The sequence below is a fragment of the Cibotium barometz genome, chromosome 58 (assembly GCF_041138505.1).
Source record: "Cibotium barometz isolate CiBa-2024 chromosome 58, ASM4113850v1, whole genome shotgun sequence".
NCBI classification, from domain to species: domain Eukaryota; kingdom Viridiplantae; phylum Streptophyta; class Polypodiopsida; order Cyatheales; family Cibotiaceae; genus Cibotium; species Cibotium barometz.
The window spans coordinates 20,924,907-20,996,995 of NC_141103.1; the positions used below are offsets into that span (position 1 = coordinate 20,924,907).

The 72,089-nt window shown below is 37.3% G+C and overlaps 1 protein-coding gene across 1 annotated transcript; it reads right to left on the minus strand.

Annotated features, from left to right (window-relative positions):
- Positions 1-15,833: 15,833 nt before the first annotated feature.
- Positions 15,834-34,821, minus strand: LOC147606015 (homeobox protein HD1-like). The gene is made up of 6 exons (XM_086792448.1): positions 34,340-34,821; positions 27,780-27,900; positions 27,409-27,587; positions 27,172-27,303; positions 16,057-16,180; positions 15,834-15,955 (listed from the first exon to the last, which is right to left on the minus strand). Exons 1-6 carry the CDS (start codon positions 34,679-34,681, stop codon positions 15,834-15,836), a joined length of 1,020 nt encoding a protein of 339 aa, XP_086648574.1. The 5' UTR covers positions 34,682-34,821.
- Between the last annotated feature and the right edge of the window lie 37,268 nt (positions 34,822-72,089).

Here is a 72,089-nt window from a genome sequence, read left to right on the forward strand (position 1 = left end):
TTACCTCCTTTGCTAATGTTTTACCTACACTTCAATGTTTTGTGGTCCCCGACAAGATGCTATTCAACTTGAAAATCACCTTTCTCTTCTACATGAAGCAAGTTCACCTTGAACTTGACTCTTTATGATAGATGGTATTTGAATTTAATGAAACACCCAATTTAGTGTCTCATGATCCTTTGACTTGACGAGTACAAACATAAAAATGACATAAGTAGATCTTCAATAGTGGTCCTAATACAAATGACATAAGTAGATCTATTATCTCAAAAGTTTACTTACCTCAAATGATCATAACCACCATATATTTGTCTCCGATTGCACACTCAAATAATTTGGGTTATCTTCATGGATGTATCAAGTGCCCTATTTTTCAATGTGATTATCAGAGGTTTAACCTTATTTTACTTTACTATCTCACATTCATCCAATTTGATCACAAACTTAAGAAGACCTTTACATTCTTTAAATATGTTACTGTAAAATTTTAGCATTATTTTTTGAAGTTGTAAGTCAAGGAAAATATTATTCCATGCATTGTACATTGTACTATCTTTTTTAACTTCAAAAGAGGGCCCAAAACGTAGAAAATTTGGGTTTTCACGATCATGTCTTACTTGAAGGACATCTGATGGTGGTAGAATTTCAAAAGTGTGGGTTAAATACCCCTTCCCATATACACTTACAAATGTAAGATATCATTTTTTTTCTACATGGGTTTCACCACATGAGAGGTCCTAGATATGCAAGATTTGGGTTTTCTCGATCCATCTTGCCTGAATGATGTATGGTGTGGCCAAACTTTCCAAGTTTCTATGGGATAGAACCCTCCTTGCATAATTTCAAAGTTTAGTTAGCCATAGTGAATGTCGTTTGGGTGAGATATGGTGCTCTATCTTGTTGAGATGTCAAGATCAACATGATCTGGAATCCTTATATATACTTTAGTATATGTGTTAGTCACTTTATCTCCTTTATAGACATCTTTTGTTGAAGAATAAGAAAAATAATTTTCAGTCTCTCACCTTGTGTGTTCTCTTCTAACGTTTGTTAGACTACTGTGTGTGTGCTTGCAAGAGATTAAGCTCCCTTATTCCCTGCATCTCTTCATGGTATTAGAGCCTTGTTCATGCTAAGAGCTGAGCGACAAGAAAGAGAAACACAGCAAATGATACGAGGGTAAGAGCTTCATCTACTCTTCCACCTTTGTGTTGGCTACTACACCCTTGAGCTCTTTGGGAGAGGCACCTGCAAAACGAACTCCAATTGAGGAGATTTCTTCACGGGAGAAGATATTAAGGAAAAATTTATTATCTTTTGGACTTTGGACACAATTGTTCAAGCCAAAAATGCATTTTGGGTGCATCTGGACCTCCGTTTTTCAGTTCGTAGGCCTTCATAGGAACTAGGGGTAAGTTTTAATTATCTACAGAATTCTTTTTTTGGTATTGCAAGAAGGGCTATTGGTTGTGCGGACACCGTGTGTACTGCCAAGAGGTCTTATAGGTGCTATTGGGTGTATGTATGCAAGTTGAGGTTACTGGTCTTATAGGTGCTATTGGGTGTATGTATGCAAGTTGAGGTTACTGGTTGTGACAGTTTGGGTGTATCATCATAGTATCGTTGCTGCAAAGAATATGGCAGTTTGTGCAGGTCAAACAAGAATGCTTGTTTTGGTGAGTTTGTGTTGTAGATAAGATATCAAATGATGGAATTCACTAGATTGTTGTAGAGAAGTTTAAAAAGAACAACTTCCATGCTTTTAGATTGATAAATTTTCTGATAGGAAAAGGCTATTGGGACTACATTAAAGGTAAACATGAGCAAGCATTAGAGATATCAAAGATCAATCCAACTACTACAGATGTAAAAGAATATAAGATTAGAATCAAGGAGCAAGGAAAGTCATGTATTGGCTTTCTATTAGCATACAAGAAACCATGATTAGGTACATACAAGATGCCAAGTCACCCAAGGAGGCATGGGAGACATTGGTGAAACTGTATGAAACTAACACCAAGGCACAAAAGATTCAATTAAAGAATGAGCTTCATACTGCGGAGAAAAAAACATGTTTGTGAATTATTATTCCTTGAAGATCAAGGGCATTGAGGAATCCCTTGCATCTATTAGTGTTTCTTTTAATGATGATGATAAGGTGGAAGTATGTCTACGTGATCTCGGGCCACAATACAAGGCATTCAAGATGTCTATTCAGACTCAAGAAAACATTTTCAACTTTATAGATTTGGTGTTCTTATCATTGAAGAGAGTACTTTGGGTAAAGATCAATAGTATTCACAAAACAAAAACAGTTTATAGTAGGAGGACTTCTACACAAGTTTAGGTAGAGGATGAGGTATAGGTCATACACGTGGCCAAGCTGGTGGTTGAATAGGTAATCAGAATTATGGTCACTAATAGTAGCAACAATCCCATGAATCACAATAACACACAGGTAAAAGAGGCTAGTTTAGAGGCAGAGGGAGTCAAAGAGGTTGTTGTAATTAGCAAAGGTAACATAATGATACATGAGGCTATTTTTACTAGGTAAGCCTGGAAATGTGCAAGAAGATTGCTATAAGAAGAAGAATGACATGCGAAATGAAAAAGTGCAGCAAAATAACTATGTGTCCTCTAGCAAAAATAATGAGGATAATGAGATGTTGTTTGTTATGCAACATGTAGTTAATGCTATGTTTAGAAATGATGTGGCAGCATGTAAGGAAGATGTATGGTATGTTGATTGAGGTGCTTCAAACCACATGACAAGTCATGGTGAGTGGTTTAAGAAGAGAATAAGAGTCTTGAAAGACCAAGTTTTGTTGAAATAGGGAATGACACTGCTCATCCGATTGCCCATGTTAGAGATGTGCCATTGTCTATCCAGGATGGTAAGGTGATCTACCTTACAGATGTACTTCATGTTCCAAACATTATAAAGAATCTGGTTTCTATTGGCCAGATGATTGAGGAGGGTTTGTAGGTGCGGTTTAACCTTGATGTTTATTATGTAGAAGACTTTAAAGATAAGTGCAGGTTGGTTAATAAAAGGGAACAGAGTGGGCATAATGTTTACACTGAATGTAAATATGCCTAAAGGGAGTGCTTCATAGTTTGCAAATGGTTCAGGAGTTGTTACAAATACAGACATTTGGCATAAGAGAATTGGGCATATAAATGTGCAAAGAATGAAGTCTATGAAGATTAAAGAATTTGTGATAGGGCTTCCTAAGTTTAACGTTGAAGGTATGCAAAAAGTATGTGAAGCATGTCAATTTGGAAAGCAAACAAAGCATGTATTTCCACATGACAGAAATGTGAGCATGAATGTACTAGATGTTGTGGATTCAAATGCATGGGGTCCTACAAAAACTACGTCCATGGGTATCTTCATGTATTATGTAACATTCATTGATGACCACACGAGGAAAGTGTGGGTGTATTTCATGAAGGAGAAGAGTGAAGTTTCATTCATTTTTAAAATTTTGGAGTGATGGCTGAAAAGTAGACAGGGAAGCATGTGAAGTGCCTAAGGTCAACTTATGAACTATATTCATTATTATAGAATAAGAGCCTACTTCACGCATTTCTAAACATCTCATAAGACTTTAAGTGGAGTATCTAGTCATTTTATATAATATTAAATACTATTTTCACTCATAAGTTTTTCACTAGATGATCCAAATATAGACAAGGGTTCATATATGCTATTTGCAATCAATGCATTTTGAACATTCAGACCATCATCCTTGTTTTTAAAGAAATTGAAATGTTTAGATACTAATTCTTGACAAATTACTTTAGTGAATAAATTTATTTATTGGTATAAGTAAAGTAAATAACCATATAAGCTTACACTATTATTGTATTTTGGGTGTCAATGACTCAACAACTAAAAAGATATTCTAAGAAGGAAATTTAATTGAATTTATTATTAATGCAATAGTTTTTTTGTCATCATGAAAACGCTATCTCTCATCTTTTAAATACTATGTAAGGTTTAGGAGAAATTTATAATGAGTCATAATCATTTCTTCTTGCATGTAAGAACCTACTTTGTAAATTCGTAACCTATTTTGATTATAATGTTGGATATATCTCTTCTTATGGTGAATTATCAATTATATTTAAGGTTATTCTTATCATTTTTATATTTTCTAATGTTTCCTACATTTATAAAGACATGATTTAGAAGAGATGCTAAAATATCACTCCCTTTCACAAGATATGAATTTTTTAGCAAACCCCTGAAAAGACATATTTATGTCCTACTGAGTTACCAAACTAGTGTTAATGAGAAGAATGTACAGACTGTGAACAACAATGCCATACCCACCTCTTATATTACCACCCCAACTGGTTCCCCACCTAGAACAACAAGTACTGGGAGACGCTAGTATACTTTCTTGAGAGTCCAAGATAATGGATCTATGAGTTATATGAGCAATAAAGTTCATATAGATATCTGGAGAAACCCCCATCCTCATTGATTATGCTTCCTTTTTTAAAGTTGTGGTGTAACAAAGAGAGAGAGACACTTCGCCAATGACGTGATAGATCATGTGGTGAAGGTGTTTGCCTAGGGCGAAGAGGTCTTGGGTTCAAAAACCCCCTTGTTGCTTCCTCGATGGCATCGCCTGTTGTCAGGGGATAATTAAGTATCTATAGTCGTGCTCTTGTGAGTGGTGGAAAATCAATAACTACAGGAGGTTCTTGGGCCTAAGGCTAGTTGAAAAAAAAAGGAGAGAGAGACTTCAACAACATGTCACATAGGCGAACTTTTTAATGTTTTTATTACAAGGGCCCACACCATCCTCCTAGAGTCTACATTGCACCAAGTGTCCTAACTCCATCCCTAAATTTAATGTAAACCCCAATGTCATTCCATATAGAGAAACATGTTACAAGGGTTTATTTGTTCATGCCTTTAGGGATTGTCCCGATAGAGTGACAACTTTAGTGTGGCCAAATCATTAGATCTTTTGGCAAGCCTTCGCGTGTTAAGTGTACAAGGAGCACTCATTCATAAAACCTCCCTTAATTCCATCACAAGGCTCCACACCAAGGCGAGGTTAGTTGCCCAAGAAACATCCAAGATAACTAAGAAACAAAAAGCTCATGGTTCAATCTTGAAGCTAGTTGTGCTAGAAAGAGCCTACGGTGCAAGCCCCAAAGTTTATAGTAGCACTTTTGAAAAGGAATTCACCAAACCATCTAAACAAAGTGATAGATGCTACAATAGGCTTTAATTTATTCTAGGTAGGTCACAAGCATATAATTCACCCACCATGAGTTCCTTGTGGCCAATCCATAGGATCCACTCAAGTCCCATAAGGTGAAAATGGCTACATAGTCTTTGATTGATAAGCTTCTCTACTCTGCATGGTGTAATTTTTCAACCACCTGTGTAAGGATACTTTATCCTTCTAGAATTAGTGCAAAATTCATGCACAAGTCCACATAAGTTGGGAACACGATTCAAGCCATATTGTGCATGCTAGTTTAGTAGTGGCTTTGTTGGAATTCTCGCTCATGGGATTTATCCCACATTCAAGCTTGGGTACCTTGGACCTTACTGTAAAGGGTATTTCATCCTTAGGTCTCCCTCATTCCTCCAACACCCTAAAGGGTATTTCATCCATTGGGTTAGTGGATTATGGGGATGAGACCAGGGTGGGTGGGGGAGGAGGGGCTTCCACCGTGTTGCTAGTGGGTCTATGCTTCTCGAGCTATGAAGATTCTTGACATGGTATTAGAGCATCAGCAGGTGTGCCTGTTGTGGGTATCTATGTACTTGGAAGATGAATATGCTCCTCTCCATAAGAGAACAGAGGCATGAATTACAGCCAAGAGCTTTTTCTCATAGATATCCATATGAAGCTCTTTCTCATAGATATCCATATGAAGCTCAGCATAATGCAAACGACATAAATACAATGAGTTGGTAGAAGTTTTTCATGCTCAGCATTTGCAGAACCATGAATTAGAACAAAGAGAAAAGTATCTAGATGCTAAGAACAACAAATTAGAAGGGGTATTACAGAAGATAGTCAAACATGGACCCACATCTAATTTGGATGCTGGTGAATGAGTAAGATAACTGAATCCATTGTCAAAAAATAGTGGAACCTTACATCATATACATGCCGAGACTGATAAGCTGAAGAATCTTAGATAAGATAATGGAGCACTCACACTGTTGAGATTCATGGATCAAGCTCCCTAATGACAATCAAAGATATAGTTAGATCCTAATCTTAATATAATTAACATGTGATTGTTGGTGGTAATCTAATCTAAGGTAGGTGATACCTAATAACAAACATAATGAATGAACTAGGCTAATTTAGCTTAAGACTCAAGCACAATTAGGTTACAAGATTATGAGGAGGTACACTCTTGGGCTTGTACATCAATGTGGGATACGTCTTCACTTTTCTTTCTAGCTAACATATCACCTCAAATCTCAACATCCCCCCTTGATGGTGGTGACTTGACCTGTCTTTGAGGCCTAGAGGCCATCTCTAAGAGTGAGGTCCCCCCCTTGATAGAGACTTGACCTATCTTTGAGGTCTAAAGGTCTCCTCTAAGAGTAGGGTTATAAATTTTATCTATTTCTTATAGCTTGGCTACATCATCGGTGCTAGAGGGTAGGACTTTCAAAGTTTTTAGAAAAGATGATTAGAGCTAGAGGCATCATTTTCTATCACAAAGTGACCTTCTTCCACATAGTTGTTTTCTTGATTTTTTTTGGAGTAGAAATGTTCTTCCAAGTTCCCAATCCTTCCACATGCATTACAAATTCTTTTTGGTTTATTTTTGAAATGACAATTTGCAAATATGGAACCAAGATTACCACAGTCATTACATCTTTGAGATGCTAATATTGAATTTTGATTCTTGTTCAAGTAGATATAATTCTACATCTTGAAGTATCATGTTGGGCACATTCTTAATGAATTTCTTTAATGCACTAAGTTGTTTCTTCTTGATACCTTTAAATTTAGTGATGTGTTGTGCTATGGTATCATCTCCTTCTTATCCAGCTTCTTGTAAGACTACATGAGAAGGTTGATCTTTGAGCTCTTTGAGTTGGTGCCGAAAATCTTGTTGAGTTCCTGCCATGCCAGCATAGCATTCTTGATGCGAGCAATGTGACTAATCACATCATCATCAAGATTTTAAGCGATAAGGCCCAATGCTTTGTTTTTTTGTAGTGGCTTAACCTCCGCTTGTTTGTGCTCAATAAGGTGCCAAAGGCCCTTACACATAAGCAAGTACATGGTCTTGCTTTGTATTGTAAAAAAACCATCACCATTAAACCTTGAAACAACTTCAACACGCTCCAAACTAAGAAGTTCTTACTAAAAAGCTTTTATTTTACATTGTTAGCAGTGTCTAATCTCATACAGGTTTGTAGTGAGAAGGTTGGGAAGGTATTTGCACATGATAATGATTCACGATTAGTGACCACTCCTGGTAAAAGGATCACTTCAATCGGATAATGCAAGAGGGTGTAATGAATTTGATGCAAGATATAAATTTTAACAATAGATTTTCATCCTAATTTTCTAATTTTTATCTTCACCTAGCCTAGTTTTTGCAAATATTGCACACATTATGGTAATTATAGTGCTTAATTTTAATGATTAATGATGGCAAATTTTGGAGGCCAAAATTGAGCTTATGGAAGGGATATTTTAGGGGGTTTTGTGATGTGCTTGAAGAGGACTTCCTATAACTTGAGATCAAGCACAAGTACCGGTGGATTTGTATCCAAAAATATCGTAGATTCATATTTGCAGGTGATTGGTTTTTTAAAATTTTCTCCTTGGTCAGTGCATGAAACCTGACAAGATTTGAGATGCAAGGATATAATGTTATTATCTAGCCATATCTAAGAGCTTTTCTACCAATTTGAAGTGTGGATGGAGAACTAGTGAGAAGAATAGAATTCATAAGTGCGTCGATTTTGGATAGTAGGCAACGAAATTAATCAATTCCTCTCTTGAGTTAGTTCACTTGGTATTGAGCACAAACTATTTAAATCTCTTGGATAATGGATGAGAGAAAAAGGAATGACAACCATTTGAAATTTGAGCCACAAAAGAGGAAGGAAGATAAGGTTGAGATTAAGAGGGTGCAAATGATTATTAGCCTGAGATTAGTGCAATGTGAGGTGAGGGAGATGAATGTTAAGATATAGGAAGCAAACAAAAGGCTCTGATACCATGTTGAGATTCATGGATCAAGCTCCCTAATGACAATAAAATATCTAATTAGATCCTAATCCTAATCTAATTAGAATTTGATTAGTGCTAATATAATCTAAGGTGGGTGATATCTAATAACAAACATAATGATTGAACTAAGCTAATTTAGCTTAAGACTCAAGAACAATTAGGTTACAAGATTGAGACTTCTACTCATAGAGAGGCGTGAGAGCTTGCTACATTTTTCATTGCTTGCAATGGTTCCCTTTTATATGAGGAGGTACACTCTTAGGCTTGTCATCAATGTGGGATAAGTCTCCTCTTTTCTCTCTAGCCTACAGGTCACCTCAAATCTCAACAACACAAGTCTTGTCAAGATAGATGGTGAAGTCTAAACTTTCTCATTCAAAGTTCATAACAATTTAGTGATGATCTCCATGCATGCACAATTGCAAGATGTGAAGAATGCATTTACTGCACTGAAGCTGAAGGTGTTTGTGAACAAAGTTGGTTTAAGTAGAGATTCCTATACAATGATCTATATGACTATCACATGGATTTTACGCATGCTACACATGTTGATGATGAAGTACGCATCGATAGTAGCAAACATCCTGATATTGATGATGAAACCTATGATTATGGGGATGCTAGTTATGAGGCATGTGCCTTTATATTTTGTGGATACTATTCCTATGAGATAGGAGTATTTGGTTCTATGACCATTGATGATGGAGTACCTCATACCGAGACCATGTTGGGTTTGTATTGTGGATTGTTAGATGCACTGTTATGTATTTGTAAGATTCCTCCCCAGCCTCTCAAAATGTCCAGCATCTTCCCCTGTAATCAATCCCTCTTCAGAAATATAGAAGACTTGTTTCTAACTGTTTTAACCTAGAGAGAGAAAATATTCTAGAGAGAGAATATTCAGATTTTTAATATTTTTGGATAGAAAATTATCTCATCTTATTAAAATAAGTTTCCCTGAAACAAAAATTCAAAAAGAACTTTCCAATGTGCAATTGGAATTAATTGGAAATGGGTATAAAGGACCTTAGTCTAAGGGTCTAGATTTTCAAAAAATTTTGGAATATGGTCCAATTAAGGTTCCTATGGGCCAATAGCATCAATCCATGTGTAGGGAGGAGATAAATCCAATTTGTAAAAGAAGATACCCAAAAATGAGTAAATTCTCACATAAGATGAAGAGTTGAAAATGTACAAGGTTTATTAGTAAAAAACTATGAGCAATATTAAAAATATAAGATATTTTGGGTATAATGATTCCATTTTGACACATATATAAGGAAGGGGAGTTCTTTAAAGGAGGTGCATATTTCACATAAGATGAAGAGTTGAAAATGTACAAGGTTTATTAGTAAAAAACTATGAGCAATATTAAAAATATGAGATATTTTGAGTATAATGATTCCATTTTGACATATATGTAAGGAAGGGGAGTTCTTTAAAGGAGGTGCATATTTCGCATGCTTGAATGAGTTTTAAACTCATAAAAATTGAGATATTTCATCTCTCCTCTCTCCTAATTCAAGTCTAGTTACAAAAAGTTAGCTCAACTGACCTAAAAATGGTCAAAAATTGACCAAACTGAGTTGGAAAATTATAGAATCAGTTTGTTTGGTTAGGAACTCACTTTTTCCTATAAATAGAGGCCTTCCCCTTTGTTGAAACCCAACAATGTTTAATGCATTGTTACTCTACTTCACCTAAGCCAAGAACTGTGAATTCATTAATAATTCACTAGTTTTTGACACTTCCTTCTTTCTTCAATCCCCATTGGTGACTCCATCAACATACTAAACCAATTGATTGGTTGGGGGCCTCTACCGTGAACAAAGAATCAAGCAATTTGTAAGGTAATTAGTGAATATTGATCTTTTCTATAATTTCTCAATGTTTCTCTCTTCTCAGCCCTCTCAAGCTTGAGAAGCTTAATTGGTATGGTTTTTAAATGCTATTGAAGTTAATTGATGAATAGTAGTGAAGAGTTACATAATTTGATGAATGCTATTGAAGTTAATTGATTAATGATAGTAAAGAATTACATAAATTTTTATTTATGTTTAAATTCTAATGGTTTTTATGTAATTTCTCTCTCTCACTCAAGAAATGGTCATACTCATGACCCATTCTCAATCCAAATGAAGCTTTTCATAAAGCTTTTCCTTAATCCAAGATTAATTTATGCTTGAGACCAATTAATGGTTTTTTTTCTATGCTTTTAGTTTATGTATTTCATGATTATTTTTGATTCAATCCATCATGGGTTAATGATGCAATTAGGGATCATTCTAATCATTCCCTAAAAGATAAGCTTTATCTTTTAAAATAATTGAGATTTATCAGTCATAGCAACGGAGCTATGACAAAATTTTGTAAAAATTTACACATAAAATAATTTCATTCAAAGCATGAAAAGAGGACTTCCTACCATATTCTAGGAATTATCATCCTAGATTAATTAAAAGAATTTCATTGTATTCATAGAGAAATTAAATTTTTATATTATGCATAAAGGATAAATTTTTATATCAAAAGTGTTACTTTTATCATTTTTATTTTTATGCATAGAAGTATGCATAAAGGATAAATTTTTATATCAAAAGTGTTACTTTTATCAATTTTTATTTTCATGCATAGAAGTATGCATAAAGGATAAATTTTCATATCAAAAGTGTTACTTTTATCAAATTTTATTTTCATGCATAGAAGTATGCATAAAGGATAAATTTTTATATCAAAAATGTTATTTTTATCATTTTTATTTTCATGCATAGAAGTATGCATAAAGGATAAATTTTTATATCAAAAGTGTTACTTTTATCAATTTTTATTTTCATGCGTAGAAGTATGCATAAAGGATAAATTTTTATATCAAAAGTGTTACTTTTATCAATTTTTATTTTCATGCATAGAAGTATGCATAAAGGATAAGTTTTTATATCAAAAGTGTTATTTTTATCATTTTTATTTTCATGCATAGAAGTATGCATAAAGGATAAATTTTTATATCAAAAGTGTTACTTTTATCATTTTTATTTCATGCATAGAAGTATGCATAATGGATAAATTTTTATATCAAAAGTGTTACTTTTATCATATTTGAATTTCATGCATAAAGGTATGCATAAAAGTTGATTATTTTATTATAAAAGTGTGACTTTTATCATAATTGAATTTCATGCATAAAGGTATGCATAAATTGAGACTTTTCTTGGTGGTTAATCTTAATTAAAAATTTTCTCTCAGTCTCATACTTGTGCATCTTGCGAAATTACCCCCTGTTTGCGAGATGAGGGCATCTCGCGTTTTTCAAGTGGGGGAGAATGTAAGAATTCCTCCCCACCCTCTCAAAATGTCCAGCATCTTCCCCTCTAATCAATCCCTCTTCAGAAATATAAAAGACTTGTTTCTAACTGTTTTAACCTAGAGAGAAAATATTCTAGAGAGAGAATATTCAGATTTTTAATATTTTTGGATAGAAAATTATCTCATCTTATTAAAATAAGTTTCCCTGAAACAAAAATTCAAAAAGAACTTTCCAATGTGCAATTGAAATTAATTGGAAATGGGTATAAAGGACCTTAGCCTAAAGGTCTAGTTTTTCAAAATTTTTTGGATTATGGTCCAATTAAGGTTCTTATGGGCCAATAGCATCAATCCATGTGTAGGGAGCAGATAAATCCAATTTGTAAAAGAAGATACTCAAAAATGAGTAAATGCTCACATAAGATGAGGAGTTGAAAATGTACAAGGTTTATTAGTAAAAAACTATAAGCAATATTAAAAATATGAGATATTTTGGGTATAATGATTCCATTTTGACACATATGTAAGGAAGGGGAGTTCTTTAAAGGAGGTGCATATTTCACATAAGATGAAGAGTTGAAAATGTACAAGGTTTATTAGTAAAAAACTATGAGCAATATTAAAAATATGAGATATTTTGAGTATAATGATTCCATTTTGACACATATGTAAGGAAGGGGAGTTCTTTAAAGGAGGTGCATATTTCACATGCTTGAATGAGTTTTAAACTCATAAAAATTGAGATATTTCATCTCTCCTCTCTCCTAATTCAAGTCTAGTTACAAAAAGTTAGCTCAACTGACCTAAAAATGGTCGAAAATTGACCAAACTAAGTTGGAAAATTCTAGAATCAGTTTGTTTGGTTTAGGAACTCTCTTTTTCCTATAAATAGAGACCTTCCCCTTTGTTGAAACCCAACAATTGTTAATGCATTGTTACTCTACTTCACCTAAGCCAGGAACTGTGAATTCATTAATAATTCACTAGTTTTTGACACTTCCTTCTTTCTTCAATCCCCATTGGTGGCTCCATCAACATACTAAACCAATTGATTGGTTGGGGGTCTCTACCGTGAACAAAGAATCAAGCAATTTGTAAGGTAATTAGTGAATATTGATCTTTTCTATAATTTCTCAATGTTTCTCTCTTCTCAACCCTCTCAAGCTTGAGAAGCTTAATTGGTATGGCTTTTAAATGCTATTGAAGTTAATTGATGAATAGTAGTGAAGAGTTACATAATTTGATACCCAACAATTGTTAATGCATTGTTACTCTACTTCACCTAAGCCAGGAACTGTGAATTCATTAATAATTCACTAGTTTTTGACACTTCCTTCTTTCTTCAATCCCCATTGGTGGCTCCATCAACATACTAAACCAATTGATTGGTTGGGGGTCTCTACCGTGAACAAAGAATCAAGCAATTTGTAAGGTAATTAGTGAATATTGATCTTTTCTATAATTTCTCAATGTTTCTCTCTTCTCAACCCTCTCAAGCTTGAGAAGCTTAATTGGTATGGCTTTTAAATGCTATTGAAGTTAATTGATGAATAGTAGTGAAGAGTTACATAATTTGATGAATGCTATTGAAGTTAATTGATTAATGATAGTAAAGAATTACATAAATTTCCATTTATGTTTAAATTCTAATGGTTTTTATGTAATTTCTCTCTCTCACTCAAGAAATGGTCATACTCATGACCCATTCTCAATCCAAATGAAGCTTTTCATAAAGCTTTTCCTTAATCCAAGATTAATTTATGCTTGAGACCAATTAATGGTTTTTTTTCTATGCTTTTAGTTTATGTATTTTTTACTTTGTGGTCCTTTTATTTGTGTGTTGCAAAAAGACATGATTATTTTACCAATGGAGATGGTTATTTTACCAATGGACAGGAAAATCTTTATGAATGTGATAATGTATCATTCCTCCCCATTGTCATTTTTAAATGGTACCACTCTTTTCTCCTCCATTACTATCTTCTACATCTACTTTTCCAAGAAATGGATCGTAGTGGTTTGGCTTTTTGGTTCATGAGAGAATGGCACCATTGCAATTCTCCCCAATGATAATGCACCAAACCAAGACAAATCTAATAAGTGATATAATGGCACCATTCCCTTTCTCATATCAACCCAAATATTCAATGGGGAATGGGTCCTTTGATTAGGAGTGAAATTGAAAAAGTCTAGCTAAGATGACTTTGTGATAATGATTATGCACTACAACTATTCTCCCCAAAATGATAATGCACCAAACCAGACTAATCCATCCTCCATGCTTTCATTGCAGTCAAAGTAGGGAGAATGGAGGAACTTCCATTCTTCCTTGGAACGTTTTAATGATTAAAGGAGGATGGCACCATTGCCATTCTTCCTCCATTTTATATAAGAGGGAGAATGGCAATGGTGCAATTATCCCATCAAATTTGGATTAAACAAGGGAGGAGGGGAGAATGGCAACACTTTCATTCTCCCTTTAACTTTCTCATCTCAAACCAAACTTTTCAAGGATAGAATGAAGCAATGGCATTTTTCTCTAAGTAATGGGGCTACCATCCCCCTTAATGAGGTGAGAATGGTACCAAATCCATCATTGACTCCTAAAATCGAAATTTCCAAGTGGATTGGAGAATAGCACCACTTTCATTCTCCACAATCATAGAGGATCCTAAACCATTCCATTCTAGTGTGGAAAAGTGTAGAATGACAATCTCTCACAAAACTAAGTTAAGGATGGGAGAACAACACTCTAGCAGTCTCCCCCATCATAGTCGACCAAACCAAACAATTGTGTGTATACTAGTCTATGCATTTGAAACTTGTATTTTTTATATAATGTAATCCAACCCTTAACACTAAGGTCATCCAATGATGATAACGGCATAATGACCATTTATTAAACTATTTGAATGTGACAATTGTAGAACAATAGTTCTTAGATCTAATATTTTGATGATGTTTATGAACACCACAAATACACTTGAGATTATAACTGCTCATGCTACCAAAATTTGCATTTCATAGTGTGTGCACCTAAACCAATTTCTAATAAGGATTGTGCATAGATTCAAGAACAGTTGCAAGAGACCATTTTGTATTTTCTAATTCCTTTACCAAAATTGAGGAAGAATGGCACCACTGCCATTCTCCCTCAATTTAAAAACAATTGTTAAAAACCATTTTGTTTTTTTTCATTCCCTTGATAAATGGCAATGGTGTCATTTTGGGACTATAAATCTCAATGTGACAAGTAGAATATCTTTTTCAGTATCTAATTCCCCATGGGAGGAGTACGGTGATGTGTGCACATGTAGATTTCTTACTTAATATTGGGAGAATTTGACTATGTTTTATATCACAAATTAAATCATTTGCATGCTTTAATGTCCAAAATGTAGTTATTTATGCCATAAAACCTATGTTTTCATGAAAATTGTTCATAAGATCCCTAAACACTGTCATTCTAGGAATTGGGATTTTTCCTAATTACCTAATAGTGACTTAATAACAACTCCATTGACAACCTTGACGATATTAAATCCCTCTCTTTATTTAGAATTATAATGATTGTGTGGGTATGTGCATGTGCACACATGAATACATGTATGTATGTATGCATGTGTGTGAGAAAGAGAGAGGGGGGAGGATGAGTGGGAGCGATTCTAATTACTATTATTAGTACCTTTGTTGAGAAAGATATCTAAGAACTAAGTGTATGACATACAATGTTTTCATTTATCCAACAAATAAATAAGTTTCTTAAAGGTCTTATTAAGATGTATCTAAACATATAATAAATGTTGTGAAAGGACTTATTAAGATGTATCTAAACATATGAGATACAATTTTTTCATAAACCAAATTTATGAAAGGATTTACCTAAGATGTATCTAGCAATATTTTAAAACTAAATCATTTATTCATAAAAAATATAATAATATCATAGATCATCTATTTTTTACTCTCTTTATATCACCCACCCACGCAGTACACACACGCACACACGCACACACGCACATGCAAACACACACACACACACACACACACACACACACACAATATACACAAATAACATGCATATGCCCATATTACTATCTCAGCCACACACACACACACACAATAAACAAAAATAGCATGCACATGGTCATACTATCTCGGCCACTCATCCTCCCTTGAATTATTAAAAGGGGTAGGAAGAACAAAGGAAAGTATTAAGACCATTTGTCTATAAGACATGTTTCCTTTTTGCTAAGATGGTGATGTTTATAGTACTGCTTTTTCCTATTCACATAGATGATGGATTATATTCCTATTTGAGCCCTTGCTTGAAGATTCTTGCTTGTCAGCATTTAAAGATAATGAGACATTTACTGAATTTGATGTATCCATGTTGCCTTCATCACCTACAAAAACACAGTTTCATTTGTAATACTTGAACATGTAATAGAAAAATTAATGGAGATCTATTTATTACAAGGATGACATGTACAAGTATCGTTCTTACTTGTAAAAGTGTGGAGATTGTTATTCTGTGATTGCCAATTTCTCTTACGTTGGTTGATAAACCAATTATTAATTTGTTTTATTTCAAGACCAGTTTCTTTGACTAGCTGTAGCTTCTGTTCTTCCTACTACATCAAAACAACATGGTTAGGTAAAATGTGTACTCACATGATGGCTAGGTATAAACATGATTAGCTATAATATTTATTTGGCATGAATAAGCACATAAGTATATTATACCCATCATAGCACAAAAATAAATATATACTTCTCAAGTTGAAATTAGTTTGAATCTAGTTCTATTTAAATCTTTCTAAAAAACCTAGTAGCTTATTATTTAAAGGATAACCTATAGAAGTTAAGAAATTTATACATAGCATATTAATAAACAAGACCAATGCTAGAAAAAAAAACATTCCTAGCCAATGAGAAAAAAGACAACTTATAGTATAATTGGTTTTCCCTAATTAAAATATCATTATAAATCGGTTTTTATAACTGAAAATAAGGACATATTTTTATTAGCAATTAACAAGACTCTTAAAATTTTCCATGAAGCATTCAAGACCAAATAAAACCTTATTTATTCGGTCAACATTCACAAATCCAAGTGTATAATCCAAAAATGGGTCCAAAAGAAGGCTATATGGTAAGGGCAAGCCTTCAACTCAAAAGAATTATACTACAAACAACAATGATATTTCTAAGAAGATAATAACATATTGTATCTAGATTCACTTAAATATGAATTTAATAAACTTTCTAAAGTTTTATTATCTTGATTTCTAAACTTGTAAACTAGCTAGTAGAAAATAAATAGGTTACGTATTTCCACTTTCTATATAAAAATAGGTTACGTATTTCCACTTTCTATATAAAAATATGTTTGTTTTTTTAAAGTATTGATCTAAAAAGTTTAACAATCTCAAAATTATTGGAATATTTTATAATCGAGCTATAATGATAACAATAATACCCAACTTTCATTCTCCTAAGTTTTTAAAATGAAAGAGCAAATATCAATGCTAAAATTGTGCACACAAAATGTATGTTCTCATTTGTAAATCATTCTTTTTTTTCTTTTTTACATGTAACATCCTTTCTGGAATAGCTTCTTGATCAATATACTGGATTCTACATATTAGTTTCATTTTGATAATAATTAAAAAAAATCCACAAACTTATATTGTGATCATGTCACTTTGCAATCAAGAGGAGAAATTTTTTCCACTTACATTTACTGTTATAATTCATAAAAATGGCTCATGCAAAAAAATGTTCATTGTTGATTTACATATTTGTAAAAAACAAAATTGGAAATGAAAAGAAAACACCATGAAACGTCACATTGTCCAACATACATAAGCAATCCCCTTCCACAAGAACAAGGTTCTCTCTCTATGTAAATTCTCCTTGTACTATCAGCTACTACAAGACCTAGCCTTGCATACGATTGTCCTCCAAGTATGCTATGACAACCTATGTTGTAGTCTTACTCATGAAAAGACCCTAACTAGATTCAACTTTAAATTAGAGTATACATCTCTCTCATTTAGATTAAACTTTTAACTAGGGTATACACCTCTCTCATATAGACTAAACTTTGAACTAGGGTATAGACCTCCCATCTTACCACTCTACCTCACATAAATGTGTTCTCAGAAAAGTATGATTAACCATAGATACATACATCATGCTCACATCACATAAAGCTAAGGAAAACAAACCTATCAATGCTTTTAAAAAGCACATGTTCATCAAAGCTACCAATACCTAGCTTAGCCTTCTCATCCGCACATAAAATTATAAAGCCATTAAAGATTGTCTAAATTCAACACCATCATTATTATTAGGAATATATACACCCATGGAGTCCACATCTAGGAGTCTCTGTCAATGTTGATGTACAACTAAGCATGCAAATTCATTCACGTCAGTACTTTTTTCTCATGACGTAAAAATATGTTTTAAATAGGTTCAAGTTTGGCAAGAAACTCTCATTATGGTAATAGCATAATATCCTTGATCAATGCATCCCAAAGACTCCTCACTAATACATGTTACTCCTACTTATTTGTATTGGTATCAAATCATGAAATAAATAGTTATTCTAGTCCTTCTATGCTAGAATGCATCTATTAAATCCTTATGAAAGGCATTTTTAGCTAGGTTATACATGGTTTAGAAACCCATTAAACCATGAAAGGGAGATGTTATCAAATTTTAATAATGGGAGCTACCTTAGCATTCCTATCAAGGTCAATAAACTTGCATTGATGATTCAAATACTTCAAGAAACCATGTACATATTCTAGTTCATTGCCATAAAAATGCATTGGTTCAGCCATAGTCGAAACTCAATTCTTATAGAAATCTCAACCTTAAAGACTATCCTTTATCTCCGCCACTAAGAGAGGCAAATTGCCGTTATGTGAAAAATCCAAAAAATGCAGCCTTGTGGGCCTATGAAATCAAGTGGGAAGTTGGTCTAGCCATTGTGAGCATACTTAATAACCTCAAAATATTGATACCAATCACAAACATGAAATTTAGCTTTAATCTCACCCATAACCTCATTGAAAAGCAAAAAAAAATGGGATCCTCTTATCTTTGAGATTTGGTTTAAAACACTTTGAAATGATCATACATCTATCATGCACATTATACTTCCAACATTAGAAATAATTGCTAAGAAATAACCCAAAGATAGCTTCTACGTACATTGAGCACTCCATATAAAAGGGGTCAATCAAAATTTTGATTCCGAAGACTAGCATAGAGGTAACATGTGAAGCTGTATTCTTTAAGTGACCAGACAACTTCCCTTAGTGAGGTTGAGCAAATAGCACAAAGCATGGAGCCAAGACTATAGGTTGATTTGCATGTACAAAGGTGATTCTGAAGACTAGCATAGAGGTAACATGTGAAGCTGTATTCTTTAAGTGACCAGACAACTTCCCTTAGTGAGGTTAAGCAAATAGCACAAAGCATGGAGCCAAGACTATAGGTTGATTTGCATGTACAAAGGTGATTTCCAATGGACAAAAAGGTCTCTTTAAAGACTAAAGAAAACACTCTCCTATTCACAATCTCAAAGATAAAACATATCAATAATGGACTTCACAATATCCTAAGTGGATTTATATCCCCATGCCAAAATTTACTCCCTCATATGATCCACCACATGTTGCATAAATAGTAGCTGCAACATAGAGAAAACCCACTTACAAGACTTTATGGATCTCCCTTGCATGCATGATGATAAACCAGAAGATTCCATGTACCTCTGATTTAAGGAAACAAATCCCACATGCCTTGAGATCCACAAGGATCCCACTCTGTAAGTGGTGGTGGAGTGGGCACATCAATTGTCCAAAGCATTGATGACAGAGATAAAACCCTTTTTTCATATTTCCCATGTAGCGTGGTCTAACGGGTTGCTCCTTGGTCTTGTCAGGGCCATGATTTATGTGTAAGGCTTTTGTTTCACCTCTTGTTAATTTCACTATAGTCCCCAAGAGCTAATTTCTTCGCTTGGGATTCCCTTGAGTTTTTAAAAGGATAGTGTTGGCCTTGCTAAGATCCACTCTGACGCCTCTTTTGTACAAGAAAAACTAGAAATGTATCATCCCAAGTATGCAACTAAAAAATAATAACTTCAATTAATTAAGGATAAGAATACCTTCATATACCCTTCATAATGCATGATGTCTTATTAATTGAGTTCCTACATAAATTTAGTTCCTTAATCAAACACTTTTTAATGAAGAATCTATGCCCACCTCTACTCTTCTCTCAAGTCCCAATAACTATCCATCAACAAAACCCATTAAAATTTAAAACATATCTAGTCGTTTGGGGTTATTTCTATGGACAAGTCCATTAGGGGCCAGAAACTCTTCAAATGGACTCCAATTTTAGAGACATCTCCTCCTTTGTTGGAATTATGCTATTGTCATGCACATTAATACATACTCGAAACCCATTTGCTACGAAAGTGAGAAGTGAAGTTCCACTGTTTGCCTATTTTTTCCCATTGTGGTTTTAGCCGCTTCCAAGTTATCCTCTCATAGAAAAACTATAATCATCATGCTTGGTAAGCTTTAAAAGAATTTTTAAAATCCACTAGGCAGAGTTGTGTAAAGTTACAAAAAGGACTAAAATATCTCCCAAACAAAAAGCAAAAGCATTAGATAGAAAGCCACCCCAAGCTATTTAGAAGGCCTATAACAAGATCTAGGTGAAATGAGACACCTCACCTTGAAGAAACAAGGAAATCACTAGAACTTGAAGGGAAGTAGATAAGTTTCAAGCCATACAAGCCAAAAGAAAAGGTGAAATTGGGTATTGGTGGAAAGCTTGATTAAAAGGCCATCATAGTGTCAAAAATAGGTGAGAAATTGAATACGATAATGAACAAAGATAATTAAAAAACATTTTAGGTTCCAAAAAGCTCAACTAACCTTGTTGTGTATTCGTATTGGGAAGTTACTAAACCTCATGAAAGTCTAGTCAAATTTTACCCATTACCCAATCAGTAAGCAAAATAGGAGGGGGAGATCACCTAGTCCATTAAAGAAAAAGACATACTTGCTAACGGTTTAATGGCATATTTTCAATAGCTTAAATGAAGCAAGTACTTGATGAAGAATTACCATCTATTTGAAATCAAGTGAGCCTTTTTTTAAAGATATTGCTTTAAAATTTGAAAGATGCAATGATATGTATGGGAAGAAATTTCTCATAAACCATGCAGTAACTTTAAGAATTGGTTACATGATTGTTTCACACTTTCATAAATCCTTCTTTTTTGCAACTTGTAATGGATACATGGAACTAAACTCTAAACCCCAGCAACAAGGGTTTAAAGTGTTATTTAGACATTAGGATTCAATGTTCTGATAACTGATTTGGATATTCACAATAGGCCATTTGACATAAATCCAATTACGGTAGTGTTTGGGAGTCTTAGACTAGATTTATCTTGGCTAGATAAATGGATTGGGTGTGATTGGGATTAAAATCTTCTATTTATAGCCCAATTTATCGAAGTGAGATATTGCCATTTTATCTCAATTAGATAACCTAATTGGGTGTAAGTAGCCTTGATTGGGCTTAAAGTCTTGTATTTATTGCCCAATTTATCAGAATTAAATAATCAAATTTAATCTCAATTAGATAACCTAATTGCGTGTAGTTAGACTAGATTGGGTTTGATTAGAACTAAATGGGCTTGATTAGACTTGATTGGGTTTCATTAGAAAGGTATGGCCAAAAATTGACACAAGTGAGTCTAATCAGGGGAAATTTAAACCTCTCAAGGTTTCATTGGTCCAATTTTTGGGATCCCAAAAACACATTTACAAACTTATGTCTCCATTAGATTTCATTCAAGCATTACGAGATTTAGAAAACCCATATTTTTACGGAAAAACTCTATTAGTACATGCAAACCTTGATGGCCACACCCAAGTAAGATCAATTTGACCACGCTTGTGGTTTGCTTTATATCATTACACCATGATACACATCCCTAGTTTAAGATATTTTGAGACTAATTTGTACACTAGCCTTATCTTTGAAGTTTGCAATTATGGTCCTACTGACTTTTTTTTCTTTCCAATGCTAAAATTGAAAATTATCACACTTAATCTTTCTTTCATGTTTGCAAAATGATGCTCATCCATCTTTCTCTTTTATAATGAATGGATATATTCATAGTCTCTCTCCTTATCAATTGCATCAAGAACACCCATGAGTTTGCTTTCTCTAATTTGAAGTGTGATATCTTTATCCTTGGAAACCTCCCATAAACATGTTTGTAAGAACATCATCCTCGAGACCTAGACATGATTTTTCAGTTCCAAATATTATATGTATATTGCTACATAATGTAATTTTCCTACAACAATCGAAGAATATATTTATATATCTTGCTTGAGTATTGAGTAGAGAATAAGACTAGTCAACATGTCCTTTGAGCTCATCCCACATAATAGGACATGGTCACACATATTCCTACTTGAAGCACCCATTTTCACCAAATCTCATCACTACCTATGAGTTGTCATTTTTTAATCCATGCTTCTATGTCTTCACCTATACCTCTTCTAGAAGCCATTAAATTGTAGATCTTGGTCTCTTTTAAAAACGTTTTCTAATGGTGCATTATGAGTTTCCTATTCCATAATAGACAATGCATTGAAGTGTTATGAGTCATAGGTACGAGGCATTAATGTTAAGAATGGAACTTGTAATGATTAACTATAGCAAGTGATAGCCAATGCATATGACACAATATTTAATGATGCTTAGACAAGCTTGTCTACTACAATTCAATGGAAGAAAGTCCACTTTTGTAGCTACTAAAAAACATTTTATGAATGTGGAAATGACTATACTTTGCATGAAAATATAGACATACAGAAGGTGAACCTTTAGAGACAAGTGTGTAAATACAATATAAGGAGCATTGGATTCAACGAAAAAAATAAGGATCATATCCTACGGTCAAAGTAGATATGGGTTGGTGAATCTTTCATTAATAAAAGGTAGGCTTTGTAGGAAACTTTGACAAATAATTGAAAATTTTCAAGATATATGCTCACTTTTAGTGTAAATTTGGTGATTTTTCCCCTAAAATCTACCTAAAAATGCTACCTTGGTCTAATATATTTAAAAAACTACTAATTCTTTTGGTTTAAAATATTCCAAGAATTTTACAAGACCCTTAAAAATTAGCCTTTGGGATAAATTTCCACCCTAAATGTTTTCCTAATTTGAGTTTATATAAGACTTAATTAATTAATAAAGCTATGAATATAACACACAAAGGAAAAATATAGACAGAAATAATGTACACAATAAGATGAGGAGGTAAGCATGTAATTCATGTAGAAGAACCATGTACATCAATGGATATAGAAGTTGGGATCACATATGTCAATTATTCATCCAAGACATGTGTAGCAAATTTATGCACTATACCTTATTGTTAAACACTCAAATACCTAAGTGATGTTTTCCATTTTCATTGATCATATCTCTTTATATTATCTAAGAATAAATAGAAGCATGAATATCATCTACAAAAAGACTTGTAGAAACTAAGCGATAATAAAGTATATGCAAAAATGCCTCAAAGCTCCTTTCCAAAAGATCACATTACCTATTTGGCAAGTGTGATATCCTTTGATGGAATACACATGGATTTAGAGAAATTAATGGTAGCGTTAGAGTGGAAAAATCCAAAAGCTTCAAGGAAGTGAAAAGCTTTCTTTTCTCATGAATAGAAGAGAAAACATATTTAACATTTCTCTAAGATAGGAGGCCATTTGACCAGTTAGAAAAAGTTAAAATCCTACTTTAAGTGGAATGATAAATGCCAACTGAATTTCAAGGTTATCAAAGAGAAAACAATGCTGTGAAATGCATCCTTCAAATTCCTTAAAATTTGTGGGACACCTTCTTCTCTTGTGTAAGAACATGTGTATGCCTAAGCAATATGCATGCTATTAGAAAAACCTATTACAGAACTATATTTATCTAAATTTACTTTGAATGTTGAAATTAGAAATCCTATATGATTAGCTCACAGGATATACTGAGATATTTTTTAAGTGATCTTAAAGATTATATAGTGAAATGAAGATCCTTGTTTATGTGTTCTACCTAATGGTCTCAATATTTCACCTTCTATTGACTTTTCAATACTAGGAATCAATGAGTTAGACAATTAGGGACTTTGGAAGTCGATGGACTTCTAGGATGGTTTCTTGCTAATATATGGGTCCCGAATGTTTTCCTACATTAATTAATTAGTTGAGAGAGAAGGAACCTTAGACACCTGCATTTTAAACCTTAGGCTATACTGGGAAGAAAAACCTTGGTAGGCTGTAGTGAACGATAATTGGCAAAAGCTCTAGATGCTTTGAGATGGTTACGCGGGCTGAATCACACCTATAAAGTCTGACACTGGATGAAAGCTTGTGGGATTATCTGCCTCCCAGTTTTCATTTGTGTACTCTCTGTGTGTGTGTGTTTTTGAGAGAGAGAGAGAGAGAGGGAGAGAGAGAGAAGCGAACGTTGTATGCCTGCACAAAGAGAGAAAGAGAGAGAGAGATGTGATGTTAATCAAAGCAAAAAATAAAAACATGTCGAGTACGTATGCATGCGCTCAGTGAACGAGAGACAGTAATGTGATGTTAATCAAAGCAAAACACGTCTAGTACATATGCATGCGCTGTGTGTGTGTGTGAGAGAGAGAGAGAGAGAGACAGATGTGATGTTAATTAAAGAAAAAAAGAAAAACACGTCTAGTACATATGCATGCGCTATGAAAGGAGAGAGAGGGAGAGATACACTATGAGCAGAGAAGGAGAAAAATGTTGCACGAGAGAGTGAAAAAACGTGTTTTGTGATGAGACTGAGAGAGAAAAAAATTCATTCAATCTTAGGTTATTAATGTTTATTTTTTTAAGTTTCTAAATAAGAAACTTAGATATGTTTAGAGTGCTCTTGAAGATTATATAGTGAAAGGAAACTCCTTGTTTATGTGTTCTACCTAATGGTCTCAATGTTTCACCTTCTGATGGCTTTACAATACTGGGACGCAAAGGTAAGGAAGCAATGAATTAAACAATTAGGGACTTTGGAATTTTCTAGAATTCTAGGATGGTTGCTTGCTAATCTGGGTCCCAAATGTTTTTTTACATTAATTATAGTTGAGATGGAAGGAACCTTAGATACGTGCATTTTAAACCTTAGGCTATAATAAGAAGCAAATAGTAGGCTATAGTGAACGATAATTGTCAAAAGCTCTAAATGCTTTGAGGTGGCTATGAGGGTTTAAGCGCACCTATAAACTCTCACGTTGGACGAAAGCTTGTGAACGTTGTGTGCATGAACAATAAGAGAGAGAGAGAGCATTGTGATGTTCATCAAATAAAAAAAGAAAAACATGTCCAATATGTATGCATGCGCTCAATGTGAGAGAGAGAGAGAGAGACGACTTAGAAACACTTTGAGTAGAAACCAGGAGAAAAATGTTGCACACGAGAGAGAGTGAAAAAACTGGTTCTGTGATGAGATTGAGAGAGAGAAAAATACGTTCAATCTTAGGTTAATGTTTAATTTTTTTCAACGTTTAAATTAGAAACCCTAAATGATTAGCACACATGATATACTTAGATATTTTTTGATCTCTCTTGAAGCTTATATAGTGAAAGGAAACTCTTTGTTTATGTGTTCTACCTAATGGTATCAATGTTTCACCTTCTATTGGCTTTGCAATACTAGGAAGAAATGAGTTAAATAATTAGGGACTTTGGCATTTGCTAGAATTCTAGGATGTTTGCTTGCAAATATGGCTGTGAAGCAAAACCTTAGTAGGCTATAGTGAACAATAATTGGCAAAATCTCTAGATGAGAAAGCTTTAGATGCTTTAAGGCGGTTACTAGGGTAGAAGCTCACCTATAAAGTCTCAAGCTGGATGAAATCTTGTGAGGTTGTCTACCTCCAAGTGTGTGTATGCATGTGTGTGTGTGAGAGAGAGTGTTGCAATGTTAATTAAAGCAAAAAAGAAAAACACATCCAATACCTATGCATCTGCTCAACACGCGTGAGAGAGAGAGAGAGAGAGAGAGAGAGAGAGAGAGAGAGAGAGAGAGAGAATTCAGATACACTATGAGTAAAGACAAAAGATAAAAATGTTGCATGACAGAGAGTGAAAAAATGTGTTCTGTAATGCGATTGAGAGAGAGAAAAATACATTCAATCTTAGGTTAATGTTTTTTAAAATTAAAAAACCAAGGTTTAACTTTTGATACTTTAGGATAGACTAAGGTGTTAATTAATGATAGGGCTTATTAATTAATTACCTATGGAGTGAATATGCTATTAGAGAGAAAAGTGAAATTCTCATAATATTTGGTATTAGGACATGAAATTCTCATAATGTTTAGTATTAGCCCTATTGGAAATTTTACAAACCTAGGCATTAAGGATAGCTTTTTCTTTAAAAATGGAAGACAAGCATAATCTATGAAATATATTTTTAAAAAATTGAAGAGGAAAATTTAATAAACATATTTCTATGTGTTTCTTCTCTTTCTCTCAAATTCCTTTTCATTCCCCATCTTAGTACATTAATAATAACCAATTTTATATTTATAAATACCAAACATTATGTGGAAATAAAATAAATGAATAGGATATAAAGTGTGGTAAATTTTTGAGATAGTATAGTTCATATGAAATACTATTTTATAATATATCTGATCATTACTAAAGTACAAGTATCATATACAAAACAAATCTCTCTCTCTCTCTTTCTCCCCACCAGGCATGCCATTCTTTTGTTTACAGGCTTAAATGTTAAAAGCAGATTTAGTGTTGTACCTAATGGTCTCTATGTTTCACCTTTTGTTGTTTTTGCAATACTAGGAGGCAATGAGCTGAACATTCAGGGAATTTGGCATTTTCTGGACTTCTAGGATGGTTGCTTGCTATTAGAGAGAAGGATAAAATTCTCATAATGTTTGGTATTAGCACATTAAGAGCACATTAAGTATTAGCCCTATTGGGAAATTTATAAACGTAGGCATTAGGGATAGCTTTTTCTTGAAAAATCCAAGACAAGCATAATCTATGAAATATATTTTTGAGAAATTTAAGAGGAAAAATCCGTAAACATATATTTCTTGTCTTTCTCTCAAACTCCTTTTCTTTCCCCATCTTTTTTCAAAATATTGTACATAATTTAGTACATTAATAATTAGCAATAAAATATATATGAATAGCGAACATTATGTGAAAATAAATTAGATCAGTAGGATATAAAGCGTGTTAAATTTTTGAGATAGTATAGTTTATAAAAAATACTATTTTATTATATATCTAATCATTAGTAAATTACAAGTATCAAGTATAAAACAGATCTCTCTACTAACCACACCAAGAAAAATTTCTCGTGCCACTGGGAATGGGATAAGACCTCATGAGGGAGAGAAAAAAAAAAAACAGATCTCTCTCTCGACACACCAAGAAAGGCATGTCATTCTTTTGTGTACAGGCTTAAAATGTGAAAAGCACATTTAGTTCAAGGAAAAAGAGTACCGTAGGGTATGGCCACTTGGCGTGGGCAGTCCACCAGTCTTTCAAAACGTGTGTTGTATCTCCGGGTAGCTTACCCGCACGCCGCTTCCGCAGAATCTCGTCACGCACATCCTTGAGCTTAGGTCGATACTCCTGCCGGGAGAGAAACATAGGCCCATTAATACACTCCCTTTTTTTCTCTTTTTTTGGTACAATCTACAATTATGAATTAATCCAATATAAAGTTTTTAGCTTTGCCTTCTTCAGCTCGTTCTTTAGCTCTGTCCGAACGTGGTCAAGAAACGACTTCTCAATTTCGTAAGGAAAAAAAGCACCAATCCCTGAACGCCGTGAGCCATTGTAATTAATCAGTTCATTTTCAATGTCTTTCTCGTCTTCAAGCATCATACTGTCATTTCCTGATCCAACATGTACACCTGCATACATAATTAAGTACCAAAATTAACATAAACAAAGTATATGAGGGTCCGTAGAAGATTAACCTAAGCAGATATTCAGTATATATGTCCTTAAACCTCCAACAATACCATAACTGCAAGGTTATAATCCGAAATAAATGTTATAATACCTAGGAACTGCAACCTTCTATCGCTTCTATCGTTTTTTACCAGTGAGATTGTAAAGGGCCTGCTCGATGTCCCAGCATGCAGAGATCGTTTCCAAAGCCTCTGTGCTCAGGTGTTCTCGGAGCTGCTCTTTGAAAGACTGCAGCAATAGAATGTAGTTCACCTGTGTAAGCTATAACACGTTCAGAAGAACATCGATCATGCATCCACCCGAAGGTAATAGTATTTTCTACTTAAAAACGGAGCCTAATCTCAAGTCCCGAGCAAGGCATAAAGTGGTCTTCTGTTTTATCAAATTTTTTGGCATGACATCTTGGCTATGGTGGCCCATCAACTGATCACTAAGGCAGGAGCTCGTTGACAACAACGACTCAGGATCTACTACATTTTTCCACCTTTTTTTGTCAAATCATACTTCAATAGACTCATGGTTTTTCCGTCAGATATAAGCAACATTCTAGTGTCATCTACATATAGTCACACATCAAGAATGCTTATAGCTTCATGTAAGAAAACATTAATTTTCTCTTTTGTCAATCTACATACACACACAGAGAAGGTCTTCAGTCTAATCAAAAGGAGAATACTCGTAAGAATGCTATTATTATTGATACTCAAATTGCGATAAATCCCAAAATACAATTGGAGACCATGAAAACTTAATAATATTGTCACTCAAAGAATAAATCCATTAGTTTATTTGCATCTAAAATACAACGAGAAGAAGGTTTCCTTTTTATCAAGTTAATAGTACATGTCATGCAAGCACATGCTATCATTCTACATACAGAAGGTGCTACAAGAAGAATGGGGAGGGGAGATCATGCTCAGCGTGACGAAAAAGATCCCTTATCTATGAATTTTGAGTATACAAGGGTTGGTTTAAGAATCTTTGATTTGTGAATTTAACTGGTATTTTGAAAATCTCTTATCTTTAAATTCTAGGGGTATTTTGAAAATCCTTTACCTATGAATTTTGAGTATCTAAAATGCCCACTTTTTCAATATAGATGTTTATTTTTTAATTTAACAAGCCATTATGTAAGTACATTTCTATGAATTTGTCATGAAAAAAAGAATTACAAAACTACTCTAGTAAAGTCGCATGATACATATTTTCAAGTGACACACACACACACTTACTTGCATGCATGCATGTTTGGAGGTGGGTGTGTGTTCGTGAGGTGTTCCTATATGTTTCTATATTTGTATATACATACTTGTGTGCATACACCTATGTGTGAGCATGTGAGTGTGTATATGCATGCATACAAGCACATGTGCATATGTGTGTACATGTGTTTTCCCACAGAGAAGTTGCAAAATGCCTTGAGAAGTTCCAAAATTTAATTACTCGACTTATATCTATTTCAAACTTCAATACCTATGACTATTTTTGGGAATTTCAAAATTTATTGTGATAACTAGCTTGCCATCCACAATGAGCTCCTCAAAAGAACATGAGTAGTACAACTTGCTCCAATGTTTCCAAGAACTCAACAAAACCCTTAAATAAAACAAAATAGTACATATGTATCAATTGTACTCACATGTCAAAGATCAAAGTGTACACAATTGAAAATCAATAAAGCACTGATGTATATAAATTAAAATATTGAGGTATATTAGGGTAGTTGTTGATAGTCAAAACATGGCAAGAAAATATAGAACACATGCCTCAAACAAGAAAGACAAAGATTTTCCTCTCACCAAAAGTATATAGATGATACCTATAGTACCATATATGATTAAAAATAGGATACCTACCAAAAGTGATAATACCATGAGTCTGATGGTCTTGCTCATATGATTTACTCAAAATCATGCTAGAAAAAGAGCTATTAACCCCAAAGCCTGCTTTTAAAAAAATCATATAAGAAACTGGCATCGTTTTTAAAAAATGCTTAACATTCTATCGAGGATAAGAACAATATAAGTAGAAGCCTAACAAAGACTTTGATCAAACAAACTGAGAACCAAAGAGAGCACCCAATATAAGTAGAATCCTAAAAAAATCTTTGACCAAACAACTCAAAACCAAAGAGAGGGCCAAAGATAACACCGTGAAAAAAGTAAGAATCTACAAAAATTAGGATTATGACTATACCATTTGTATTGGAGTATTTCTATCCATGGAAAAAGATGATTAGATTTATAGTGGAGTATCTATAACAAATTGAAAACAAAACATCATGAAAAAATAAAAATCTTCAAAAAATTTGAGAGTTTGACTATGCCATTTTTATTGGAGTATTTCTAGCCATGGAAAAAGATGACTAGATTTATAGTGGAGTATCTAGAAATATATAAGGCTTTTTTCATGGATATATTAATAATGGTATTATTTCAAGGTCAATTTAGTTATCATGAATCATCATCAAGACAAGATTGAACTTCCAAGAGATAAGAAACAAATTCAGTATGAGATACAACACTTGTGGAATGCATAGAGATGAGTGATAGATGGATTGATGATGGTGATTGTTGACATAGGATGCAATAGGGAGATGATCACATCATTTTAATATAATAATTATAGTGAGAAACATATAATTATTTTATGTTTTTTAAATGTTACAAAATGATTCATGGGTGGACTTGTCTCTAGGGTAATGATAAATATTAACATTTGATTTAATATTGTAGGTGTACATAGCTCCATCTAGGATAAGGATACTAACCTTCCACTTGTGCAAATTAGGTGTATAGAGCTTTAAGGTAGTAATCTACCACAACATGTATTTTATGACAAGTTGCATCAATATACAAGAAATTTAGTACACTTCTAGACTAGTAGTAATACACTTATTCCCATTTGAAATATTCATATTGACACCTCTTTCTTTCAGACGAGTAATTGTGTAAGGAGAAAATTCTATTATGGAAAATTCAAGGGTTCTAACTTAATGATACTTTAGCATTTGTTTAAACTTACACATGGACATAACCAAGGCATTTGATTTGTTGTTATGGAGCTCTACTCCTCCATTTTGAGGTTTTGGATTCCGTTTTGAACGGAAGATCTAAGTTAAATGATATGCTAAGTTATGTAGTGATGGTCATAGGCTTAACTATTTTTTCCATGAACTCCTCGTAGGTTTTGTGTTTAGAAGTTATGTGTCCACAAATACACATGTTAATTCTTAAACAATCTATGTCGCATATTCAAAAGTGGTCAATGACATAACCAAGCATCTATACTCAAGTTCAGAACTTGGTTCCAAGAAATGATTCTTTTGGCAACTATATATTTGGGTTTATCCATTGTAATTTATCTAAGGACTCATGTGCGAGGAATATCTATGGTTATGTTTAGTAATTAATATTGAGAACAATGATGAAAAAGTTAAGCATACATTTATACTTGTGGATATATTATGAATCAAAATTTACAATTTATGCTACACATGATTAAGAATTTTTGTGGTACTAATAAAAATATTAATGAAACTTAATGCTCTTAAAGCATAAAAATTCAATGCAGATTGATCATAAATAGAACAAAACATGTTAAAAACTTGAATAAAGTTACAGTTGTGTATTCTATAGTATTTTCACACAACCATTTTGAAATTACAGATTTCAACCTTATAGCACACCTATGCGCATCCATGCACACAAATATCGTATAGGAACCATAAAGAATCCATGCCAATGGTCTTACAATTATCATACATACAATGAGAGTTCAACCTTAGAGCAACCTTATGTTTATTAAGTAATTCCCAAGTCGTATAGACACACATGCATATTCATGCACACACATGCTATATAAGACCACAAAGCATCCATATGATATATGGATTCAAGTATCATCTAGAAAGACTTTTTCTCACACATCTAAGGATTGTATTTTATCAATGAGATTTAATAATCAAATTAAATGTAAGGAGGAAGTTCCAAACTAAAATTTTCCATCGAAGGGGTCCTATATAGGTTAGTTGGAAAATTTTTGTGACTTCTTTATCATATAATCTTTTAAATGGTGAGATGTCTTCCACAAGCAAGATGCAAGCATATCCTTTGATGTCTTCATTAGATGGTGTAGACCACATTTAAACCATATAGAATAATTTACATAATCATAAGTTTGAATCCTAACCCTATACCTCGTTAACCCAAAATAATTAACCTAAAAAATGGTGATATTCATGAAATGTTAAAAAATATTCCCTTTGAAAACTCTAGTTTAATGAGATAAAACCTTCTTAAAGTTTGGCATAGATGCTTATGAAATAATGGAGCCATGTGCCACTTATTGTATGCAATCATTAGGAAAAATTTAGACTCAAATCGGCCCCTTTAAGGATCGCTACACATTCTCTGTCTATAAAGATGGGTGCATGGTAAAATTTTTGTAAATAAACTCAAAATTAAGGGGAGTTTAGACATTTGTAATCTACTCTTTAATACCTTTGCAATGATATATAGCATGATGGGCAATTTTGTATATTCAAGGAGTCTCCAAATTTGGTGATGATGTGGCATATAACGTGCTGCATCATCACCTGATTTGGGGACTTCTTGAATATGAAAAATGTTACATGCCACATCATCACCAAATTTGAAAACTTTTTTAATATCCCATTTGATGCCATGAATATACATATGATATATTACTAATTCAATCAAAACATATATATTCACTAATTCAATCAAGACATATATACAACCCATAATTAAATAAACAATTATTGTAATATTCTTTGTTGATCTTTCAAAACCTTAGCTTGGAGTCCTATTATTTTCTTCCTAGTTTGGCCAAGAGTTCTATATAATTGGTTGAGCTAGTGTGTGAAGCAAGACATGATTACGAAAAAAAAACCTTGTTTTTTTAAATTAGACATAAGCCCTATGAGAAGTATTGGTTTTTGAAACAATTTGTTATCCATATTAGACTGGAGTACTTCTATTGATGTCATAGTCAGGGATGTTGATTGTGTTAGTGGTTTTAATCTCCATACAAAACATTACAATTTTTATCTTTAATTTTGTTTGGTTTAGGTTTTTTTTGTTTCCTTTGTTAAGGTTATTTACCACTACTTGTTTCCTAAGGCTTCCTACCAGCATGACACATTATCAAGCTGGACGCTCTCTATATATCAACACGACTTCAATCCCTAGTAAGAGTCCACTACACATAATAATGGAATATTATTTCTTGTTCATTGGTGCATATATATTATATATACATATGTATAAAAACATATGCATATACATATATATATATATGTGTATGTTTGTACATACACACACACACATATACATCACACACACATATACATACACACACACACATATACATACACACATACACATACATATACACACGCATATATATACATATACATCTTTATATGTATATATATAAATATATAGATGTATCTTTCTCTATATACATACATACATACATACATACATACATACATACATACATACATATATATATATACACACATGTATATGTGTGTGAGTGTGTGTGTATTTATACACACATGTATATGTGTGAGTGTGTGTGTATTTATACACACACAATACGAACACACATGTATGTATCTACATAGAGTGAAATGATACTCTATGGGTGACATTGCATATTTTTCAAGCTTAGGTGAAAAACGAATTTTTAAGTTTGTTTATATGTATAATGTATGTTTTCAAGAAAGATGATGGTGGCTAAAAAGTGTTTTTCCTCAACGCATACAAAGTTTAAACTTTTCAATATGCTAAACGTATGTTTGAGCTTGGAGTTGCGTGCCTTAAATCATTAGAAGTAAAGACAATTTGGGTATTTTCATAATAATAAGTGTACGCCTATGCATTCTTTTCTCGTTTATATCTCACCAAGTCTAAGTTACTATTTATGTGGAGGTATTGGAATGTTGACACATAGAACATTATGTAACATTTTATTATAAGACTAAACATTTTTATTATGTAACAACTCATTATAAGATTCGAGGAGACGGGCTGCAAGTTTACGGTGGTTAAAAAGTTGGCTTAGGTTACCGATGATTAAAAGATTATAATATGTGAACGGTTTCTAATGAAGTCTACCTTCGTCGGTATAGTGAGTGAATGTGGTACTATCCATGGCCATCATAAAAGTAACCTTTACATTAGCTACCATCTCTGTAAATTCTTACTCTAGATGCTGTCCGAGCAATCTATGTGAAATATGCTCAGGCCAAGAAGGTACAAAGGAGGACATGCGTGCCAATATCGGTATCTACTTGGAAAAGATTTGATCAGTACTTGACCCCAATATATACATATATAGTCCGTCTCAATGAAGAATTTCCTAGATATGCGTTTTAAAAACGCAGCATCTGCTGCAAATAATCGGGAAAATAGGCGTTGCTAAGATCTTCTATAAAGAAAAATCAAGCTTTGCCTAGAGGATTCTATAGAGAAAAACCGTTTTTCAAAGTATTCAACTTGGCTCCTAATTAAAGCTTGATTTATTTCGGTTTAGCTAAAGCCTAAGGTCTATGGTATATTAATAAATTACCATTAACCGGCAATACGCAGCTTCACTCCAATCAAGTTACACGGGAAATAGAAGTACGTTAAGCACCGAATTAATTGAAGAAACTGCTTACCATGAATTGATTGAGCTCTTCTCTGTCGTGGGGAGAAGCGCCGACGTAGCTTTGGTCGCCAGCTGACGCGAGGTATTTCGCTGCGATGTGGTGGCAATTGGTTAAGCTAGAGTCGATAGTGTGGTGTTGGTCGACCGGAGTGGCAACCCGCAGACATGCAACGTGGGCGGCCAGCAGCTGCTCGTAGAGGGGGTGTGCGATGATGCTCGCTTTCAGACTGGCGGACGGACAAGACAGGTCCTCGTACATGTTCATGTAAGGCGACCTCCTCGCAGCAGAAGAAGACCCGGCGGCCGCCTGCTCTCCTTCAACACCCAAACTCACCTGGTTTCCTTGGTACATGATGCTTTGCTAGCAGCTTGCCCACTTTCCTGTGTCCTCAAGAGTTAGAAGCTCGGAGTAGGACTAGTCTTGTTGATGCTTGCTGCGGTGGTGCTGCTGCTTGATGATAATAATTGTGTGTTTTTATGTTATGATGGCATAACCGGTAAGTGGGGGAGCCTGAGTTGATGCCTACAGTCGGCACTCACAACAGCGAAAAAGTACCCCGCTGCTCTTTTTCCTTACTTTTGGTAACAGTAGTATCAAACAAAGATAAAGGTACTCCACTGAACTCACCCAAACACTTGATCGTGCTCTTTTCCCCTATATGCTATATTGTCTGTTTTGATGCCTTTTTCTTATGTGTAGCTGGTGGAGTTGACAGATTACAAGGTCTCTTTGGATCCATGCAAGTTGTGAGCTGAAGAGTCTGTTCTCTTTTCCGAACGTGCAAGCTCTTTTCCTCCTGCAACACACAACACAATTAGCCCGTGGGCATTTTAGTAGATCCCTATATTTGATAGAAGTTTAAGTGACAACTTACGAGTACCCCTTACAGCCCACTTCCTAGAATAGTGACATAAGTACACCCTAGTGCCCACTGCCTATAATCGTTTTGGTTGAAGTTTCAAGTGACAAGTACCCCCACCACCAACCGCTAGTGCCCACTGTCTTAACTCCAAGGGACCAGGGTCACACAGTACCGCCTAGTGCCCACTCCAGTCTCCAGTGAGGCTAGAACACTGACAATACAAAAAAACCTACCAAGAACCTACATGCTACATGAATAGTGCAAATTTACTATGTTACAACTATTCTAGAATGTGACAGAAACCTAAGTCCTACATGCTCCTCCAGCTCCCCCTACTACATAATATCCTATAATCATGTGTTGCAGATCTCCTAGGTCAGGCATGTGAACTCACCATCAGAAGTAGGTTACCACCACCACTTGCTCTGTCTTTACCATTTCTTTTTTTTTTCTTTTTTTAAGTTGGACGATTTTTATTACATAAGGGTCTGGCATACTCTTCTTACAAACACACACACACCTACAGGTTTAAGAGGTACAAGGTAGCAACATGCAATGTAGAAAGTTGGGGATCTAACCCATGACTTTGGGTTACAAGCCATCCACTTTAACCAACTGACCTACCGATTGCCATTTCAATGTGTACCGATTGCTGTCTTTACCATTTCCATGTGCAATGTGCAAAAGCCTTTGCTAGGGTTTAAGAAATAAAGGCCTGGCCCTACGGGCCTACTGTATCTCAACTCCCTAGCCTCTACCTACGAGATACCGTATATGTAAAAACCTCTCAGCCTATCGCAACATGCCTTTATTGTATAGTGTGAATCTTTTAATTTGGCACTTTGCAATAAAGAAAAGAGGACCGGCCCCGCAGAGAACACGGGCCCACCAGAGAGCATGGGGAGAAGGGGGTATAAACGTACTCATAAGGCTGAGGATGAGGAAGTAGGGGGGAGTCGGGAGTCGGGACTAGCAAAGTGGGTGCAGGAGGACAGTCAACTGTAAAAGCGGCAAAAAGCAAGTCATTTGGACAAGCTTGAAGTGCCAACTTGCTTGTAGCCTTGTAAATTGAACTTTGGCTCTTGTAGTGTATAAGTAGTAGACAAGGGCTAGTACAAGCCTGTAAGACCAGCATAATAGTATAGCACCAAAAAGGCCTAGAGTGAAATGCTGTATAGGAGAACTGATACTCATATAAGCCTCCATAGCTTCCAAAACACAAGCTTGACCACTACTTAAAAGGGCCTTGGGAGGAAGAGAAAGACACACAGACCGACAGACAAGAAATGGAGAGTCTGTTAATCATGTTTCTTATAAAGGAAACAGTGGAAGAAGGGAGGGATGCGGGATGGCGAATTTGAAACGCACACTCAACGCACATGCACGAAAGCGATATTTGACAAGGCACTGCACAGTAGACGTTGCATACAGAGTGGATAGTAGATAGGGAGAGACAGAGACAGATAGAGAGAGAGAGAGAGCTCAGAGAGGGGCCGGGCGGCCCGGGCCCAGTCGCAGATGATGTACAATCAAGGACACGCTGATGTGAAAGGCCGCTGTTTGCGCGCCGCGCCGCGCAGCCCAGGCAGCACGCTGCCACGCTGTAGCCTGTAGCCTGTCGGGCAGCCAAGCGTCGTTCAATGCTTGTGCTCAATGCTAGTACGCTCATTGCTTCGCCGTCTCCAGCAGCCCGCCTCCGTAGTACTGCGTTCAACGTACCTGCCCTCCCCGTTCCCCAGCGTTGCACCACATGTCGCTGCCCTCGCCGCTCCTTTGAGCACGTCCCCACGCCAACATCGCAAAAAACAAACAACTCTCTGGCAACTACCTCTTACCATTGATCTTCCTAATCTGTCTCGCCTTTTGAACCTTCAAGCAGCATTTTCAACCTTGCATATTTCGATTTCGAAGTCCTAGCTTCTTTTGAAGTTTCCTAACTTCTAAATGAAGTATAAACAGTCTGCCCCTTGAATGAAGGGTATTGCAACCTTCAAATTGTGCCACGGAAGTCTGGCTTCAAGTTTTCAGATTAATCGAAACCACTTGTGGTTCAGATCTTCATTAAGACCGTTAACTCATGGTCAACAAGTCTATGCCTTTTATATTTTCTTGGGATCCAAAAGTGTGGCATTCTTCCATAGTCCATCTATGATGCACATCACTTTTTTATTAACTACTAGTGTGTGTTCTTGTGTACGAGATGCATAAATTAAACATACCTCACTATACATATACATTTTAAGCACATAAATATACTTTGAACATGATGGTCCTCAATTTATCTTCAAGGTAGTCAATTTAAAAAAACCTAGTAAACATGTATCTTGGGGCACCACATGCCAACCTTCCAAGAAAACCAACTCAAACTTCCCTTGACTCACTCTCTTACAAGGGTACCACGATTTTACAAAGTGACAAAAGGGTTTATGATGTATGGCTTTCACATCCTACAGACTCTTTCAAAATGAGCCAATAACAACATGACATCACCACACAATGTCCACAACACAAGAAAAAGGTGATACAAAGCTTGGGATTAGACATATATACTTGCCATGATTTTGACAAGGTTAGCACATAATCTCCCTTCTCAATTGCTTTGGGCACTTCAATAAAACTCATACACACTTGACTCCCACCATCTTGTTAGACAGACCAATAAGATACAATCTCCAAGCACTAATGCCTGCGTTTTTACAAAAAAACTTGAAAATGAGTAAAGGTGGAACTCAAATACTTCTACGCCACCATGATTTTAACTATGTAGCAGCAGGGGGGCTCATCAACTTCACCTTCAATTCATGTTATATCTTTGATTCCACACGTTTACCTCACAAGGATCTCCACACATGTTGACACCTTCTTATTATGCTTAGCTCCCTTATAGCTCCACGACACCAACTTTCAAGGCTTTTGTTACTCCTTTTTGAAGGTTCTCATCTTAACTTCATGAACACTAGCGAGGCCTTGCACACAACTCTCGACTGGACTCGAGCTTCTCTTTGGGCGAGCTCGAGGTAATATGGCTTGGACATGTTGTCCAAGTATGGTATGACAGGCTGTAAGCCTATTTCAGTGCCATTGGAACAGAACACAGCTTTCCGCTAGATACAGGTGAGCTTTTGGAAGACCCCAATACATACAGGTGCATAGTGGGTAGTTTGATCTACATGACCATTTCAAGGCCAGACTTGAGCTATGTTGTTGGTTGGACTTGTGAGTCAGTTTACGCAAGCCCCTAGGAAGCCACACTTGGATGCAGCTAGACTGATCCTTACATACATAAATTCCATAGTTGATTATGGACTTTTCTATGAGGTGCACAGAGATACAGTTGCATTGATACACAGATGCTGATTGGGCTGGTAGTATTGCAGACAGGAGATCTACCAGTGGTTTTATGTTCTCATTTGGGAGTGCTACTATGAGATGGAGTAGTAAGAAGTAGCCAACAGTTGCCTTGTCGAGTACAGAGGCAGAGTACAGGGGTGCTGCTATGGCATCTTGTAAGGTAGCTTGGTTTCAGAAGCTACATGACATGGGAGAGCCTGTGGATAGGGCAATTGTCATATATTGTTACAACATGAGCACCATAGAGTTGGCCATCAGTAACCTAGTATATCATGGTAGAATGAAGCACATTGAGGTGCATTATCACTTTGTGAGGGAGAAGGTTCTATTAGGAGATGTAGATCTGGTATATGTCAGCACAAAGGATTGGGTGGCTGACATCTTCACGAAGGCATTAGGCACAGAGAAGCTCCACAGGTTTAGGAGCTTACTTGGAGTGTGTGGAGTTGAGCTCGAGGGAGAGTGTTGAGATATCGAGCTCAACTAGTGCTATGGCGGACATTGATGACCCGCCCTGGGTGATAGCTTCCGCATCTACACCACTAGCATGATTGGCGAGATTATGGGTGATATGTGGCCAGTTGGATGACAAGCTATCCCATGGACCCAGGCACAAAGTTTCATCTACATCGGACACCGTATGATAGTGAAGCCCCACCCAAAGTTGCGATTTTTTACATACAGGACGACTTGGGCACTATTCAAAAAATAGCAGGTGGCAACACACCGTTTTGCCCATCTAGTGTCTGATGATGGTGAAACTTTGGGAGTAGAGGGATAGCAGCCCCTGGGCCCATTTGCAAAGTTTCACCCACATTGGACACTGTATGACAATTATGCCCCACCTAAACTCGTTATTTTATCCAAAGGGAACCCCTTGGGTACTATCCAATAAATAGTGGGTGGCAACACACCTTTCCACCAATCCGGTGTACGATGGTGGTGAAAAGTTTCAAATGGAGGGGTAGAATCCCCATACAATGCACCCACTCGTAAACTTTAACCCACTCGTAAACTTTAACCCAGTGTACGATGGCGGTGAAAAGTTTCAAGTAGAGGGGTAGAATCCCCATATAATGCACCCACGGGCAACACACCGTCCCGCCCATCCGGTGTCTGAAAATGGTGAACCTTTGCGAGTAGAAGGGTATCAATCCCATGGACCCACTCGCAAAGTTTCATACTGATCGGATGCCATATGATAATGATGACCCACCAAAACCCGCTATTATTTGCATAGTGGACCCCTATGCAAAAAATAGTGGGTTTTGGTGGGTCATCATTATCATACGGCATCCGATGATAATGGTGGTGAAACTTTGAGAGTAGAGGGGTAGCAGCCACATGGATCCACTTGCAAAGTTTCACCAACATCGGACATCGTATAATAATGATGTCCCACCTAAACCCACTATTGTTTCTCCAAAGAGGACCCCTAGGGTACTATCCAAAAAAAGTAGGTGGCAACACACCTTCCCACCAATCTGGCATCCGAGGGTGGTGAAACTTTGCAAGTGGAGGGGTAGCAGTCCCATACCATAGACCCACTCGCAAACTTAAACCCACATCGAATGCGCTGTATGATAATGATGTCCCACCCAAACCCGTTATTTTTTGCATAGGGGACCCCTTGGGCACTATGCAAAAAATAGCGGGTGGCAACACACCATTCCTCCCATTCCGCATCGGGATGGTGGTTAAACATTGCAAGTAGCGGGGTAGCTACCCAATGCACCCACGTGCAAAGTTTCATTTGCATTAGAAGTCGGATGATAATGATGCCCCAACCAAACCCGCTATTGTTTTCATAGGGGATGCCTTGGGCACTATCCAAAAACTAGCGCGGCAGGTGGTATCACACCCTCCTGCCCATCCAATGTTGGATTGTGGCGAAACCTTGGTAGTAGAGGGGTAGCATCTCCATGGACCCACATGAAAAGTTTCACTCACATTGGATGCCATATGATAATTATGCCCCACCCAAACTCGCTATTTTCTCTATATTAGGGCACCCCTTGGGTACTATGCAAAAAATAGCGGCTGGCAGCACACCGTCCCACCAATCTGGCGTCTGATGGTTGTGAAACTTTGCAAGTGTAAGGGTAGTGGCCCCATGGACCTACTCGCAAGTGTAAGGGTAGTGGCCCCATGGACCTACTCGCAAAGTTTCACCTACATCGGACGCCGTATGATAATGATGCCCCACCCAAACCCGCTATTTTTTGTATAGGGGACCCCGTGGCAACTATGCAAAAAATAGTGGAGGGGAAAACACTGTCACACCCATCTGACATTCGATGGTGGTGAAACTTTGCAAGTAGAGGGGTAACCATCCCATGGATCCACTCGCAAAAGTTTACCCACATCGGACATTGTACGAGAATGAATCCCAACCCAAACCAGTTGTTTTCTGCATAGGGGACCCCTTGGGCACTGCAAAAAATAGTGCAGGGGTGGCTACCCACATCCAACGCCGTACGAGTGTGATGCTCCACCCAAGCCCACTATTTTTTGCATAGGGGACCCCTTGGGCACTATGCAAAAAATAGCGGGTGGCAACCCACCATCCAACGAATCGACGTTCGATGGCGGTTAGACTTTGCAAGTGGTAGGATAGTAGCCCCATGGGCCCACACGCAAAGTCTCACCTATATCGGATGGTGTATAATAATGATGTCCCAGCCAAACCCGATATTTTTTACATAGGGGAGGACCCCTTGGGCACTATGCAAAAAATAGCGTGAGTGGCACCACATCGTCCCACCCATCCAGCGTTCGATGGTGGGAAAGCTTTGCGTGAGTAGAGGGGTAGAAGCCATATAGACCCACTCAGAAAGATTCACCCACATCAGATGCTATATGATAATGATACCCCACCCAAACCCGGTATTTTTTACGTAGGGGACGCCTTGGGGCACTATGGAAAAAATAGCGGGTGAACACACACTGACCTGCCTATCTGACATATGATGGTGGTGAAACTTTGGTAAAAGAGTGGTAGTAACCCCACGGACCTACTCGCAAAGTTGCACCCGCATCCGATGCCATATGGTAATCATGCCCCACCTAAACCCACTATTTTTCACATAGGGGACCACTTGGACACTATGCAAATAATAGGGGGTGGCAACACACGGTCCCGCCAACCCAACGTCAGATGGTGGTGAAACTTTTTGAGTGGAGGGTTGGGTTGTTGCAAGATCAGGGTATCCAGTTTTGTCCAGTTTATGCAGAACTGGGACATAGCTTGGAGAGCAAATTTTGGGGGGCAAGGTACTTAAAATTAGATCAAGCAAATAATAAAAAATACACTTGCCCTTAAATTAACCTAATATAACTTAAATTAATATAAATTAGTCTAATTAATTAAAATTAATCAAAAATATGATGAAATAATAAACAAATGATCTTTCCATACTTAGAGTGATCCAATTTATTTTTCCATAGATGCACCATTAAAAGTACACTAGTCCCTATAGGTTTTAGATGATTCACATCAAAAATGTAATTTTACTAATTAGATTATTAATATTTGCAAGCCTTCTGATAGTCTGGAAGAATTTTGAAAAAGAGATCATTAAAAATCCAACCATTGGATTTGCAATTTTTACTAACCACCACATTCTACTAATGTCTTAGTATCTACCCACTCTTTTGATCTACAAGATTGAGGATTTTAAGTGGTAGCTATTGTGGGTACAAAAACAGGCGTATATTATAACACTTTAGAGACCTTGAAATATTTAAAGAAAATAGACAGATATCTTAAAATTTTCTTGAAAAATCAAGTTAAGCTCCATATTATGTGAAGATCTAAGGTACAAAGTGGGAATCTCATATGAGTTTATATGTAAAAGATATTAGCATTTTATGGAATCAGTTCAAATTTGGGACAGGGTATATACATTGACCTTGTACCTAAGAAAATGAGGACTTTTGACCATCTAATGCTTAATCAAATTATGCAACTATATTTCCAACTTTGAATATGATGTTCCAACAAAAGAACTTGAAACGAAATTCCTTCATTTACTAGGAGAGATTAGCCACTAAAGGTAAACAAATGCCTGTTTTTTTACTGTTTACAGGGTGCCTGAGTGGACAAAACTAGGCACCCTGATCTTGCAACCACCCGGTTAGCAACCCCTTGGATCCACTTGCAAAGTTTCACCTGGATCTAATGCCATACAAGTGTGAAACCCTACCCAAACCCGATTGTTTTTCAATAGGGACTCCTTGGGCACTATGCAAAAAATAGCAGGTGAAAACACACAGTTCCGCCCATTTGGTGTACGATGGTGGTGAAACTTTGCAAGTAGAGTGGTAGCACCCCATGTACCCACTTGAAAATTTTCAGCCACATCGCACGCCTATGATAATGATTCCCCACCAAAACCGGCTATTTTTTGCATAGGGTACCCCTTGGGCACTATGCAAAAAAATAGCGAGTGGCAACACACCATCCTGCTGCCCATCCGATGTCCGATGGTAGTGAAACTTTGCGAGTGGAGGGGAAGGATCCCCTCCACAGAATTATGCGCAAAGTTTCATTTGCATGGGACTCCCTACAGGCGTGATGCCACACCCAAACCCGCTATTTTTTGCATTGGGGACAGCTTGGTCAGTATGCAAAAAATAGGAGGTGTGGGCAACACATCAATCCACCAATCACCATCTGATTATGGTTAAACTTTTCTTGTGGAGGGTTAGTAGCCCCATCGATCCACTCACAAAGTTTCACCCGCATTCGACACCAAATGATAATGATGCCCTACCTAAACTCTGTATTTTTTACATATGGTTCCCGTTGGGAACTATGCTAAAAATAGCGGGTGTTCACACTATCCCACCCATCAGACATCCGATGGTGGTGAAATTTTACAAGTAGAGGGATAGGAGCCCCATGGATACACTCGCAAAATTTCACCCGCATCGGATGCCATATAGTAATGATGCCCCACCCAAACCTGCTATTTTTGGCATAGGGTACCCCTTGGGCACTATGCAAAAAATAGTCGATGGCAACACACTGTCCCACAAATTTGGCTCCGATGGTGTTGACTGTTTGTGAGACTGGAGGGTTAGTAGACCCACGGATCCACTCGCAATGTTTCATCTACATCGGATCTTGTACGAGCGTGATGCCCAACTATTTTGTGCATAGTGGACCCCTTGGGTACTATGCACAAAATAGGGGGTGGCAACACACACTTCCGCCCATCTCGCGTCTCTATGGTGCTGAAACTTTGCGAGTAGAAGGGTAGACGTACAGTGGAAGGACTTCCAAAGTTTCACCTGCATCGGATGCCGTATGATAATGATTCCCCACCCAAACCCACTTTTTTTTGCATAGTGGACCACTTGGCCACTTTGCAAAAAATAGCGGGTTGCAACACACTGTTCCGCCCATCGCATGTGCAATGGTGGTGAGACTTTGTGAGTAGATGGGTAGTTGCCCCATGGACCCACTCGCAAGGTTTCTCTTGCATCATATGCTATATGATAATGATGCCCCACCTAAACTCGATATTTTTTACATAGGGGATGCCTTGGGTACTATGCAAAAAATAGCGGGTGGCAACACACCGTCCTACCCAACTAGCATCTAATGGTGGTAAAATTTTGGGAGTAGAGAGGTAGAATCCCTATAGAACAACTCATAAAGTTTCACTTGCATCATCAGATGGCGTATGGTAATGATGTCCGACCCAAGCCTGCTATTTTTTGGATAGGGCACCCCTTGGGCACTATGCAAAAAATAGTGAGTGGCAACACCATCCAACCAATCCGATGTACGATGGTTGTAAGACTTTGCAAGTGAACGGGTAAAATCCCAATGGACCCACTTGCAGAGTTTCACCCACATTGAACTCCGTATGATAGTGATGCCCAACACAAACCCGCTCTCTTTTGCATAGGGGACCCCTTGGGCACTATGCAAAAAATAGCGGGGTGGCAACACATGCCCCCCCATCCGGTGTCCAATGGTGGTGAGAATTTTTTAGTGGAGAGGTAGCTACCCCTCAGACCCACATGTATAGTTTCACCTTCATCGGACGCCGTTTGATAATGATGTCCCACCCAAACTCACTATTTTTTACATAGGGGATGCCTTGGGCACTAGGCAAAAAATAGTGGGTGGCAACACACACCCTCCTGCCCATCCAGCATCTGATGGTAGTGGAAACTTGGTAGTAGAGGCGTAGCAGCCCCATGGACCCACTTGCAAAGTTTCACCCACATAGGACACCATATGGTTATGATGCCCCACCCAAACCCGCTATTTTCTGCATAGGCGACCCCTTGGGTACTATGCAAAAAATAGCGGGTGGAATGCACCGTCCCACCTTGGATTTTTTTTATTACAAAAGTGTTTTTGTTATTAAATTTATTTTTTATGCATAGAAAGATGCATAAAGGAATTTTTTTATTATAAAAGTGTTAATCTTATTAAATTTGATTTCTATGCATAAAAAGATGCATAATGGAATGTTTTTATTATAAAAAGGTTATTCTTATTAAATTTAAGTTCTATGCATAGAAAGATGCATAATGGATTTTTTTTTATTACAAAAGTGTTATTCTTATTAAATTTAATTTTTATGCATAGAAAGATGCATAAAGGATTTTTTTATTGTAAAGTGTTATTCCTATTAAATTCAATTTTTATGCATAGAAAGATGCCTCAAGGAATAAGTTTTTATTATAAAAGTGTTATTCTTATTTAATTTGATTTTTTTGTAATAGAAAGATGCATAAAGAAATTTTTTTATCATAAAAGTGTTATTCTTATTAAATTTTATTTTTATGCATAGAAAGATGCATAAAAGAATTTGCTTTATTATAAAAGCGTTATTCTTATAAAAATGGATTTTTATGCAAAAATAGATGCATAAAGGAATTCTTTTTATTTTAAAAGTGTTATTCCTATTAAATTTGATTATATGCATAAATAGATGCATAAAAGGTTTTTTTTTAAAGTGTTATTTCCATTGAAGTTGATTTTTATGCATAAAGAATTTTTATATTAAAATTAGAATTCTCTTAAGCTCTATGTTTAAATTCTATAAGTATTTGATAAATGAATAATTAAATACTCTAAGAGAGAAAATTCTTTCATTTTATATTCACACGGATTGTAAAAAAGAAAATTCAAGAAATCTATCGAGTTAAAAATATTCAGATAAATGATTGATTTATTCTTTATTGAAATTTTGAACTATTTTAGAAATCAGTTAAGTGAATATTCAAAGAAAGAAATTAAGTAAAATAGTAACTGAATTATCAAACCTTTTCGAGAAAGGTAGTTTCTAAGGAAAAATCTTCTCCGACTTGAACCTTGAATTAGACTATGACCGAGACAAAACTCTTTCGTCAGTTTCGAGGAAAGAATGGATGTGGATGTGAATGTGTATGTGAAGAATGGATGTGGATATGTATGTGAAAGAATGGATATGGATGTGTATGTGAAAGAATGGATGTGGATGTATGTGAAAGAAAGGATGTGGATATGTATGTGAAAGAATGGATATGGATGTGTATGTGAATGAATGGATGTGGATGTGTATGTGAAAGAAAGGATGTGGCTGTATGTGAAAGAATGGATATGCATCTGTATGTGAAAGAATGGATGTGGATGTGTATGTGAAGAATGGATGTGGATATGTATGTGAAAGAATGGAGGTGGATGTATGTGAAAGAATAGATGTGGATGTGTATGTGAAAGAATGGATGTGAATGTGTATGTGAAGAATGGATGTGGATATGTATGTGAAAGAATGGATCTGGATGTCTGTGAAAGAATGGATGTGGATGTGTATGTGAAAGAATGGATGTGGATGTATATGAAAGAATGGATGTGGATGTGTATGTGAAAGAATGGATGTCCATGTGTATGTGAAAGAATGTGATGTGATGTGACATGAATATACGTGGATGTGAAGTGATAGATATGAATGTATGGATAGATGTGGGTAGTCGTACATGTGAACGATTGGATGGATGTGGATGAATGAGATGAGATGTGTATGAATGAGATATGATGTGGATAGATGTGATGTGATGTTATGTGGATAGAATGTATGTGATGGGATGGTGATAAGAATGAATGTGATGGATATGAATGAATGTGATGTGATGGATGTGAATGGATGGAGGTGATGTGATGTGAAAAGGATAGATGTGAGTGAATGAGATGGGATGTGAATCCGGATGTGAGTGAATGTGATGTGATGTTAATCGGGATGTGAATGAATGACATGGGATGTGAATGGATGAGATGTAATGTGAATCGGGATGTGAATGAATGAGATGTGATGTGGAATGGATGCGATGAAAATTGGGATAGATGTGAATGGATGATATGTGATGTGATGTGATGGGAAACGGGATAGATGTGAATGAATGAGATGTGATGTGATGGGATGTGAATCAGGATAGATGTGAATGAATGAGATGTGAGGTGAAATGGATGTGATGTGGATCGGGGTAGATGCGAGTGGATGAAATCTGATGAGAATAAATGAGAAAAGATGTGATGAGATGATTGGATGAGAATGGGAATACATATGAAATGGATGTGGATTAAATAATGTGGATTGATATGGAACAATGTGGAAAGACGAGGGTTCGTTATAGAAACTGTGTTTTTAAATGACTGTTTTATGTCAAGAATGACTGTTTTATGTCAAGAATGCTGGGGAAGCATTTTGACCGTCTTGTGAATGAGGTCTTGGAGACCTAACTGATAAAGTTGCAACAGCTGACGGAGAGTCAAGAGAGGACGTCTCGCATCGCAAGGTCGACCGAGGTCTTGATCGGCCTGGGTTTGATTTAAATGGTGAACTTCCGGTATGGTGGATGAGGGACCAAGGAAGCGGCCTATGAGTGAAGCGTTAGGTGACATGTGAAGGATTGTAGAGGGTGCTGACCATATACGATGCTTGTGCTCTAGGTTGCCGAAGATACCCACACGTGCGTCGAGGAAGATATTTGGCTCAAGGAGTAAGAGTTGTTTTCAGAATTCGGGCATGGATCTGGTTGATTGACCTTGCTGGTCCTCAAACGGATGAGTCCATGGCTCTTTTATATGGATCTGTTGGTTGATCTTGCTGATCTTTAATGGAGATTCCATTTTGATTTTTATAAGTGAATATATTGCCAAGTACTATGAGCTAAGAACTATCGAAAAGGCCCATGAGTGGATAGGTGGTGAGCGTTCGAGTTGCCAATGATGCCATAGGTACATCGCTGAAGGAAAAATTTATAATTAGGATTCAACCGCGTATTTTGGAGGATTCAACAAAATATTTTGGAGTATATTTTCGAGGATTATGATCAGTCAAACTATAGTTTCACTAAAAGATTATTTTAAAGACAGCTCAATCTGTGAGAAAGGCAATTTTATATTGGGTGTGTAAGTGGTGTGACTAGTTTTAAGTTTGCATGAATATCCGGCTAGGGGGCTCGAGAACTCTTTTCCCTGGTACCCGCCGGGACAAAACCTAACCAAATTCTTAAATGGATCCCATCACTACAGTGGTTGGGCGGTTGGCTAACCCATGGGACTGATGGGATTAGGCTGGACTGATGGATCCTGCTAATTTTCTTACTTGTTTACAAATTTTAATGGAAAATCTATGGTTTTCTTGATTTTTATGAATTGTAGATGATTGAGATAAATTCAAATGCTATGCCTTTAATGAAAAAGGCCACCCCCTTCTCTTCTTTACATTACAACCCTTCTTAATCCTAGAAAGATTAACTAAGTGATTAATTAAACTCTTCTTATTGTTTACTCTCTTGAATAATTTAGAAAATTGTATAGATTAGAGTTCTATAATTGTAAATTGGGTTATTTAAGTTAATAGTAGAAAGATAAAAAGGAGAAATGGTCAGCCATATAAAGGAGGTTATAGTAAAATTTTCTAGAATTTTGTGAAAAAGAAAGTTTGTTTTTATATTATTCCAAAAGAGTAATTACCACCATTTTTGCATCTAAAAGAAATATTCTAATTACTCCATGTACATATTCACCTATGAATATGCATGGATATCATTGATATTAATTATTAAATTTGATTTCTATGCATAGAAAGATGCATGAAGAAATTGTTTTAATAACAAAAGTGTTATTCTTTTTAAATTTGATTTCTATGCATAGAAAGATGCATAATGGAATTTTTTTATTAAAAAAGTGTTATTCTTATTAAATTTGATTTCTATACATAGAAAGTTGCATAATGGATTTTTTTAAATTACAAAAGTGTTATTCTTATTAAATTTGATTTCTATGCATAGAAAGATGCATAAAGGAATTTTCTTAATTACAAAAGGGTTATTCTTATTAAATTTGATTTTTATGCATAGAAAGATGCATAAAGAAATTTGTTTATTATAAAAGTGTTATTCCTATTATATTTGATTTTCATGCATAGAAAGATGCATAAAGGATTTTTTATTATTATAAAAGTGTTATTCTCATTAAATTTGATTTTTTATGCATATAGAAAGATGCATAATGGATTTTTTTTATTATAAAGTGTTATTCTTAATAAATTTGATTTCTATGCATAGAAAGATGCATAATGGAATCACTCATATGTATTTGCATCGTCCTTCATCGATTCTCATCTAATCACATCATATTCTCATCCAATCACATCATATTATCATCCAATCACATCATATTCCATCTCATCACATCTATCCACATTTATCCTTATCATATCTCATCCATTCGCATATACCCATGTCCACATCTCATTACATTACATTCATTCACATCCCATCCATCCATATCTACCCCGATCCACATCACATCACATCTCATCCATTCACATCTATCCCACCACATCACATCACATCCATTCACATCTATCCCACATCACATCACATCCATTCACATCACATCTCATCCATTCACATCTATCCCAATTCACATCACGTCACATCCATTCACATCCATCACATCACATCCATTCACATTCATCACATCACATCCATTCATATTCATCATATTCATTCTCATCACCATCCCACATTACATCACATCCACATCTATCCACATCACATCACATCCACATCTATCCACATCATATCTCATTCATACACATCCCCTCTCATTCATCCACATCCATTCAATCATTCATATGCACGACTATTCACATCCATCCATTCATTCACATGCACGACTATTCACATCCATCCATTCATTCACATTCACACCTATCACTTCACATCTCATCACATTCACATCCACATCCCTTTACATCACATCACACCCACATTCCTTTACATCACATCACATTCACATCACATCCATTTCACATCACATCTCATCCATTCACATCTATCCCGATTCACATCACATCTCATTCATTCACATATATCCCGATTCACATCACATCCATGTCACATCACATCACATCCAATCACATCTATCCTAATTCACATCATATCCATTCACATCATGTCACATCACATCACGTCACATCCATTCACATCACGCCACATCACATCCATTCACTTTCATCACATCACATCCATTCATATGCATCATATTCATTCTCATCATCATCCCATCACATACATTCTATCCACATTACATCACATCCACATCTATTCACATCATAACTCATTCATACACATCCCATCTCATTCATCCACATCCATCCATCCATTCACATGCACAACTATTCACATCCATCCATTCATTCACATTCACACCTATCACTTCACATCTCATCACATTCACATCCACATCCCTTTACATCACATCACACCCACATCCCTTTACATCACATCACATCCATTCACATCCACATCCCCTTTACATCACATCACATCTCATTCCACATCCGCATTCATATCCATTTACATTACATCACATCTTATCGCATCCACATCCACATCCACATCCATTTACATCACATCACATCTTATCACATCCACATCCACATCCATTTACATCACATCACATCCTATCACATCCATATCCACATCTATTTACATCACATCACATCCTATCACATCCACATCCACATCCACATCCATTCACATCATATCACATCCTTTCACATAACCTTACATCTCATTCTCATCTCATCATTTCATTTACATCACATTCTTTCACATACACATCCATATCCATTTACTTTACATCTCATCCTTTCACATAACCTCACATCTCATCATTCACTCATCCACATTCATTTACATCACATTCTTTCACATATACATCCACATCCATTTACTTTACATCTCATCCTTTCACATAACCTCACATCTCATTCTCATCTTATCATTCATATCCACATCCATTTACTTCACATCTCATCCACATTCATTTACTTCACATCTCACCCACATTCATTTACATCACACCACAATATCCCATTCACATCTTAGCACATCCATTCACATCCTATCATATCTCATTCCCATTTAGTAGCTTTTTCTACTTCGATATCGACGCGATGGGACTTTTTCTAAATTTCTGCCAATTGCGCCTTGGCCTAGGTAAAGATTCTTTTTCTCGAGACGGCTATTTTCATATTCTTTCTCAAATTCCTCAAGTGAAATATGTTCAATATTCTTTTTTTGAATAAAATAATTCATGGGATTTACAAAAATCAAGTCTACCCATATTTCCTAATAATGCTCAAAATTTCACTTTGATAAATATTCGTAAATTGAATTATACTAAAAATTCCTCTTTTTTCCATTTAATTTCTTGGATCTCAAATATCATGGAAATTCCTCTTTTTACATTTAATTGATTGAATTCTAAATGTCATGGGAATTCCTCTTTTATCATCAAATAAATTTATCTAAAATTCTTTTCTTCTTTACTAAAAATATCCATTAATTCAAAATGCCAAGAACTCCACTTTTACTATTTAAATGATTGATTTTCAAATGTCATGGAAATTCCTCTTTATCATTTAAATATTTCTCATGCATAATAAATTTATCTAAAATTCCTATTTAAATTTTAATAAAAATATCCATTTATCAATATGCTAAGAATTCCACTTGTCCCAATGTCATGGGAATTTTTCTTTTATCATTTAAATAAAATTACCATAATTTTCTCTTTTCTTAATTATTTAAATATGTATAAACCTTAAAAATTAGTTTTCCATTGAATGTGATGAAAATCATTCTTTTAGCATAGGATGACCAATCCTAGAATATGGTAGGAACTCCTCTTTTCACATTATGCATAAGAATGAAGTATGTATCAATTTCTTAAAAATTTTGCCATAGCTGCACTGCTATTACTGATAATTTCTAATATTTTTACAAAGAATAAACTTAGTAATACAATTATGATAGTATAACTATCTTCTAAACTTAAATCCAATTTATGGATTTAAATCATAGGATTATCATAATTTTAGAATCATAAAAGTATAAAAAACCACTTTCTTAACCTCCTAGAGTTTGATTTTTGAATTGAGAATTTATCAATGAGAAGCATCATTTAAATAGAGAATTGGTCATAGGAATGACCATTCTTTTGGGGAGAGAGAGATAAACATAAAAAGCATCCTAATTAAGCATAAATGTAAACTTTTCTTAATTATTCATTACAATCCTTAAGAAAAGCTTGATTTGCATTATAAATAGTTAATTTAGAAACTTCTCAAGCTTGAGAGGGGTTGAGAAGTGAACATTGAGAATAGTAGAGAAAAACCATAAAATTACACTTTACCTCTTGTTTTTGCTTGCTTCTCTATCTTAGAAGAAGCCCCCCCAACCAATTAATTGGTTAGTGTGTGGAGAGGGAAGCTCTAAGGAAGGTTGAAGAGAGAGAGAAGCTGCAATCTCTCCAAAATGTAGAGGATTTTTAAAGGATAATAGAAAATATCATTATTTTAATGTAATACTGGCATGGTATAGTTTAGAGATTTTTTTACAAAAGACTAAGGATCTATTTATAGATGAGGGAGGTCACTTACTGAGTCCAACTAAGTTCTAGAATTTTCCAGCTTCAATTTGGCTGAATTTGGATAAGATTTGGATCAGTTTGGCTCCCTTTTTGAATTTGGTTTGATCTAGGAGAGATAAAAATATCACAATTTTATTGAATTAAAAACTCCACCACATGTGTGAAATAGGAACCTCCTTAAAGTCTCCCACCCTCCTTACCAAGGTGTCAAAATTATATCATCATTCCCAAAGTTTCACCACCATCGCATGCCAAATTGGTGGGAAAGTGTGTTTTGACCCCTATTTCTTGCATAGTGTCCAAGGGTAGCCTATGGAAAAAATAGCAGGTTTGGGTGGGGCATCATTATCATATAGTTCTCCATGCGAGTGGGTCCATGGGCCTTCTACCCCTCTACTCAAAGAGTTTCACCACCATCGGATACTGGATGTGCGCAACGGTATGTTGCCACCTACTATTTTTCACATAGTGCCGAAGGCGTCCTCGATGTAAAAAATAGCAAGTTTGGGTGTGGCATCATCATCATACGGTGTCTCATGTGGGTGAAACTTTGTGAGTGGTTCCATAGGTTGCTGTCCCTCTACTCACAAAGTCTCACCACCATGAGATGCTGGATAGGCGTGATGGTGTGTTGCCACCCACTATTTTTTACATAGTGCCCAAGGGATCCCTTATGCAAAAAATAGTGGGTTTGGTTGGGGCATCATCATCATATGATGTCCAATGTGGGTGAAACTTTGTGAATGGGTACATAGGGTGCTATCCCTCTACTTGCAGAGTTTCACCACCATCAGCGAGATGGGTGGGACGGTGTGTTGCCACACGCTATTTTTTACATAGTGCCCAAGCAGTCCCCTATGCAAAAAAGGGGTTTTGGGTCATGCATCACACTCATGCAGTGTCCGATGTAGGTGAAACTTTGTGAGTGGGTCCATGGGGTTGCTACCCCTCCATTCACAAAGTCTCACAATGATCGAACGCTGGATTAGGGGGAAGAGAGTGTGTTCCCACCCGCTATTTTTTGCATGGTGGCCAAGGGGTCCCCTATGCAAACAATAGTGGGTTTAGGTGGCGCTTCATTATCATACGGCATTCCCCAATGTGGGTGAAACTCTACGAGTGGGTCCATGGGGCTGCTACCCCTCCACTCGCAAAGTTTCACCACCATCGGCGGATGTGGGATTGGTAGGATGGTGTGTTGCCACCCGCCACTATTTTTTACATAGTGCCCCAACGGGTACCCTATGCAAAAAATAGCAGGTTTGGGTTGGGCATCATTATCATACAGTGTCCCGCTGTGCAGGTGAAACTTTTTGCAAGTGGGTCCAAGGGGCTACTACCCATCTACTCAGAAAGCTACACTACCATCGCACGCCAAATGGGTGGGATGTTGTTTTGCCACCCGCTATTTTTTGCATAGTGCCAAGGGGTCATGTATGTAAAAGAATAGCGGGTTTAGGTGGGGCCTCACTCTCTTACGGCATCTGATGTAGGTGAAACTTTGCGAGTGGGTCCATGGGGTTGCTACCACTCTACTCACAAAGTTTCAACACCATCATATGCCAGATTGGTGGGATGGTGTGTTGCCACCTGCTATTTTTTGCATAGTGCCCATGGGGTCCCCTTTGTAACAAATAACGGGTTTGGGTGGAGCATCACGCTTATACGGTGTCGAATTGGAGTGAAAATTTGGGAGTGGGTTCATGGGTTTTCTACCCCTCAACTCACAAAATTTCACCATTGAATTCCGGATTAGCTGGATAATTTGTTGCCACCTGCTATTTTTTGCATAGTTCCCAAGGGGTCCCCTATGCAAAAAATAGTTGGTTTGGGTGGGACATCATTATCATACGATGTCCCATGTGGGTAAAACTTTGCTAGTGTGTCCATGTTTCTGATATCCCTCCACTTGCAAAGTTTCATCACCATCAAACGCCAAAATGGTGGCACAGTGTACCGCTACCGATTATTTTTTACATAGTGGTGGCAAATGGGTCCTCGTATGCAAATTATAGCAGGTTTTGGTGGAGCATCACACTCGTATGACATACAATGTAAGTCAAACTTTGTGAGGAGAGGGGTAGGAACCCCATGGACTCACTCGCAAATTTAACCACCATCGGCGGGTGACGTATGGGCGGTACGGTGCTATTTTTTGCATAGTGCCCAAAGGGTCCCCAATGCAAAAATAGCAGGTTTGGGTGCGGCATCATGCTCCTATGGCATCTCATCATGGTAAGACTTTGAGAGTAGGTACATGGGGCTTCTACCCCACCACTCGCAAAGTATCACCACCATCGAAGGCCGGATGGGCAAGACGGTATGTTGCCACCCAGTATTTTTTACATAGTGCCCAAGGGTCCCATATGCAAACAATAGGAGGTTTGGGCTCGGCATCATTATCATACGATGTCTGATGCAAAAAAAAAATTTACGAGTGGGTCTAAGGGGATGTTACCTGTCCACTTGCAAAGTCTCACTACTATCAAGTGCTGGATCGATATGGGACCATGTGTTTCCACCCACTATTTTTTGCATAGTGTCCAACGCATCCCCTAGGTAAAAAATAGCAGATTTGGGTCGGGCATCATGATCATACAACGTCCGATATGGGTGAAACTTTTTGAGTGAATCCATGGAGAATCTACCTCTCTACTCACAAAGTTTCACCACCATCGGCGGATGCCGGATGGTGGGGGACGGTGTGTTGCCACTCGCAATTTTTTGCATAGTGCCCAAGGTGTCCCCTATGCAAAAAATAGCAAGTTTGGGGGGGGCATCGTTATCGTACCACATCTAATGCAGGTTAAACTTTGTGAGTATGTCCATGGAATGGATACCCCTCTATGTGCAAAGTTTCATCACCGTCGGATGTCGGATGGACGAGATGGTTTGTTGCCACCCGCTATTTTTTGCATAGTGTCCAAGAGGTCCCCTGTGCCAAAAATAGCACGGTTAGGTGGGGCATCACGTTCCTATGACATCCTATGTGGCTGAAAATTTTTGAGTGGATCCATGGTATTGCTACCCCTCTCCTCACACAAAGTTTCACCACCATCATATGCTAGATTGGCGAGACGATGTGTTGCCCCCTGCTATTTTTTGCATTAATCCCAAGGGGTTCCCTATGTAGAAAATAGCGGGGGTTTAGGTGTAGCATCACGCTCTTACGGCCTCGGATGCAAGTAAAACTTTGTGAGTGGGTCCATGTAGTTGCTACCCCTCAACTAACAAAATTTCACCAACATCAAATGCTGGATTGGCAGGACCATTGCTTGCCACCCGCTATTTTTTGTATAGTGCCCAAAGGGGTCCCCTATGAGATAAATAGCGAGTCCTATTCGGGTATCATTATCATACGGCATCCCATGTGGGTGAAACTTTGCGAGTGGTTCCATGGGGATGCTATCCCTCCGGTCGTAAATTTTCACCACCATTGGATGCCAAATTGGTGGGTCTGGTTAGCAACAGAAGTATTGAATCAAATCCTAGTTCAAAATTCAAGAAGTTTCCAGAGAAGTTGATGTGGCAATTAGACAATTGTGCATCAGAGAACAATAATGAGTTTTTTTTTTGCCTATCTGTCATTGTTGGCTGCTAAAGGAGTATTTAAGATGGTCTTGTAGGATTTTTGATGGTGGTCATACACATGAGGATATTGATGCAATGTTTAGCAGGTTTTTTGAGAACTAAGGACTAGCTAGATATTCACCTTCCCACATTTAATGAAAATATTCAAGGATAGCCAAGTATCTACTCCAATCCCATTCTTGATATGAAAAATGTCCCAGACTTTAAGAAAGATATTCATTGATGGGTAATTGTCTGATGGATAATATGTGCTAGTGGTGGGGTACTCAAACCTTTATAATTTAGATTCTTCATACAGGAAAAGGTTCCAGAGTCATGCAATATAAAGTGCATCCTAAATCCATTGAATGGTTGCCAAAGGATGGTGGTATTGAATTATGGAAGAAGCAGAGTAATGGTAACATAATACTACCAACATGGGTTCCATGTGTCATTCCAATGTTTGAGTACATTAAAGATCACTTAGAGGTGTTAAAAGGAATTAAGGATTACATATACGATATTGGAAATGATAAGGTAATGTTCAAGGATCTGATGCAGCTTTCACCTTGTACATCATCCCAATGATTGATTATTGGGAGGCCACGGTTTAGGCACTAGAGAGACCAAGTGTCGAGGATGGAGGCTTCTATCAAAACTTTTGGCCAAGACCTCTAGACACACATGTGGATGACATAACTATTGATATTGATGAGATGATCAATTCTTAGGATTGGATAAAGTTGATGATCACTATTGTGGACAGCAAAGTAAAAGGCCAAAGCAAGCTTTTCAGCCGATGGTTAATGTTAGAAAGGGAGAGTTTGTTCTTATTTGACCATTAGAACCAATATATCTTATATGGTTGGGTGTGGCTCATAATAACATAGATGCCAATAGAAAATCTAAAAACTACAAGAGGATTTTAAAACAATATTGGGCACTAGTATGCAAAAAGAGAAATGTTAGTGATGATGAGGTTTATAGAGATTGCTGGAACAAATTTTGGATGTGTAACACGAAGGACCCTATGCATTGGGAATTAATTAAAGATGATAGTTTTTGCGTGGGTTAATGAGGGGCAAAAAGTGCCACAAAAGATTAAGATTCTTGCAAATGTGTGTGCTAAGGCAAAGGAGAGTTTGACAACATCGGAGGACTGTGATGATGGCAAGTGAGTTTAGATCATTATAGTACTAGTTGGATCTATTTTTTATGAGTTAGTACATGTTAGTCTCCTACTATTTAGAATTTGATTGTTTTTATACTTCTCTTTCAAATTTTTTGGATATTTTTTTGACTACACTGTAGCTTAAACAGTTTTTGTAAACACCCCATATGTGATAATTAGTAACCTTGAGAAGCAACACTTTATCTTTCAAATTTAGTTTAAAAAATTCATCGAAATAACCAAAATTTTTGCATAGTGTCCAAGGGGTCCCCTATGCAAAAAAATAGCAGGGTTGGGTGGGGCATCACGCTCCTACGTATCCGATGTGGGTGATACTTTTTGAGTGGGTCCATGGTATTGCTACTTCTCTACTCACAAAGTTTCACCACAATCATATGCTAGATTCTCGAGACAGTTTGTTACCCCCCCACTATTTTTTGAATTGTGCCCAAGGGGTCCCCTATGTAGAAAATAGCGGGGGTTTAGGTCTAGCATCATGCTCTTATGGCCTCGAATGCGGGTGAAACTTTGCAAGTGGGTCCATGGAGCTGCTACCCCTCAACTCTGAAAATTTCACCACCATCAAATATTGGATTGGCAGGACGGTTTGTTGCCATCCGCTATTTTTGTATAGTGCCCAATGAAATAAATAGTGAGTTTTGATGGGGCACCATTATCATACATCATTCCATGTGGGTGAAACTTTGCTAGTGGTTCCATGCAAGTACTACCCCTCCACTCGTAAATTTTCACCACTATCAGATGCAAAATTGTGGGACGGGTTAGTAACAGAAGTTTTGAACACAAATCCTAGTTCAGAATTCATAAATTTTCTATAGAATTTGATGTTATAATTAGACAATTGTGCATTAGAGAACAGGAATCGGTATCTGTTTGCCTATCTATCATTGTTGGTTGCCAAAGGAGTATTTAAGATAGTCCAATTAGGATTTCTAATGATTGGTCATACACATGAGGATATTGATGCAATGTGTAGCAGGTTTTAAGAAACTAAGGACTAGCCAAACATTCACCTTCCCACATTTAATGAAAATATTCAAGAATAGCCAAGTATCTGCTCCAACCCCATTCTGAATGACAAATGTCCCAGACTTCAAGGGATTCATTGATGGGTACTTGTCCGATGTATAAGATATTCTAGTGGGGCACTCAAAACCATTATAATTTAGATTCTTCGTGCAGGAAAAGGTTCCATTCATGTAATATAAAGTGCATCCTAAATCCATTGAATGGTTGCCAAAGGATGGTGGTATTCAATTATGGAATAAGGATAGTGATGGTAACACAATACTACCGACACGGTTTCCATGTGTCGTTCCAATATTTGAATACATTAAAGATCACTTAGAGGTGGTAAAAGAAATTAAGGATTACATATGATATTGAAGAAGATGGGCTGATGTTGATGCAACTATCACCTTGTAGCCCATTGATTGAGTATTAGGAGGCCAAGGTTCAGGCACTAGAGAGACCAAGTGTACAAGACAGAGGCTTCTATCAAAACTTTTGGCCAAGAAGTCTAGGCACACATATGGATGACATAACTATTGATATTGATGATGAATTCAAAGGATTGGAGGAGCTTGATGATCACTATTGTGAACCAAAAAGTAAAAGGCCGAAGCAAGATTTTCAGCCCATCGTTGATGTTACAAAGGGAGACTTTGTTCTTATTCAACCAATATATCCTATATGGGTGTAGCTGATACTAACATAGAGGATTTCAATACAATATTGGGCACCAGTATGCAAAAAGAGAAATGTTAGTGATGCTAAGGTTTATAAAGATTGTTAGAACAAATTTTGGATGTGTAACAAGAAGGATCCTATGGGTTGGGAACTATCAAATACGATAGTTTTTTCATGGGTCACTAAGGGGCAAAACACCCCATATGTGTTATTAGCAACCTTGAGTACACTTTCTCTTTCAAATTTAGTGAAATTAACAAATTCATCAAAATTGCCAAAATTGATTGAGTTATCAATTTCATTTTTTTTAATGCATGGATTTTTTCAAATTCCCTAATATGGAATTGTTTGGGTGAGGAATCATTATCATATGGCACATCCGATATGCAGGTGAAACTTGCGAGTGGGTGGAAGGAGCTGCTACCCCACCACTTGCAAAGTTTCACCACCATCAGAATTGGTGGGACGTTGTGTTTCGACCCACTATTTCTTGCATAGTTCCCAAGGGTACCCTAGGGAAAAATAGCTAGTTTGGGTGGAGTATCATTATCATAAGGAGTTCAAAGTGAGTGAAACTTTGTGACTGGGTCCATGGGGCTGCTACCCCTCTACTCACAAAGTTTCACCACCATCAGATGCCGAGTGTGTGGGACGGTGTGTTGCCACCCACTATTTTTTGTATAGTGCCCAAAGAGTCCCCTATGCACAAAATAGCGGGTTTGGGTGGGGCATCATTATCATACACCATACGATACTGGTGAAACTTTGCGAGTGTGTCCATCGGCTTTCTACCCCTCAACCTACAAAGTTTTGCCACCATCAACACTAGATTGGTGGGACAATGTGTTGCCACCTGCTATTTTTTGCAAGCTATCCATGGGGTACCCTATGCAAAAAAATAGCAAGTTTGGGTGGGGCATCATTATCGTATGTTACTACCCCTCTACTCAAAAATTTTCACAACCATTGGACACCACATGGGAGGGACGGTGTGTTGCCACCCGCTATTTTTTGCATAGTCCCCAAGGGGTCCCCTATACAAAAAATAGCGGGTTTTGGTTGAGCATCACACTCCTATGGCGTCCGATGTGGGTGAAACTTTGCAAGTGGGTCCATGAGGATTCTACCCCTCCACCATCAGATACTGGATTGGTGGGATGGTGTGTTGCCACCCGCTATTTCGTGCATAGTTCCCAAGGGATACCCCAAGCAAAAAATAGGAGGTTTGGGTTGGGCATCATTATCATACGGCATCCGATATGCAGGTGAAACTTTGTGAGTTGGTCCATGGGGCTTCTATCCCTCTACTCGCATAGTTTCACCACCATCGGGTGGGAGAGTGTGTTCCCACCCGCTATTTTTTACATAGTTCCCAAGGGGTCCCCTATACAGAAAATAGCGGGTTTGGGTTGGGCATCATCATCGTATGACTTTTGATGTGGGTGAAACTTTGTGAGTGGGTCCATAGGGTGCTATCCCTCTATTCAGAGAGTCTTACCACCATTGGATGCTAGGTGGGCAGGACGGTTGGGGGTCAAGGGGTCCCCTATGCAAAACATAGCAGGTTGGGTGGTGCATCATGCTCGTATGGTGTCCAATAGAGGTAAAACTTTGCGAGTGGGTCCATGGGGCTTCTAACCCTCCACTAAAAAAGTCTCACAAGGATTAGATGCCGGATTGGTAGGACGGTGTATTGCCACCCGCTATTTTTTGCATAGTGCCCAAGGGATCCCCTATGCCAAAAATAGTGGGTTTGGGTGGGGCATCATTATCATACGGCGTCCCCCAATGTGGGTAAAACATTTCTAGTGGGTTCATGCAACGGATACCCCTCCACTTGCAAAGTTTTGCCACACCATTAGATGCCGGATGGGCAAGACGGTGTGTTGCCACCCGCTATTTTTTGCATAGTGCCTGAGGGGTACCCTATGCAAAAAATAGCATGTTTCGGTGAGGCATCATCATCATACAGCATTTGATGTAAGTGAAACTTTGCAAGTGGGTCCATGGGCTTTCTATCTCTCTACTCATAAAGTTTCACCACCATTGGACACTGGATGGGCGGGTTGGTGTGTTGCCACCCACTATTTTTTGCATAGTGCCGAAGGGGTCCCATATGTAAAAAATAGTGGGTTTCTATGGAGCATCACACTCGTATGATGTCTGATGCAGGTGAAACTTTACGATGGGATCATGGGGCTACTACCCCTCCACTTTCAAACTTTGACCACCATTTAATGCCAAATTGGTGGGACAATGTGTTGCCACCCGCTATTATTTACAAAGTGCCTAAGGGGTAACCTTATGCAAAAAATAGTTGGTTTGGGTTGGGCGACTTCATTATCATATGGCGTTTGATGCGGGTGAAACTTTCCAAGTGGGTCCATGGGACTGCTATCCCTCTAGTTGCAAAGTTTCACCACCATCAGCTGCTATTTTTTGCATGGATTTGGCTCGTGCGACATCTGATGTAGGTGAAAATTTTCAAGTGGGTCCACGGGGCTGCTACCCCTCCACTCTCAAAGTTTCACCACCAGCGGACATGGCATGGGCGGGACGGTGCGTTGCCACCCGCTATTTTTTACATAGTGCCCAAGGAGTCTCCGAAGCAAAAAAGAGTGGGTTTGGGTGGGGTATCATTATCATACGGTGTGTGATGCAGGTGAAACTTTGAAAGTGGATCCATGGGGCTACTACCCCTCCACTAGAAAGTGTCACCCCACCATCGGGCACTCGATTAGTGGGATAGTGTTTTGCCACCCGCTATTTTTTAAATAGTGCCCATGGGGTACCCTATGCAAAAAATAGATGTTTTGGGTGGGGCATCATTATCATACGGCGTCCAGTCTAGGTGACACTTTGTGAGTGGGTCCATGGGGATGCTACCCCCCTCAACTCACAAAGTATCACCACCATCAAAATCTTGAATGGTAGGATGGTGTGTTGCCACCCACTAATTTTTCCATAGTGTCCAAGGGGTACCCTATGCAAAAATAGTGAATTTGGGTGGGGTATCATTATCATATGGCATCCGATGTGGGTTAAACTTTGCGACTAGGTCCATGGAGCTGCTACCCCTCTACTCACACAAAGTTTCACACCAATGGATGCTGGAAGAGCGGGACGATGTGTTGCCACCCGCTTTTTTTTGCATATTGCCCAAGGGGTCCCCTATGGAAATAATATCGAGTTTAGGTGGTACATCATTGTCATACACATCGTTCAATTCAAGTGAAACTTTGCGCGTGGCTCCGTTGGGAGGATACCCCTCCACTTGCAAAGTTTAACCACCACCATTGAATGCCAAATTGGTTGAAGAGTGTGTTGCCACTCACTACTTTTTGCATAGTGCCCAAGGGGTACCCTATGCAAAAAATACCAAGTTTGTGTGGGGCATCATTATCATACGACGTCTGATGTAAGTGAAATTTTGCGAGTGGGTCGATAGGGTTGATACCCCTCTACTTGCACCACAAGATGCCAGATGGGAAGGAGACTGTGTTGCCACCCACTATTTTTTGCATAGTGCGCAATGGGTCCCCTATGCAAACAATAGTGGGTTTGGGTTGGGGCATCACGCTCGTATGACGTCCGATGATGCAGGTGAAACTTTGCGAGTGGATCCATGGGGCTACTCCCCCTCTACTTGTTGCAAGGTCCTACCACCCACGATTAGATGCCAGATGTGCGGGATGATGTGTTGCCATCCCCTATTTTTTGCATAGTGCCCAAGGGGTCCCCGTATACAAAAAATAGTGGGTTTGGGTGAGGCCTCACTATCATAAGGCATCTGATCTGGGGCTAAAACTTTGCAAGTGGGCCTCTGGGGTTGCTACCCCTCCATTCCCAAAGTTTTGACCCACTATTTCTTGCATAGTGCCCAAGGGTACCCTATGGAAAAAAGAGTAGGTTTGGGTGGGACATCATTATCATATGGTGTTCGATGAAAGTGAAACTTTGCAAGTTGGTCCATGTGGCTGATACCCCTCCACTCGCCGTTTCACCACCATCGCATGCCGAATGGGCGAGACGGTGTGTGGCCACCTGATATTTTTTACATAGTGCCCAAGGGGTCCCCTATGCAAAAAATAGCGGGTTTCGATGGGGCATCATCATCGTATGACATCTGACATGGGTGAAACTTTTCGAGTGGGTCCATAGGGTTCTATTCCTCTACTTGAAGAGTTTAACCACCATTAGACATCGGATGGGCGGGACGGTCTGTTGCCATAAGCTTTTTTTTACATACTGCCCAGGGGTCCCCTATGCCAAAAATAACATGTTTGCGTGGTGCATCACGCTCTTACGGTGTCTGATGTAGGTGAAACTTTGCAAGTGGGTCCATGGTGTTGCTACCCCTCCACTCCCAAAGTCTCACAACAATGATTAGACACCGGATTGGGGGGGAGGTGTGTTGCCACACCCGCTATTTTTTGCATATTTCCCAAGGGGGTCCCCTATGCAAAAAAATAGTGGGTTTGGGTGGGGTGTCATTATTGTAAGGCATCCAGCGATGTGGGTGAAACTCTACGAGTGGGTCCATGGTGCCCACTGGGTACCCCATGAAAAAAATAGCAGGCTTGGGTTGGGCATCATTACCATACGACGTACGATGCAGGTGAAACTTTGCAAGTGGGTCCAACGGGCCGCTGCCCCTCTACTCAAAAAGTTACACTACCATCGCATGCCAAATGGTGGGGATGGTGTTTCGCCACCCCCTATTTTTTGCATAGTGCCCACCGTATGCAAAAAATAGTGGGTTTAGGTGGGGCATCACACTCCTACGACATCTGATGGCAGGTGAAGCTTTGCGAGTGGCTCGATGGGGCTGCTACCCCTCTACTCACAAGTGTCACCACCATCATATGCCATATTGACGGGATGGTGTGTTTCCACCCGACCGCTATTCTTTGCATAGTGCCCAAGGGGTCCCCTATGCAAAAAATAGTGGGTTTGGGTGGAGGATCATGCTTGTACAGCGTCAGATGCAAGTGAAACTTTGGGCGTGGGTCCATGGGGCTGATACCTCTCAACTCCTCATAGAGTTTCACCATCGGAGATTGGTGGGAGTGTTTGTTGCCACCTTCTATTTTTTGCATAGTGTCCAAGGGGTCCCCTATGAAAAAAATAATAGGTTTTGGTGGGGCATCATTATCATACTGAGTCCCATGTGGGTGAAGCTTTGCTAGTTTATCCATGGTTCTGCTATCCCTCCACTGGTAAAGTTTCACCACCATCGGATGACCAATTGGTGGGACAATGTACTGCTACTCGCTTTTTTTTACATAGTGAATGAAGGGGTCCCGTATGCAAAATATAGTGGGTTTTGGTGGAGAATCACACTTGTACGCTATCGGTTTGCGGGTCAAACTTTGTGAGTAGAGGCGTAGCAGCCCTTGGACTCACTCGCAAAGTTTAGCCACCATTGGATGACATGTGGGAGGTACGGTGTGTTTCCACCTAATATTTTTTACATAGTGCCCAAGGGGTCCCCAATGCAAAAAATAGTGGGTTTGGGTGTGACATCATGCGTATATGGCATCTGATGTTGATGAGACTTTAAGAGTAGGTCCATGGCGCTACTACCTCTCCACTCGCAAAAAGTATCACCACCATTGAACACCAGATGGGTGGGGCATAATTATTATATGGCCCCTGATGTATGTGAAACCTTGCGAGTGGGTCCATGGGGCTGTTACCTGTCCACTTGCAGAGTTTCATCATCATCGAACGCCAAATTGCTGGGACGATGTGTTGCCACCCTCTATTTTTACATAGTGCCTAAGGTGTCCCCTATGTAAAAAATAGCGAGTTTGGGTGGGCCATCATTATCATACGAAGTCTGATATGGGTGAAACTTTACAGGTGGATCCATGGGGCTTCTTGCCTCCACTCGCCAACAATTCACCACTATTGGATGCCGAATGGGTGGTATGGTGTGTTACACCCCGCTATTTGTTGCATAGTGCCCAAGGGGTCCCCTGCGCAAAAAATAGTGGGTTTGGGTGAGGCATCATTATCATACGACATCCAATGCTGGTGAAACTTTTCAAGTGGGTCCATGGAATTGCAAACCCTCCACTCCAATGTTTCACCACCATCATATGCGAGATTAGTGGGATGGTGTGTTTCGACCCGCTATGTCTTACATAGTTCCCAAGGATACCCTATGGAAAAAATAACAGGTTTAGGTGGGGCGTCATTATCATACGACGTTCGATGCGAGTGAAACTTTGCGAGTTGGTACATGGGGCTACTATCCCACCAGTCACACAAAGTTTCACCACCATCGCATGTCGGATCGGCAGGACGGTGTGTTGCCTGTGAGACCCCACTGCCCCCTCCACGCACCGGATTCCCAATTGTTAGCACAGCAGAAGTAGCTTCCTCTTGTGTTGGGCAGGGTTTCCCACTCGGGGCCTCGCCCATGAATGTCCGGACACGAGACTAATCTGGTGGTCATTCTGAAACCGAAAAAGGAAAATTTTCCCTTGCCTAAAAAACGGGGACGATTCCACCTTTTTGATTTTCTTAAGGAATTTTCTAACAGGGTCAAGAGGCTAAACTATCCTTCACCTGATTAAACCAGATAGAAGGAAAACTATTACATAATTAACTTGAAGAAATCAACGCTTTTTTCCTAACTGAAGGCACAGCCGTTGATCTAATCATTTAAAAAGTCTTCAAGTTTTTATTTAACTACTCGAGTTCTAAGCACATTCCTATTATTCAATTTCATTATTAAAACTCTAGTGATTCCAGCCATCCGGCCTATGGGTTAGCCACCACCCAACCACTGGAATCAGTAGAACCAGCAGACAATTACTCACCCACCCATAATTTAATGCCTTTCTGAACTTTTTCTTTTGAATACAGATACGCACACACTCCTCTTTAAAACATTAACTTATAAAACAATCCATTAACAAAGTAATTATGGTTTACAGACATCATAACTCAAAAATTCCATCCGGTCCCATGCTTCTAAAAAAAAGCAATATCACTTTGGACTCTCCGTTGAGACCAGCTGGTTAGCAAAAACGAGATCCAGTACCAATTTACAATACTCATTTGTCCATCATACAATCTTCCACGACATACGCATGGGTGTCCTAGGCACCGCGAGCCCATGCATCGCCTAGTGAGAACTCTCTAGGATCCTCCTTAGGTGTCCTGGCACTTCACTTAGGGACCGCTTCGTTGGCCCTCATCCATCATACCGCAAGCGCACCATTTTAATCGTATATCGAGGCTGGTCAAGGCTTTGGCGCGTGAGCTATCCTTTGAACACTCCCCGTCGCTAGCTGTTGCAACAACCGAACTTCCCTTAGAAAAACACATACCTAATGCTCTCTCCAGCATTCTAGCGTAAGATAGTCCTTTAAGAAAACAGGGCTTCTATGCAAGTTTTCAGTTTTATTTTCTTTTGAATACAATGAGCATATCTTAAATCAGTATCCCCAAAACTTCATGATCGTAATACTGAATTTCAAGATAGAATTCCTTGAATTCTGTAACCTTGATCCATATATCAATTCGAGGGGTCTCAAACTTAGTTTCAGATTTGGCGAGAGATTTGAGAGTATTTTCCTGAACTGGTCACATCTTCTTTCCTCGAAACTGATGAAAGAGTTTGGTCTTGGTCATAGTCTGATTCAAGGTTCGAGTGTGATAAGATTTTTCCTGAACTGTCTTTCTCGAAAAAGGGGGTGATATTGAAGTTACTATTTTATTAGATTTCTTTCTTTGAGTATTCACTTAACTAATTTCTAAATTAGTTAATACGAATTCCAATGAAGAATAAATTAATCATTTATTTGAATATTTCGATCTCGATAGATTTCATGAATTTTCTTTTTATAATCCGTGAGAGTATAAAATGATATAGTTTTCTCTTAGAAAATTTACTTATTCATTTATCAAATACTCGTAGAAATTAAACATAGAATTAAAGAGAAATCTATCTTTGATATAAAAATTCTTTATGCATCTATTTATGCATAAAATCAACTTCAAAAATCAACTTCAATGGGAATAACACTTTTAAAATAAAAAGACTTTCTTTATGCATCTGTTTATGTATAAAATCAGATTAAATAGGAATAACACTTTTGTAATTAAAAAAATTTCATTATGCATCTTTCCATGCATAGAAATTAAATTCAACGAAAATAACACTTTTATAATAAAAAAATTTACAATATGCATCTTTCTTTGCATAAAAATTAAATTCAATGAAAATAACATTTTTATAATAAAAAAACTCCATTATGCATCTTTCTATGCATAGAAATGAAATTGAATGAAAATAACACTTTTATAATAAAAAAAATTCCATTATGCATCATTCTATGCCTAGAAATTAAATTCATTGAAAATCACACTTTTATAATAAAACAATTTCCAATATGCATCTTTCTATGCATAGAAATTAAATTCAATGAAAATAACACTTTTATAATAAAAAAATTCTAATATGCATCTTTCTATGCATAGAAATTAATTTCAATGAAAAAAACACTATTATAATAAAAAAATTTCCATTATGCATCTTTGTATGCATAGAATTTAAATTCAATAAAAATGATACTTTTATAATATAAAAATTTCCATTATGCATCTTTCTATGCATAGAAATTAAATTTTAATAATTAATATCAGTGATATCCATGCATATTCATAGGTGATTATGTACATGGAGTAAATTAGAATATTTCTTTTAGAATGCACAAACGGTGGGAATTACTGTTTTGGAATAACATAAAAATATACTTTCTTTTCCACAAAATTCTAGAAAATTATACCATAACCTCCTTTGTATGGCTGACCATTTCTCAATTTTTAACATTCTAGTTTTATTTAAATTAACCCCAATTAGATATAAAGGACTCTAATCTACACAATTTTCAATTTCCAAGAAAGTAAACAATAAGAAGAGTTTAATCAATCTATTTCTTAATCATTCTAGGATAAAGAAAGGCTGAATTGTAAGGAAAAGAAGGGGATGGCCTTTTAATCAAGGCATAGCATCAGAATTTACTTTAATCAACTATAAAAAACAAGAAAATCGAAAAACCATAGATTTGAAATTAAAAAGTAAGAAGAATTTAGCTTATATGGAGTTTGTAAGATTTCCTTTGGCTTGAGGGATTGAGGGTTCTACTCTTGTTTGGATCAAGAGTGGCCACCAGTTACTTTGGAGAGGATTAAGTTAAGAACAATTGAATTATCAAGAGAATTCAATGTAATTGGCTCTGGGTAGGAGTAGAGTAACAGTGCATAAACATTATTAAGCTTTTACAAAAGGGGAGGCTTCTATTTATAGAAAAAAGTGAGCCTCAAACTAAGCAAACTGATTCTAGAATTTTCCAAATCAGTTTGGTCAATTTTTGACCATTTTTGGGTCAGCTGAGCTTACTTTTTGGAACTAGACTTGAAATAGGAGAGAGGAGAGATGAAAAATCTCACTTAATTGATTCAAAATTGGGGAGTAATGATGAGGAAAAAAGGCACCTCCTTCATGAGAGGGAATCTCCACTCTGAGATGTCAAAATTTTATTTTTTTTAATGTTTCCTTTGATCCTTAGTCCACTCTTCATCTTATGTGAGCATTTACTCATTTTTGGGGGGTTTTTCTTTATTTCTTCAATTTATCTCCTCCCTACATTTGGATTAATATTATTGGTCCCTCAGAACCTTAATCCAAAATTTTCAGAGAATCTGGATCCTTATACTATCTTTTGAGCAGATTATAATTTATTTCTAATGCACCTTAGGAATTTCTTTTTAAACTTCTGTTTTGGGGGAATTTATTTTAATAAGAAAGGATATTTTTCCATCCAAAGATATCTAAAAATTGAATTATCTCTCTCTAGAATATTTTCTCTTTCTAGGCCAAAACAGGTAAAAACAAGATCTTTTATTATTCTGAAAAGGGGATTGATTACAAGGGAAGAAACTGGACATCTTGAGGGGCTAGGGAGGAATCTTACATCCTCTCCCACTTGAAAAACGCGAGATGTCCTCATCTCGCAAACTTGGGATAATCCTGCATCAGTTCGGCTTCTTTCTCCCAGGTGGCGTCTTCAAAAGAATAGAACTTTCATTTGACTATTCTCTCAGAATTCTATTCTTAAGAACCTTCTCTCGAACATCAAGGATTTCTTCAGGTTGGAGTTCCATTAGCCTTTGAGTTGAAGAAGTTAAGAGTTCATCTCATTAAGCACATGATGCAGGCTTGGTACATACTTCTTAAGTAGGCTTACATGAAATACATTATGTACTTTGAGATGAGGAGGCAGAAGAAGTTCATAGGCTAAGTCACCTACTTTCTTTATAATGAGATATGGCCCACAATATCTGGGGGGATAACTTCTTGTACTTCCCAAGAGATAGAGAACTTCTTTTTTGGGGCGTACTCGAATGAAGACCATATCTGCTTCTTCAAATTTTCTATCTATCCTGGGTAGCTTTTATATCTTTGTGGATTGACTGCATCTGCTGATCCATGTCATCAAGCATCTGTTTGGACATCTTGACCCTAATCAATGGGTCGGACCAAGTTAATGGTGTTAGGCAGTCTTGTCCATACAGAGCTTTGAAAGGGCTCATCCCAATACTTTGGTGATAAGAATCATTGTAGGCGAACTCGACTAGGTGTAGATAGCTTAGCCACTTCTTGGGTTCCCTGCCACCCACCAAAGTATATCTTTGATTACTTGGTTCACCCTTTCTGTTTGACCATGGGTCTCGAGGTGGTAAGCTGTGCTGAGATCCAAGAAAGTTCCTACTGCTTTGAAAAATGCAGTCCAGAATCTTGACGTGAACTTGGGATCTCGATCACTTAATATTCTCCTGGGTAGGCCATGCAATGTGAAGATTTCCTTGAGGAACACTCTATCCACATCCCCTGAAGTGTAGGTTTCTTTTACTGGAATTAGATGGCAACTTTGGTTAGTCTATCAACTACCACGAAGATGGAGCTGTAACCTGATTGCACTGAAGGTAGTCCAGTAATAAAATCCATATTGATACATTCCCACTTCATCTAGGAGATGTCTAATGGATGTAACTTCTCAGACATTTTTACTCTCTCGGCTTTGACTTTTTGACATACCAGGCATTGACATCCATGATTAATTAAGTACATCCTTTTTTAGTCCAGGCCAAAAGAAGCTTTTCTTTACAGCATGTAGGTCTTGATGAAACCTGGATGTCTTGCTATAAGGCTATCATGGGCTTCATTCCGAATTTGACCCTTAGTTCCCTCATCATTGGGAATGCATAGCCTACTATTGTAATACATAACTCCTTCATCTAGCCTGTACCCTTGAACTTGGTTCATCTCCTGAGGAGTTTTGCTTTCTTGCATAAGTAGGGTAGCAATAGGGCCAAAGAATCTATCCTACATGATCTTCTCTCTTGCATCATTAATCAATGGATTTGACACCACTAAGATTGCAAGCAAGGAGGCTTTTCTGCTGAGGGCATCTACTACCACATTACTTTGCCTGGGCAGTACTTGATTTCAAAATCAAATTCCTGCAAGTTCTACATCCACCTTCTTTGGCACATGTTGAGATCCTTCTGAGTGAATATCCACTTTAAGCTCTGATGATCTGTCATCAAAGTGAATCTTTGACCCAATAGGTAATGTCTCCAAAACTTCAGGGGGCATAGACTATTGAAAGTAGCTCCAAGTCATGGACATCATAATTTCTCTCATGCGTTCTGAGTTTTTGGGATTCATACGCCACTGCATGACCTTCCTGCATGAGCGCACCTCCGAGAGGGCAAAACCACTGGCATTAGTTACTACCTCAAACGGTAGAGAGAAATTTGGCAACTTCAGAACGGGATTGGTTACCAAGGCGGTCTTCAGCTTATCAAAAGCGCTCTGACACCTGGCAGACCATTGAAGCAGGATATTCTTTTTGAGAAGATTAGTCAGGGGAAAAGCGATGAGAGCATACTTAGGTATGAAAATTCTATACCAACCAGTTAATCCCAAGAATCCTGTGACTTCTTTCACTATCTTTGGTTCAGGCCAATCTATGACTGCTTGGACTTTTGCAGAATCTAGAGAAATTCCATCTTTGGAATACCAGAAAGCCCAAGTATTCAACATGGTTGGCAGAGAAAGTGTATTTGCTCTTTTTTACAAAGAGTTGGTGCTTCCTTAGAATCTCAAGAACTTTTCGGATGTGAGCTTCATGGTTAGCTGCATTCCTTGAGTAAATCACAATATCATCAAAGAAAACAAGAACAAAATCATCCAAGTATTCTTTGAGAATGTCTTGCATTACGCGATTGAATGTAGCTGGGGCATTTGTCAATCCAAACGGCATGACTATAAATTCATAGTGCCCATAGCGAGTATTGATGGCCGTCTTTGGGATATCTTGCTCATTAATCCTCATCTAGTATCCTGATCTGGTAATACCTTGATTTGAGATCTATCTTTGTGAAGATTTGGGCTCCACTTAGCCTGTCTAGAAGCTCATCAATTATGGGGATAGGACACTTATTCTTAACTGTCAGCTGATTGAGACCTCTGTAATCCTGATCTGGTAATACCCTGATTTGAGCTATCTTTGTGAAGATTTGGGCTCTACTTAGCCTGTCCTCAGAAGCTCATCAATTATGGAGATAAGATACTTATTCTTAACTGTCAAGTGATTGAGACCTCTCTAATCCACATAGAGTCTTAGCATTCCATCCTTATTTTTCTGAAAGAGAACTGGCGCTCCCCAAGGTGAAACACTAGGTCTTACAAACCCTTGTTCTAATAGTTGCCTAAGTTGTTCCTTGAGTTAAATGGCTTCAAGGACTGGCATTTTGTACATGCGCTAGGCTACTCACTGAGCTCTGGGGGTCAATTCTATCACATGATCTACTTCCCGAATCGGAGGCATCTCAGTTAGCTCTGTTGGGAATAAATCATCATACTCACTTAACCATTCTCATTCTTTAGCTTTTAACTTTTTGTATACCAGATTCATTTTGACAACATAAATGAGCTGCTTCTTTCTAAGTCCTTTCAGTAACTTAGAAGCTTTTACTAATTGCAGACCTGGGGATCCTAAAATTTTGGTTCCTTGAACTTTGTTTCTGTGAAGGTCACGGAAGGAAATGGTTCCAT

Bases quoted from the DNA above. Each gene is read 5' to 3' on its own strand.
- LOC147606015 (XM_086792448.1), bottom strand. From the start codon at position 34,681: ATGTACCAAGGAAACCAGGTGAGTTTGGGTGTTGAAGGAGAGCAGGCG. The intron at 27,304-27,408 runs GCAAAGCTAAAA...CTCTCCCGGCAG, and splicing joins TAAAGAACGAGCTGAAGAAG to GAGTATCGACCTAAGCTCAA. The intron at 15,956-16,056 runs GTAAGAACGATA...GTGTTTTTGTAG, and splicing joins CAATCTCCACACTTTTACAA to GTGATGAAGGCAACATGGAT.